General features: G+C 42.2%; 4 protein-coding genes across 13 annotated transcripts in view; 3 read left to right on the forward strand and 1 right to left on the reverse strand.

The window, feature by feature from the left end:
• Positions 1 to 1626, forward strand: part of CSTF1 (cleavage stimulation factor subunit 1) — a 7760-nt gene extending 6134 nt beyond the window's left edge. Inside the window, exon 7 of the mRNA XM_065849891.2 lies at positions 383 to 1626. Coding sequence (XP_065705963.1) covers positions 383 to 642 — 260 coding nt within the window. The 3' untranslated portion in view covers positions 643 to 1626. The remainder of the gene's footprint in view (positions 1 to 382) is intronic.
• A 1714-nt stretch (positions 1627 to 3340) lies between these two features.
• On the forward strand, positions 3341 to 23021 carry CASS4 (Cas scaffold protein family member 4). Of its 7 annotated transcripts, XM_071815684.1 has the most exons (8): positions 3341 to 3414; positions 3517 to 3682; positions 14172 to 14591; positions 16763 to 16867; positions 17533 to 17682; positions 18697 to 20031; positions 20806 to 20865; positions 21398 to 23021. In XM_071815684.1, exons 2-8 carry the CDS (start codon positions 3638 to 3640, stop codon positions 21809 to 21811), a joined length of 2529 nt encoding a protein of 842 aa, XP_071671785.1. In that variant the 5' UTR covers positions 3341 to 3414; positions 3517 to 3637; the 3' UTR covers positions 21812 to 23021. The 7 variants fall into 7 exon arrangements, with proteins under 7 accessions (XP_071671785.1, XP_065705855.2, XP_071671786.1 ...); XM_065849783.2 differs by lacking the exon at positions 3341 to 3414 and having other exon boundaries at positions 3444 to 3682; XM_071815685.1 differs by lacking the exons at positions 3341 to 3414; positions 3517 to 3682 and adding an exon at positions 6682 to 7010.
• A 1093-nt stretch (positions 23022 to 24114) lies between these two features.
• On the forward strand, positions 24115 to 49216 carry RTF2 (replication termination factor 2). Of its 2 annotated transcripts, none has more exons than XM_065849889.2 (9): positions 24115 to 24259; positions 25339 to 25433; positions 25525 to 25618; positions 25814 to 25953; positions 26584 to 26662; positions 43482 to 43595; positions 44802 to 44856; positions 45328 to 45411; positions 46681 to 49216. In XM_065849889.2, exons 1-9 carry the CDS (start codon positions 24191 to 24193, stop codon positions 46863 to 46865), a joined length of 915 nt encoding a protein of 304 aa, XP_065705961.2. In that variant the 5' UTR covers positions 24115 to 24190; the 3' UTR covers positions 46866 to 49216. The 2 variants fall into 2 exon arrangements, with proteins under 2 accessions (XP_065705961.2, XP_065705962.2); XM_065849890.2 differs by having other exon boundaries at positions 24116 to 24259; positions 46684 to 49216.
• Positions 32592 to 39649, reverse strand: LOC136108436 (beta-1,3-galactosyl-O-glycosyl-glycoprotein beta-1,6-N-acetylglucosaminyltransferase 7-like). 3 transcript variants are annotated; one of them, XM_065850218.2, is made up of 5 exons: positions 39228 to 39649; positions 36711 to 36838; positions 34513 to 35540; positions 33943 to 34038; positions 32592 to 33183 (listed from the first exon to the last, which is right to left on the reverse strand). In XM_065850218.2, the coding sequence occupies exons 3-5, from the start codon at positions 35486 to 35488 to the stop codon at positions 32957 to 32959; spliced, it is 1299 nt and encodes a 432-aa protein (XP_065706290.2). In that variant the 5' UTR covers positions 35489 to 35540; positions 36711 to 36838; positions 39228 to 39649; the 3' UTR covers positions 32592 to 32956. The 3 variants fall into 3 exon arrangements, with proteins under 3 accessions (XP_065706290.2, XP_071671838.1, XP_065706291.2); XM_071815737.1 differs by having other exon boundaries at positions 36702 to 36838; XM_065850219.2 differs by lacking the exon at positions 36711 to 36838.
• Positions 49217 to 65636: the final 16420 nt, after the last annotated feature.

Consider the following 65636-nt stretch of genomic DNA (forward strand, 5'->3'; position numbering starts at 1 on the left):
ACAAAAATTCCTATTGATATTGAGCATATCTGTGGTCTTTCCCCTTAGTTACAGCTGTGAGTCTCATAGGAGAAATGTAAGGCAAAAGTGCTCTTAACTCTAAGTGGCCACAATCATCCTGAGTGGTTGGACTTGACTGACACACTGGGTGGTGTTAAGCTTTCTGTCTTCTAAGGAATTTTAGAATCTACTGTGTATATAACTACAAAGGAATATTTGTTATTGATTCACCTGTTGTATGTGGAAGTTATGGACTAATGGAGAAAATCACGCTCCTTTGTAGACTGCAGAAATTGATTCTTACGGGACGTTTATTCTTAGGTCTTTAGAAACTTCCTAAAGCTGATCCTATTTGGGTTAATGTTTTGCTGTGTATATTTAGGAGCCGGTTTGAGTGGACGACAAGTACACAGGACACAAGCTGTCTTCAACCACACAGAAGATTATGTGCTGCTTCCAGACGAAAGGACCATAAGTCTCTGCTGCTGGGATTCAAGAACTGCTGAACGGAGAAATCTTCTTTCTCTTGGGCACAACAGCATTGTCCGTTGCATTGTCCATTCTCCCACCAACCCTGGCTTCATGACCTGCAGTGATGACTACAGGGCAAGATTTTGGTACAGAAGGTCAACGACAGACTAAGGACAGCTTTGTAAAACAGTGGTGATCCAGATTCATGATATCAACGTGTATTGATTGTACTGCCAACAGATGCCTAGATGAAAGCTGCGCTATGTCTGTTTCTTAATTCTGTCAAACGTGGCAGGAAAATATCGAAGTACTGAGACTAAGTTTTGCCGCACACTAATTTTTTTATTAGTGTGTCTGGCATTCATTTTTGTAAGTCATCTGTAATTGTGCTCAAGGAGTGTGGGGGGGTTGGAATGAAATGATCCTCACAGGAAGGATTAAGCCTGTTCTTCTGTCTTTCTAAATCCCGCGAAAGATAATGTGACTGTATCTTGCTCAAACTGGGCAGTAGGAGCCAGTTTTGCTCTGCATCGTATCTGTGCAATCCCGCCCGAGTCTGTTTAAAGAATGGATTACACAAGTATCAGCAGAACTTGGCAAATATTTTAATGAAGCCTTAAACTGCCTTCAGTTCAGATTCATTCTTTGTAAAGCTCTGGTTTGTATCTTTTAGTCTGGGGCTTTTTTTAGTGGATTTTTTTTTAATTGGCCAAGTGGACCTTCAGTTCTGAGCCAGTCTTGTGCCATAAGAATTTGAAACAGGTTTTTAAGTTCTTTAGGTGAATTCAAGAAATGATGTTCTAGTTCTGGTATTAAAGCTCAGACTTGAAATCTTGCCTTCTTTTGAATTTGTCTTAACAAGTGGGATCTCAAATGATAGTATTTTCCAGGAATGTCCACACTGCAACTGTAAAATGTGACAGTGCTGCAACATGTGAAAAAGAATCATTTTGCCATAGAGACCTTCAGTATTGTCTGAAAGAAAGTGTTGTGCATGTTAATTTTTTTGTATGTGTACCTCAGATGTGTCACTTTGCTTCATTTTATTGAGGAATTTTCATTCTGTCTGTTACACAGCACTTGAATTACAATTTCTTTTTCTATTCTCCAAAAATCCAGACTTGCTGTTTGTTCTCCCTTTTACTTGAATAGTCCTGAGTTTCCCAGACCTCATCCTGTCCAACAGAATAACAGATCATTAAGAAACCCTGTGCTTAAACCTGGAAGTTTGAAAATTTACTACTTATTTTTACAGATAGTTGCCTGTGCAAAGTTTTAAATGTGTTCCTTGAGGAACCCGTGTGCGGCGCTCTTGGGCTTCTAGTCACAAGTACAGCACTTGCTTTCATGAGCATTTTTAAATGTAAGGTGGTTCTTTCTGCTGCGTTAACTCCCCATTACCACTGATGAAGTGTCTTGTCAAGGGCTGACGAGAGTGCAGGTTTTGTCTGTATTTAAATAAAGATTACTGTTTGAAAGTTGTTTAATATACAACAAAGGAAATGCATTTATTTTCTATATAACAAATGAGAATTGAATATTGGAAGGTGATGTATTTGGGGACATGTTAGAGGTTAATGAATTAGTTTGTCGTCTTGCATCTGAATCAGATATAACTATAGATTTACACTATAGACTGTGGGCTGTTTTTTTAAGAGAGGTAGAGAATGAAACTATTTCCATCTTATAACGTACTATTTTGGTGTTTTATGTATCAGACCAATGCTGTGGTTGGTAAGTTAGCAGCGTGCTCACTTTCACCTCAGCCTTCCTTCTGTGATCTTTTAACTTGCAGTGTAGAAATAGACTTTTATTAGCGCAAAACCATCCTGAAATTGGCACCTTTCTTTCTTTTCATATCGTTTATCATCGTGCTTGAGGCCAGAAATTTGGGCTTTCCTGTTTAAGAAATAAGGGCTGGATGATACTTAACTTGTAGATAATGCAACTCTGGAGTGAACTAGTTCAGTGCTACAGCATCGCAGTTGTCCTCTGGTGGTTGACCGTGGTTGATCGGGATGAGAACTTGGGATTTACCTCCTCAAGAAGGTCTCTGGCCTGTCCAAAGGTCTGTTGTGTCCATCCAGCACATAACTTACTCTTGCCTCTCCAGGAAGAAGTGAAAACGTGGCAAGGTGATGCCATGGGGAACAACGAGTCACGCCGACCTGAAAGCAAAGCAACTTTGCAGACAAATAATGATGGTTGTGTATCTTCTGACCTTCAGCGTTCCTTGGCCTGTTGACTTAGAGGTCAGTGGCCACCACACAGCTCTAGGAAAGTCTTTCCTAAAAGGCCACTTCTGGAATTAGGCTTGTTTGCCACCCATTGAAACAGCTTCAAACTTTCCGCTTCAGAGGGTGGACTTGTCTTGGATACGTATTTCTCAGTTCCTGGACACACAAGAACCCCAAGAAAAACTGAAGTGCAATAGAGGAAAAAGAGTTAAAATTGTTCTAGTTCAGGTTAGGAAGTTCTCTGTGTGGCTGTAAGGGATTCTTCAAAGATGCTGCAGCAAAACTGCTCTTCTTGCTGAGAAAATATTGCAGGACAGGAGCCAAAGTCCACGCATGTCCTTGTGTTCATGCTTCAGCCTTGGACCGGCCAGGAGGAGCCGCGTTCACGGCGGGTATGGATGGTGATACACAGCTACCCTTTGGAACAAAACGTTGTGTCGGTGCCTTAAAAGTGGAGGGAACTTTGGAAGGCATGAAAACTGTTGGCTTCATCCTGACCTGATGCGTTTGTGGCAGTCTCGCTGCTATCAGGCGTCGTGCAGCCCCTTGTGGTGCGTAGTATTCCGGTATTCTTTGCATTTCTAAAAGAGGAAATGTATGACCATGTAGCAAAACAGAAGGGTGAGACTTCTGACTGCGGTTAGTTGCAACAAGTTGGTGACGGACGGATCAAGGAAAATTCCACTTGCAGACCGACTTCTCACTTGTAGGTGCTAGCAGGGCTTGTTTAATCTTTTTAATCCTATGTGTTGTCACGGAAAATCATCATTCATGAGAATCTTTTCTACAAATTCCTAAATGCTTCTAGGGGTAGAGCAGCCAGATGTGCTTTCTGGATACGTAGTTCCTAATACCCGGTGACTGTGCAAAGCTGAAGTCTCGTCATCCTCCTGTAATTATCTGTGTCACTCAAGGGAGGCTGCTGGTGAATGACAACGATGGATAAAACCACAGGAATCAGCAGAACTGCAAAGGTATGTCTGTTTTATTGAGTACAGCACATGAACCTGCAAAGGTATGTCTGTTTTATTGAGTACAGCACATGAACAGTTGAGAAAAAAGGGTCCTAGAGAAGGGTTTGATGTTTGAATCCAGCATGACACTTGGACGTGATGGAAGTGTTTGGTGTTCTATCCAAGTTGGGCGGAAAGCTCTTTATGATGCTCGTGTACCTCATGTCTCCCTGCGCTTTTTGTTGTGCTCGAATTGCTAACTGCAAGAAATGTCGTGTTGGGAAGGACTGTGGATAAAGCAGGATTCCCAAATAGCAAATACCTGTCAATATGTAACTTCAAGTTTCTCACTGCTGTCCTGTAGTAACACCAGTCGCACAGTTATATTGTCAGAGACTTTCAGTGACAGTCCAGGTGACCTCTTGCATGACAGATAATTTCCTTGTGTAACACATGAAACAGAAGAAATTTGAAGTACTATATTTGTTTCTTTTGAAAGACTGGAACTTGTTATAAGGGTGGGGGGGGGGTTACATTTATTTGTGTATTCATATTGCATCTAGTATTATTTTACATATATATACATATATATCTATATACACACATATATATACACGTGTGTATACATGTATACACACGTGTATATATATACATGTGTATATATACGTGTATACACACGTGTATATATATACATACACACATATAGATAGATAGATAGATAGATAGATAGATAGATAGATAGATAGATAAAATACCCTGGCGCAGCTGTAAGAGTTAGAAAATGTCTCGATTCCAAGTCAGTACCTTGATTGTCTTACTGTCTGCAAGTCTAACAAGCAGTATAATGGAATTATTATTGCCATCCTGGATTATGATCTCAGTGTTTACTGTAAATAAACTGCCTCCTGGAAATTTGATACAATATATAGTAGAAGGGAAAAAAGCTTAGTACTAGTTCAATAAGTCATCTTTTTGCACTCAAAATTTTCCATCGAGGCACGTAAAGAGTACTATTTTTCATATTCAGTCATCAGAAATTGATGCAAAACATTTTCCATTTCTATACAGAGAAGAGAGTTGCTATTTCTAGGTGTGATATTTTCAGTTTTCTTAAATGGATTGCCAATGGTTGCATGAATGTGATGGTAGGAGGCTGATTTCCTGCTCTGCTGTGAGACCTTTAGACGCAGCCATAGCACACCCAGTCAAACCCATCTGAGTAACAACTGGAGAAGTCAAATTTATTTCTGCTATATAATTCATGCACTGTTTATAAGGTTCCTGGTACCTTAGCAGTAGTGTTTATTATCATATTTCAATGTTGTGTTTAATACAAAAATACCAAGGACGTGTTTTTTCTACTCTCTGGACTTCTTGAAGCACCAAGTGCCAATCATCAGTAGCTTTAATTGTGGTGAGTAACGCTTTGCAATTCCCCCTGTGCCCCAACTATCCCACCTTCAAAAGGAGAACAGTTTCTGAAAATGAACTCGGTTGATGAGCTCAGCCAGAGAAATGCTGTCACTTCTTTGTAGTTGCGCAGGCACCTGCGCCACAGCCCGCACGGGAAACGCTGCAGCTCTTGCTGCAACACCCAGTGCAGCTCCCCGCGCTCGGGCAATGCTCGTGCTGCTCCACAACACCGTGCTGCTGCCCAAGGGAAAATAAGAGCGTTTGTTAAACACGCAGCGTTGATCTGAAGTTCGTCTCTCCTTCCAAAACACCCAGTTGACATGTTCCCATCTTGTCCACAACCAAGTGCATGAAGAACAACGTGAGGGTTGTTTCTGGGAGTTTGAGGGTTCCTGCTGTCACCCGCCTGCAGCTCAGACACCTGGGAACCCCGAGAACAGGAGGGGAGACCTTATCGCTGTCTGCAACTGCCTGAAAGGAGGTTGGAGCATGGGGGGTGTTGGTCACTTCTCCCAAGCAGCAAGTGATAGGACAAGAGGAAATGGCCTCAAGTTGTGCCAGGGAGGTTTAGATTGGATATCACGAAAAAATTCTTCCTGGAGAGGATTGTCAGGCACTGGAACAGGCTGCCCAGGGCAGTGCTGGAGTCACCATCCCTGGAGGGGTTTAAAAGGCCTGTAGACCAGGTTCTTAGGGACATGGTTATGAGGTTATGGTTGGACTCGATCCTGAGGGTCTCTTCCAACTGAAGTGATTCTATGATTCTAAATATGTGTTTCAAAATAGGATCTGCCAGAGCAAAGAGGGAAGGGAAGGGAAGGGAAGGGAAGGGAAGGGAAGGGAAGGGAAGGGAAGGGAAGGGAAGGGAAGGGAAGGGAAGTCCAAAGACATTCAAATGAGCTGCTTTGTGCCATGAATTCTTTGCCATTTGCACAACTGCCTTAGCTGCTTGTCTGCTCCTACCCCCAGCCCCGAGGAGCAGATTTTGTTGAGAAAGCATTTTCAATTCAGCATTTTCTCTTCAGGATGCACAGCTTTTCTTGTTACGTGATTGTGGGTTTGGGAGTGAGTGTCTAATTTCATGTTGAAGCTACCGTGGAAAGAGGAAGGAAAAGACTTTTGCCAGAGAAAAGGCAGCGTGTACCAACACAAAACCAGTAAAAGTTTGCAAACCCCAAGATATTAACAAGTACAAAGCAGTGAAACCTGTGCATTTGCATAAGTATAACCTGAGCAGAGCTGTTGCTGAGCACACAGCAACTATGAATAATTATAAATAACGTTATTCTTTAATAATATTAAGTGTTTGTGGTGTTTTTTAATAATCAGAGAAACAAAAACCCTTTAGCTGCAGTTAATATCAAGCTTTCCACCTCAGGTTTTCTGCCTCAGAAGAGTGAGATTATTTTGCAGGGATTTCTGTAACTACAAGGAAGATCTGTTCAGTTTTCTGAGAGCTAAACATGAAAATTACAAAGCACATCAAACCACTTCTAAGAAAAAAAGAAAAGAGAGAGAGACAGCAAAAGGTGCAAAACCACTTCACAAATCCAGCCCTCAGTGCCTGGTCCATCCCCACTGGGATGTGGTTGCCCAGAACAGGCGTTTCCCGGGGCCTCTGCAGGGGGACATCTGGACATCTGTCAGTCCTGTCCCAGGCCCTCATTAGCATCGGCAGCTGCGGCCAATTGCACTCTGCAGATAATTTTGCTATGTAATTAGCTCCCTTCGTTCCCCATAGCTGCTGTGGGGCTCCCAGCAAAGGCAGCAGGAGGTGGAGCGGGGGACGTGGGGCATTCGCTCTCAGGCTTCCAGGCAGAGCCCCCAGAGCTCCTGTCTGATCCACCGGCTGAACCGGGAGAGAAAGGGCTGGGGAGACCCCGTCCTGCTCCCTGCGTGATGGAGTAACGGGGAAACACGAGACAACAAAATGAAGGTCAATGTAAGTCCTAGATTATTTTGCTTCTGTTGCAATTCATTTTATGGCTTTGCTCGTTTCATTAGTGCTGGCAGTGTGTACAGTGTAAAATCTGCATCTGTCAGGGCTGCGTTTAAAACATGCCGTTGATCTTATTTCCACATTACTAACAGAGTGCATGGTCTTATTTCTTAAAATACAATCCAAGTTAGGCTGAAAACATGCTTTATCAAGAACAGCGGTGTGGTTAAGAAGGGTAAGGTTTTGTACCATGAATATTAAGCAATAACATGCTTTATTTAAAAAGTTACCTGGCTGGCCATTAGGGTAACCCCTGTTTTCCAGATTTTCATGGAAATAATGAGCTTAAATGATTAACACTTGAGTTATAATTTTTGTATGATTTTAAAAAATTTTTTACTGATTACTAGAAATCGGGTAGTGGAAATTATTTAATAACTTGAATCATTCCGATTTCGATATGAGTTCTGTGAGCCTGGGCAGGTCTGTGCACTCTAGGATAATGATTGACCAAGTCCTGCAACGCTCATTGCAAAGAGAACTGAAGCTCAAAAGAGGAAAGGAGCAGCGACCAGGCTCATTTTTAGGAAATTCCGCTCTGGGAGGAGGGGGGAAGAAGTGGAGGGATCAAATCCATTTTACAATCCTGTGGTCATGTTTTTGCCCGCACTTCCAGCATGGCACACGCACACAGACACCCAATATTAGCTTGCTTTGTGCTAATTTATTTTTCTGTGAAATGAACTGAATCCTTCAGCCCCACGTTGCAGCTGTGACTCGGGGCAGGGTCACCGTGTCCCCCGTGCTAGTGACAGGGGCTGGGAAAACGTGCAGCTTCCCCGGGGAAGTGGTGACACACGCCAGCGATGGGCGCGGGTGGAAAACCAGCCGCTGCTCTTTCCAGGGAAAGGTTAACATTTCAGATAAATGCAACTTTGTCCAAAATTGGTTTTGGACAGATAAGTGCTGCGAGGGAGCTGCAGGAAGCAGCAGCTTGTGGGAGTTGTGGGGTTGCTGCTGATTCATGGTGAATCAGAGAACACTCAGCCCCGAGCCTCTGTCTCTAGGGTGGCTGTCCCTGCCATCCCTGCTGTCCCCGCTGCCACGTCCAGCATCAGCAGAAACCCCACTGCAGGTCAGATGGATGCAGGGACAGGGAGAGGAATGAGAGCGAGGACCCTGCTCTAACCTCCCACCGTGGAGCATCTATTGCTCAGGAGGCAGGAGAAATCTCCTGCTCCTCAGAGCTCTCTGTATCTTTAAATCCGTGTTTGGAGAGGCATGTTGTAGTAAAACGGAATATGCTAAAAGGTTTAGAAAAGTCAGAGAAGTAACTTGATGCGCATGGGCAAAAACCTTTGAATAGTAGGAGGAACCAAACCCAGAAACACATATATATTCCTTTTTTAAATACCAGGAAATAGCAGGCTATTTTTCTTTGAATTTGGGTGTAAGACCACAAATGCAAAAAATAATATGAATGGGAATGAAATACTGATCGCACTGAAAATGGGGAGGTTTCTGTTGGTTTTAATACAGCTAGAGTTTGATTAACTACATTTGTGGAGAAAATGTGTTTGGGGAACACCATCAGAACTGGCTTGTAATTCCCCACACTGACTAATGTGAAGCTGAACAATTTCCACCTAAGTGGTTCTACCTGAAGTTTAAAAATTTGACCATTCAGAATTTAAAACCTAATGATTAGCACCCAGCTCCACCCTCCGAAAACCAATCAGCCCTTTGAATAGGCAACAAAAGCAAGACCTGCCATTCATTCCTTGCTGAAGCTCACAGAAAAAAAGATCTGAAACTTTGTATAACAAGAACGCATTTTCCAAAATACACAAACGAAACAAAAAATAAAGTAGAAGCACCTCCTGCAAGTCACAGCAAATGTTGCACATCAAGTGGGACACGCAGAGCCCACGGCCAGAAGGGACATGCAGGTAGAGAAGGATCCGAGCGCTTAAGGTAAATTCTTTCTTCTTATGTTGTCCATGTGAACTCTCTCTGTAATTAACTGAATTGGGCAGAATATAAATTGACTCAGCTTGGTCCACCATATCAAATGACTTCTCTGGGAAGCGTGTTCCCAGCCAGCGGGGCAATGGAGGATGTTTATTTCTTCACCTTTGTTCAGAGGCGAAGAGATTAACTGGAAACAGTTCTGTAAACATGTCAGGGGTGTCACTGATGCATGAACCAAACTGTTTAGCAAACAACTCGCTGCTTTTAGTTGTATCTTTTCCTTCTCATCAAATATTCGAAGTTCCATTTTCCTGCAGTAAAAAGGCTTACAGATTTTTTTTTTAATGTGCAAAATTCAGCTGAAAAATATTTATCTTTATCCATGAAAGAAACTCCTCTGATTAAAGCTATTTTTTTAAGATTATTTCAACAGTTTCTTTAAAAAGCAATTTTAAGACACGAGATGAAAACCATTTATTTTAAATTTGAAATGCTGTGGGGTACTACAGTACCTGTGTACCATGTGCAGCAGTACATAGCAGCGAACTGGAGTTCCAGTGGGAAGGGGGAGACAGAAATTATTTTGGCGGAGTTGCAGGTAAGATGTTCAAATTATCATTTGATATTCATGAAGGATTTTTCTAGCAACATTTGAATGTATTTTCTGAGGGTGGTGTTTTCCTGTTGCTGTACTGTAGGCTGTGGGTAGGGATTGGGATAGGAGAGGCATCAGATCTTGGTAATAGTGGGGTCTTTTTGCCTTGGCACAGGTTTTATTGTGTATATAGAGCACAGATGTCAGTATATATACTTCCATACAGTCTGTATACTTCCATTTTGAGATTATAGAATTTTGTCTCATAGAATTATACAATTTTGTACAATTATTAGCTTGACTGACTCTCCATTCAAATTTTTCCCTCTCTTCATTAATAAACATGAGTGAACAGCTTTCATTCTGAGGACTCCCAAGGGCCATTGGGTTTTGTAGTGGGAGCATTGCTGGATAAAGATATACAACAAAGACGTAAAAATTCCCGTTTGTAGGGAGACGACTTATATCTGAACATCTAATCTACAATCCGGTAAAAGGAGACACACTTCCAGCTACGCAAGAACTTTTCTTCACACCTAAGTTAACTGAACCTGTGTTACTGGAGCTCTTATACTGTAAATCCATTCAGTGTGGTTGGCTTGATAGGTGTGAGTAATTTGCATTACTCTAACGAGGTCGTGGACTCTTTGTGGGGAGAACAAAGTCTCAGGAAGAGGTCGCAGAGGATGTTTTCTAGGTCTGTGCTCTGTCATCGTCTCGTTAAAATCCGCTCTGTGAGAGAAGAGTAACCGCGCTGTGTGCCGAGGTGCTTTCTCATGGGCGATGAACCAGCGTTTAAGATGTTCTTTGTCTCGGGACGTTTTTTCAGGGCTGCTGACAGGGAAGAAGCAACAAACGTCAGAGGAGGAAAAACACTTTGATCTCATCTGTGTTGCTTTAGTACTCAGTACATGTTGGTTATTGTAAAAACACATTAACGAGATCACATAAAATAACGAAGAACTCCACACAGCTGGCCCTGGGTGGCACCTGGTGGATGATAGTGTTAGACAGCCGGCTTCCGCTCCTCTGGTAATAAAGAAAAAATGCAGATCCCAGTGGCCCCAAAGCGTAGCTTTTTCCTAATGAAGCATCCCATGAGGTCTCTGCGATCCTGGGAGTGTGGTACTTGTTTATAGTCAATGGCAGGTCAGAGATGCTTCTGCTTACATGATAGAGAGGAGCTGCCACAGTGATCCTTTACATACATCCCAGACAGCCGAAAGTGTAGATAGGGCCTGATTTCTGACAAATACCTCCACAAGCGATGAGCCGGAGCCTGTACCACAAACAACCTCACTCCATGCAACTGGAGATAGACTTGGTGGGCCTCAGCTATTGGTGCTGTTGGATCAAGCTCTCACCTGCCATAAACCTCCTGCAACTTCTGTCTGTAAAATTGCTCCCACTGTTACTGGGAGCCTGGCTGTAGATCTGTAAATGGAAGAACCTTTGCTTTTCTTTCTCCCCTTTCCAAATTCCCCACTCCGTTTTGAGAGCTCTGCCCTGTAAAGCTCTGACAATCTTCCAATTAATCCATGTTCTATATTGTGGAGGTTGGGGCCTTTCTCCATCACTTCTCTATTTAAGATGTTAAGTTTTTAATTTCCAGCCCTATGGATGGAGTATGTGATGATCTATGGACAGATTTCTTGTTCTAGCTGGGTCAGGTTTCCCCGAAGTGTCCAATGATTTCTTTGAACCCTCTGCTTGGCTTGCAATTGAGATTATTTCGAAGGTTCCTGGGTATGTTGCCTACTGATGTGAGCCCGTGTGCCTTAACTTGAGCTCCACAAATCTGAGACCACCTTGCAAAATCTGAATCGCTGCGTTCTGCTTTGAACTGGGGTCTCACTGTACGCTACTCGCCCTTGGATGTTTGGAAAGCTTTATCAGCAAACCCAAAGGAACGTGTGCTGCAAGTGAGGAGACCCCACTGTTGAGGAGTTTTGCGACTTTCATGGTGCCAGTTCAAAATCTAAGTTTCTAGTGTGGGTACCCCTGAATATATTCATCTCACTTTGCCAAATGAAAAGTTACTTGGCTGAGTTTTGACAAGGTTTCTGTAGAACAGCTCGGCTGTTGAATGGAGCTTGGACCTCCCTGGTGCTTCCACTGGCCTGGCTGTTCTCTGCTTCACTTGTTTTGCAGCAAAGCAGATCCAGCAGTTTCTAGGAAAAGAGATGAGAGAATAGCTGGAATAACTTATCCTGCTGATTCCTGCTGCAGTCACGTTTGAATGTTGCTGAACGGGAAGAATATCTCCTCACCCTGTATAACCTGAGCTGTTGTCTGCAGTTACTGTTTGTGGAAATTCTCACTGATGTGTACAGGCCAAATTCTGAACTAGTGAAAACCAGCGTGTTTATGCTAAAGCAAATGAGGCTTGAAAATGGACTTGTGCAATTTCATACATTGTTGGACTTAATCAACCCATGTGTTTAGCAAGCTATTTCCACAAGAAAGACTTAGCAGGGGAAATGTCAACATTTAGATGCCTTTTAAAACCACAATGTGAACCCAACTTTCCCCTTGTTTGTGTTGGTGCAACTAGGAAGGACGGTCTTGTTCTCTGATGCACTAGACAGGGCTCAGCTCCCGAGTTCAGGCTTCTTGGCTCCGCCACCTGTTTCCTACGTGTGCCCGGATAAGGCTCCTCCAGTTCAGCTGCATGTTTGCAAAAGGGGGAGATTCCCTCTGCCCATCCTCATCCTCTTCGGGTCTGAAGAAGAGGGTCTCTCGGGTGTCTGTACAGCATCTAACAGGGGATCAAATTTTAAGCCTGATCTAGAAGTGTTGCTGATGAGTAACAGGATAAGTTGGCTGGTGGATTTGTTTGGTTGGTTGGTTTGTTTGGGTTCGTGGTTTTTTGTTTTTGGGTTTTTTTTTAATGATTGTAGCAATGCGTGAAGCCCAAGCACCCCCAGCTATGCTCTGTGATGGGATTCCTGGAGGCTCAACTTCAACACAGGTGGTTCAGAGCATTTGGTGTTGTCCAAACAGAAAATGTGCTCCCATGTTCAAGGCAAGATGACTGTTTTAACCAGGCTGGGACAGAAGGTAAAAGAGACTGTTGTCCATCTCTGGCAGCTGCTGGTGGATCATAAAAAGGCCATTGTTCATGGCCACCCTGATGAAGGAACGCGTGCTGCGAACAACAGGCTGCTTCCATCAGCTGAGTGGACAAATTGGCTTTCTTCTGCTGCAGCTTCAAGCCAGCTGTTGCTTTACAGCAAATGCTCTGGACAAAATACAAGGCATCATGTTTCCTGTTTGTGTACTATCTCTTTGGACATTACTTGCACTTTCTGATTAGAAACTAATGCTGAAACAGAGGCAGTGTCCCACTGCCTGGGAAGCGGTCAGTCTCATTTAAAAGCTGAAAGCAAATGGTCTCTTGTAGTGAAAAACACGACGTCCACAGCTCTACCCTTTGCACAAATGCCTCAGGTGAATAAAGCTGGCTGCTGCTACTACTTTTCACTCTTTTAACTGTCATCTTGTAATGAGTAAGCAAAACGCTAAAAATAAAACACGGTGATCTGCACACTCACGATTGCCAGAAATTTATGGGCTTCAGCTGAAACAGGAGGGCTGCCCTGTGGTCAAGAAGCTGGGAAATAAGAACATTTACTATCTCACAGATTTTCTGTAATCTTAGAAAGGTCACTTACTCTATTCTTCCTTGTTTTCCTGTTCAAAAAAAAATACAGTAAGAGCACTATGAAGATGCTACAAGATATACTGTGTGATGGAGAGAAACACTGACCTGCTGTGAAGACTTAGCAGCCAGCAGAGCTTTTTTGGGTGTCACTTTGACCATAATTAGATTTTTCCCTGAACTAATGTGTCATGTAAATCATTAGCCTGGGATGCTCTGAATTGTGGGATCCAGCTCTCCGGTTTGGTGTGGGCATGGACACAAGCTGGAATCTGGGTCTTCCCAAGTACCGAGGCCGTTCAGCAGTACTTCTGGGACTGGTGTTACCAGTGGTAGCGTTGACATTGAGAGGTCTGTCTTCAGAAGGCTCTGAGAAAATAAAAGGTTTAAATGAAAATAAGTAAGGTTGGGCGTGGTTGTGGTTTGGGGTTTTTCATTTGCGGTTTTGTTTGGTTGGTTTTAGGTAAAAAATAATTAACCTTTTTCACATGCAGTTGAAATCTTTGGATAAATTGAGTAACAGGCAGAGCGACATAAGTTTTATTTTTGGATGGTTGATGTGTTTTCTCTGTAGCTTCTTACAAAGAATTCACAGAACGCCAATGTGAAAAATGCCTGTTTTTTATGTAGGGATGTTCATAAGTAATAAGTCAAAGTACCGAATGTTAGCAGTGCTCTTGAAGAGCCTCAGAGGACGAGGTGATGAAGAAGTATATTGCAGTATTATTATCTATTTCTTCACTGAACGTAGCAGACACAGGCTGCAAACCTCTAACCCTCTGAAACCGATGTTCTGAGAAATGTTATTTAGTGTGAAAACAGGTGGACTTGAATAAAGTTGAAATTAAGATAGAGATAAACAGCAAGCCAGAAACCAATGAAGGCTTTAGTTGGTGTCATGGTGCAAAGCTGGTGTTTCTTCTCTCTCCAGAACGCCTTGGCGAAGGCGCTATACGACAACAAGGCCGAGTGCTCGGACGAGCTGGCCTTCCGCAAAGGCGACATCCTGACGGTTCTGGACCAAAACGTCATCGGCAGCGAGGGCTGGTGGAAATGCTCCCTGCACGGCCGGCAGGGCCTGGCCCCCGCCAACCGCCTCCAGCTCCTGGCTGCCTCCCCGGCCCTCCCGCCGCCTCCTTCCACCCGCAGCAGCTCCGCAGACTCACCATCAGGTCAACAAAACATCTACCAGGTTCCCTCCGTCCCCAAACCCACCACGTTGTCATCTACCTACGAGAAGATGGAGGGGTGGATTAAATCTCCGGCGAGGGTCCCCGCCCAAGGAATGTATCGGGTACCAGCCCTGGCTGCGCAGCTGCTCAGTGAAAGGACCCAAAGCTCAACAAGCCAGGTAAGAATATAAACAAATGTTGTTATTAACACTGCCATTGGGAGCGGGAATATAATCAAGGCCTGAGTGTTTCAGTGGAATTTGCAGCAAAGCCACTCAAATAAATGCTGGTTAGGAAACTCCCATCAATTTTACTAAAGTTTATATCATCATGTGAGAAACACTGCTCTGGGCAACATAAGAAAGTCTCTATATTCTGTAGTCTCTCACTTTTTTGACAGTTTAAAGCAGCTGCAAAATAGAGCAGGAAGTAAAGAATACCATAACTGCCAGCTCAACCTGAGTAACAGCTACAAAAACCCCTTTTGCACTTGCTGTGATCTGATTTCTCCACATTCTTAACCCTAAAGAAGGTATGTGCAAATTGAATGTGAGATTGATATAAATTTTCCATTATGTGCCTGCAAATCAAGCTGCAAATATCATCTAGTGTTCTTTATCTGAATGAGCGGGCCAACTGAAGAGCTCCATGGCCATTCCCGTCTCCGGCATTTTGTGAGTTTATGCACCCAAGCGTTGTTTACTCTAACAGAGAAAGAAAAAAGGGGGAAAAAATGTTTCCCTATCCTGCTTTTATGATTTAGAAGTCGATATTTGCTGCCTCCCGCACACGAGGCGGCAGCTGTCGCTGCACCAGCTGCCCCAGGGTGGCACCAGCCCCGCGCAGACGCTGGGGCTGAGCAGTCCCTGCCAGCGCAGAAGGAGCCGCAGCGCTTGGGCCGCCCCGGGTCCATCCCCTGGACAACTGGCAAAGTTCCTGGCGTGCTCAGCTGCCCCCCGAGCAGCTGGTAAAGCCGCTGCGAGGCTCGGAGGGAGCTGGTAGAAGGCAATAAGCCACACCAAAATCCATCAAAACCTGTGTGCTTCCATCCCATAAGAAAGCCTTGTTGCTTCTTGATCGGTTGTCCGATACACAGGGCACCTTCTTGCTTTACAGTGACTGAAAGTACTTTAAAATAACTTTTTCTTAAACTCATAGTAAAACACGAAACTCAGTGAGCTTCCTTTTTTGCTATATACTAAGATCTGTCCATCTGAAAACAGACCTGGCTAAGGGTGGCTTTCTTGATATCACTTACCCTTTCTGCTCAGGAAAGTCTTTTTTCTACCTCTGTTTGCAAGGAAGATGGCTCGTGTCACACAGGACTGAGGGAATTTGTGTTCACTCATCATTCTCTTTCTTCAGATGAGAGCTAAGAGCTTTCACAAAGACAAAGCAAGCAGTTGCAAAGCTGCAGTCTTGTTCCTCTTCCATATTTCTCCTAAATTTAGTAGCTACAACACTCACTCACATGATGGAGGACACCACCTCCAATTTTAAATCATTTCTTCTAACACGGTGGTGTTTCTGTGGGTCAGTAGTTTACAATGTTCCATCTACAAGCCAGCTGTGGAGAGCCAGACTAAACCCACGCTGAATGAACACAACTCCATGTTTTTGGGGTTGATTTAAATAAATAAATAAACAAAAGTCCTTACCCAGCTTTCGTATTTTGGCATCTTGACTTATTGTCCCACAGATCTAGTCATAGCTCTTAAAATGATGTTTTAAACAAACAGGAGAATTAGTCTGTAATTGACCTAAATCATGTAATTCCCATATTGGTCTTCTCTGCTCATGGAGCTGGACAGGACATCAAGGCCCCACTGTGTTGGCTCCTTCCAAACGAGTCAGTCTTTCATAGCTGTGGAATAACGCACTTCAGTTGTCCCTTTTTCCTGCTCCTACTCCCACTAAACATGGCTTGACCTGATGGCTCTGAGAGACTGGAGAAGTAGAAATTCCCCTGCTTTCTTTTTTTAGTGGTTCTGCTTTTGGGTAGTCTACAGATTTAAGTGATAACTGAAGCTGGATTTTCACCAAGTCTTTTCCCTCCCTTGGTTAGTAAGGCAGATTGTCTTTCATTTGTACGTGTCAGTTCTAATCTTCTCCAAAGTAAAGCAGAAATGCTAGAAAAAGGGAATTATGGGGAAAAATTACCCTGCCTGCTTGTAAGCTGAGTTCCTGTCTATCGCCATCGATGGAAAGCTGAAAGGCTTTTAATCACGTAAGAGTGATTACTCTAAGGGTGGCCTGTTCAACTAATTGAGTTATCAAAGATGTCCTGAGCTTACTGTTCACTGCAGCTTGCTTTATTTTTATTTTTATTTGTGTTTTCTCCCCATCCAAGCACCTGTTTACTCTCCCAAGAGCATGCCGGGCTTCAGTGCCAAATATCAGGAGTGAGGTGTATGATGTTCCATCCGCACAGCGCCGGGAGCCCTCGCTCACACAGGTCAGTCCTGCCATGGTCCCCCCCCAGCAGACCTGAGAATATCAATAGCTTTAAAGTAAATTATAGTGTTTTTCTGATTGCTTTCTGTAAAATCTGGCAGAAAATAATTTGGTTTTAGGGATGTTCAAAACCTAAAGCAGTTCTCCTTTGAATCTATCAGACATTTACAGAAATGTGTCTTAAATCTGGTATGTTTCTAATAAACACTTTTGGTTTCACCAAGTTCCAGGGCACAGATGAATTCTCAGTATCAGTGTCAGCCTCTGCCTTGGTTTATCTATTAGGAAATGTGCTTTGTCTCTGTGTCATTTGATCAGGAAGATCTCAAGATGTTTACAGGAGAATCACTAGTGCACGTACAAAAAGAAACCAAATGTCACCCACACCACTGCCTCCTGGGCAACAAAATGCAAGGGATTAGGTCATGTAACCGTGACATGTTCAGGGTAAGGGCAACACATCAGTTGCATCTATGGCTGAACTGTCCTGTTACATGATCTTGCTCCCCTGGGGAGAGCGAATGTCACCATGTTTCCTCTACGTCTCACTGTAGCCCAAACCAGGAGCTACGCAGCGTATGGCTTGGGAGCCTTTGATTCCACCCAAGTCTTCGCTGAGGAATATAAAAGAATTGAAGCCAAGCTGGTTTTTTTCCCTTTGCACAGAGCGGTGCCACCCCGCCCAGCACACAAAAGCGCTCGGTGCTGGTCAGACCCACCGAGTGTTTCCAGGAGGAGCAGAAGCAGCTTTACAACATCCCACCCAGCCCAGAAAAGGCAGGAGCTGTTCTCCAGAAAGACTCACCAGCGAGCAATGTAAGTAAGACTCGTTGGACACAAGAGAATAATCTCTCCTTGCAGTGATGTTGGGCACTGGTGCTCAACCTCCGTCAGGCTGTGTTCGCAGGTGAGGATTGCGGGGACAAGACCAGCATATCCTCGGTGCAGAACTTTGTCCTTCACATAGAATCACAGAATTGTTTCGGTTGGAAGAGACCCTCAGGATCATCGAGTCCAACCATAACCTCACTCTAGCACTAAACCATGTCCCTAAGAACCTTGTCTAAATGCCTTTTAAACACCATCATGGATGGAGACTCCACCACTGCCCTGGGCAGCCTGTTGCAATGCCCGACAACCCTTTCCGGGAAGAATTTTTTCCAAATATCCAATCTAAACCTCCCCTGGCACAACTTGAGACCATTTCCTATTATCCTGTCACTTGCTACCTGGGAGAAGAAAGGCACAGGTAATACCTGGCCCCTGGAGAGGCAGGGCACCTATCAGGACAAGGACTGGCACTCCATTTGTGTTTGCTTATTAGACTGCAGGCAACAAGATCTCTTGCAGTTTCTCTTTATGACAGTGTGGAAAGCAAATTAAATACCCTACGCTCTTGACTGTCTGATCGTGTGTAATATTTAAGCAGATAGAACATTTAAGCAGATAAAGACTGTTCCCATTCCATGCAGCGCTCTCCTGTCACCTTTTTTGGGACTAGAGCACACCTGGCATTTTAGTTTTCTTGTAGCCATTCCAAAAGCTATGAAAAGTTTCCCACCCCAAAGGAGACAAGGAAGAGCCCACAGATGTCACTGGCTGGGGACACTGCTGTACGATTTCATCACCCGTGCTCAAAGTATTTTAACCTTCAGATGTGCAGCTTGTACATTTTTAGAAAGGAAATAAAAATTATGGGCTAGCCTTTCTGTAGTGCAGTTCCATTGACGTTAGTGGCATTGCATACATTTACATGCTCTGAGAATTTGGTTTTGTTTCTTAGTCCTTGTTTAAAAACACTGTTTATAAATCCTGTGTGCTCTGTTGCAGTTGTATGATGTCCCTCCCAAAAGAGAAAGTGATGTTTCGGAAAATGAATCTCAGAAAAAGCTCTGGGGCCATTACAATACTCTGCCAAATCCTCGGAAGTCAGAATGGATTTATGATATTCCGGTATCACCTGAAAAAACAGGGTTGAAACAAAACCCTTCTGGCCATTCCTCAGAGAAGCAGGTGCTCTACGATGTACCACCAGCCAGGTACAAGGCACTAACAACCAACACTGAAGCCAAAGTAGTAAATCCACAACTATATGATATTCCACCAACACAACGGAAATTAACGCTTCCAGATATTTGTCTCTATGATGTTCCACCCTCACGGGACATCCTCCTTTTGCCACAAAACAGTAGCTGTGAAGTACCCTCAGGTCTCCCGGCTCCGAAGGCTGAGAATCTGATTTCTGAAGAGAACGTTTATGATATTCCAAAAGGTTTGCCCACCACTGTGCAGTCCAAAAAAGAGATGGAAAAAACCAGCGATAGTTCTGGAGACCCAGCACACAGTGCTCCTTCACAGCTCTCAAGGGATGCCAAATTGGAACAGGACAGATTATCCGTGTCTAGTGTGGACAGCAGGAGCAGCACGCTCTCTACATCATCAAACTCTTCTGCTGAGTCTTTTTCTACATCATCATCAGAAGAGCCTGTCAAAGAGATTAAACTGGACCTTGGGGTAGCCATAGAGACGCTGACTAGATTACAGCACAGTGTATCCAGCTCGGTCGCGAGTTTAATGATCTTTGTGAGTAGTAAATGGAGATTACAAGAGCACCTGGAGAAAAGCATTGAAGAAATTCATAGAGCAGTTGATCACGTAAAAGTTTCCCTGGGAGAATTCCTGGCCTTTGCTCAAGTCGTAAAGGTAAATGCCTATTACCTCACTGATAACAAACTTCAGACCAGAATTAAAAAACAGCTGGAAATCCTTATTAACTCATTCAAAATCTTAACAGAAACTAGAGAAGCTCTGAACAGCTGCAACTGGTCACTAGAGGCTTTGGTCCTCAGGAAACCTCAGAGCAACCCCGATGATCTCGATCGCTTTGTTATGGTGGCCCGCACGGTTCCAGATGACATCAAGAGGTTTGTATCCATCATCATCGCCAACGGAAAGCTCCTCTTCAGAAAGAATGAGAAGGAACAAGAAGTGAAGCAATCCAAAGTGAACCCAGAATACAAAGTGGCAAAACAAATCACGGTGCCGAGAAGAATAGAAATAGATTCACTTCAAAGAAATACCCCTGATAAACCCAACCAAAGTCAGGTCTCTTCTGAGAAACCGAAAGAAAACGCCCCTGAGGACTGTGACTATGTTCAGTTACAGGTTTGTATCTCTGGATTTTACTTATATTCCTGATTGTTTGCAGGTACTGAGCTATTAGGTCTATTTTATCTCTGCATTAGTGCTGAATTCAGTCTGCACTACTTCTTAATTTCCAGACTTCATGTGAATTCAGGGTGCAAGATGACACGTAGAATAATCCATAATTATAAGTAACAAAGAGAACTGGCTTTTGATAATTTACCCAGCCAGCACTGAGAAAAAAATTTAGCTTTCCTGTTTAAAATCCATTTGAGCCACAGATTTTACCTGGGGGTTAGCCATTGGTTTCTTCTCCTTTGACTAAAGCTCTTCTCTTACAAGTACATTTTCCTTGACTCTGAGTCCACTATTAAAGAATTGTTAATTTTCTAACTTCAAATATATTGGAAAGCATGCTTTTGTAAATACTTTTGGTTTAACAAATTAAACCCTTTCTTGAATTATCAAATTTGCTTGTTAGAATAATTCTTCTTAGATTTACTCAAATGTCTACTACTTTCAGTTTCACAGAGGAATGCTGGCTTGTCCTTAGAATTTAGGAAATGTTATGTTTTGTTGATGTTGGTTTCAGTCTTAGATCCTGCAGGATGAGACACTAAATTGTTAGTAGGAAAAAAACCTACAGTGGCTTCTAATAAATGTACCATTGTTGTACATAACAGGAAGGCTGTATGGCAAGTCGTTGTTTCTGCCTAAATAAGAGAAAAACACATTTATATTTAAATATTTTTGTGTAAACCATTTCAACTTTGCTTTAATTTTGATTTACAATAGGCACAGAAAATCATTTCAGCTACAGAAGTAGCAAAGAAGAGTAAACATTCAAAACCAAAGGTATTTCTGTTTTTAAAAACTTTTACTTATGAGGATTTTTAGTCCCTGATTTCTGTGCTTGCTAAAATTCAAAATAATTTGCATTTGGACACACATATCTATACATAGAGATCTACTTGTTTTCTTATAGTTCATCCTCTTGATACCGTACAGTTTTAATAATTCATAACCCCCATGAAGTCAGCACCTTTAAAGATCAAGCCTAAATGTTTTGTACTGTGTGAAAGCTTGAAGTGCAGCCCGTAGGGAAGATGAATGTTCAGCTACAGCACTTTGTCTGCTATCCATTCTTAAAATTGTGTTCAGTGACATTTGTTTATGGAAACAAGGCACTCGTGAGAAAACATCACTTTGAAGTCCAGTACTTTATGAAAAAATACATTGTTGCAAAAGACCCCTGGGCTGGGGCAATTTGGAGACTATTAGCGAACAAAACTCCCTGTGAGTGAAGAAACATGAAGAATATTGGGGAGAGCAAATAAAGAAATATTCAGGCTGAGTCTCTTTTTTTTTTTCTTTAACCCTTTTCCAGGTTTTGCCATCTGCAAAAAAGACTGTAATCCAAAGCAAGCAGGAGTCTGCAAAGAAAATTGCTCTCTCAGAGCAGTGTAAGCTGTGTTTCGGTGCCCTGCACAAGGCGATTGCCGTATTTACTAATAGTCTGAGCAACAACCAGCCGCCCGAAGTCTTCATATCGCACAGCAAACTGATCATTATGGTGGGGCAGAAGTTAGTGGATTCTCTCTGCCAGGAAACTCAAGAGAGAGACGCTCGGAACGACATTCTCCACGGCAGCAGCCGGTTTTGTGGCCTCTTGAAGAACCTGGCTCTCGCCACCAAAAACGCTGCAATACAATATCCGAATGCAGGCGCCATGAGGGAACTGCAGGATCAAACTGAGGAGCTGTCGAAGTACACACAGCAGTTCAGAGCGATGATGGAGTGAAAGACACTTGGCTGTTTTCACACGTTCTCCATTTTTGCTCCTTTGGCATATGGCAGCCAATTGGGGCAGATGCAGCTCGGTGACACCAACTTTCTGTCACCTCTAATTGCTGCTGTGGGGCAGTTGCCCGGGTGCTGGTGCCCTTTTAGCAGGTGCAGAAGAGAGTTATAGAATTACATCTGTACATACTTCTCCATTGTTCAGATCCTGCCTGGAAATATCATCTTGGTGGCTGGGAAGGAAAGTTCAGTGTGTATCAGAGCAAAATTATTTTATTGTCTGGCTGATTTCTTATTTTTAAATATCTTTGTATGTCAGATAAATGTATTTTCTTTTTTTTTTTTTTTTCTATGCAGGTACATTTAGTCTCTCTTTAAATTTTGCTGCACAATGTTCTGTAACTTATGATATTCCCACCATCAATTGTTTCTTGAGGACATTACTAAAAATGTATAATAATATTTTTTTTAAAACAGCTGCAAAGCTAATGTTTGTTTTTAATGTAGAAGCACAATTAATGTATTACAGGACAAAATCTGGCAGGCACTGCCCATAGCCTAGAAGTTAATGGGAAATGTTCCAGAAGGAAAACTGACTTGGAGGAGTCCTGGTTCCCGATAAATCTCTGGGGAGGGCACCTCGCTGTCCTCTGTCGCAGCTCAAAGCTGTTTGGAGCACTGAAATGGAATTTACTTTAGCCATTAAATACACACGGGATTGGGACAAGCTCTTCCTACGGACTGGACAGGTGACATTGTTCCTCGCTGGGATCCCAGCAACCGTCCTGGCCCCTCATCGACTTTATCCCCAGATGTGCCGGATCCAAAATCCAGCAACGATGAAGCCCCTATAACCACCCAGAGAGTTTGTCTGTACGCCTGTGTTGTTTGTGTTTCTCCTAATTAATTTATTTTAATGTTTTTATCTAAAATTTCAAAGCTTGGCCTTTCTGGGTGACGTTGTACCCGTGTCTTTGCCCTCAAAAAATGCACAGTGAGGTGTGTGAGCACTGAGATTAATTTGTGCTGTGCCAGCGCACGGGCCAGGTGTCTGTGGAAAACCCCGCCCTTATCTTCCTCAGATTTATTTGTACTTGCAGCCACCGTGCTTTATACCATTTTTTAAACATTGTCATTAGTAAATATTACTGTTTGCACAGTGAAATGCAGTAGCATTGGCTTTGTACATTTTGTATTAAACTCTCTCCTGGAATGCCCGAGTCTTTGTCACCAATCACAGCACCGGGATCTGGGGGGCTCATGGCGGGAAGGGCAAGAGGCACCTCCTCAGCGGGGGGCAGCCCGGAAACAGCTGGGTTGGCCTAAATCCCCCAAAGTCGGTGTCCTGGGGGTGGTTTCCTCACAAAAGAAGCAGGAAACCTGCTCTGGGGCTGAGCGAGGGGAGGAGGGGACACATAGGCCAGTGCAGAGTCTTGCATCTGGGCAGGAACAACCCCAGGTTCCAGTGTAAGTTGGGGAATGACCTATTAGAGAGCAGCGTAGGGGAAAGGGACCTGGGGGTCCTGGGGACAGCAGGGTGACCATGAGCCAGCACTGGGCCCTTGTGGCCAGGAAGGCCAATGGTACCTGGGGTGGGTTAGAAGGGGGTGGTCAGTAGGTCAGAGAGGTTCTCCTGCCCCTCTGCTCTGCCCTGGGGAGACCACACCTGGAATATTGTGTCCAGTTGTGGCCCCTCAGCTCCAGAAGGACAGGGAACTGCTGGAGAGAGTCCAGCGCAGGGCAACAAAGATGCTGAAGGGAGTGGAGCATCTCCCGTGTGAGGAAAGGCTGAGGGAGCTGGGGCTCTGGAGCTGGAGAAGAGGAGACTGAGGGGGGACTCATTCATGGGGATCAATATGGAAAGGGTGAGTGCCATGAGAATGGAGCCAGGCTCTTCTCGGTGACAGCCAATGGTAGGACAAGGGGCAATGGGTTCAAACTGGAACACAGGAGGTTCCACAAATATGAGAAGAAACTTCTTCCTGGTGAGGGTGCCAGAGCCTGGCCCAGGCTGCCCAGGGAGGTTGTGGAGTCTCCTTCTCTGCAGACATTCAAACCCGCCTGGACACCTTCCTGTGGAACCTCAGCTGGGTGTTCCTGCTCCATGGGGGGATTGCACTGGAGGAGCTTTCCAGGTCCCTTCCAACCCCTGACATCCTGTCATTCTGTCATTCTGTGACTGTGCGGGTGGGGGCGCTGCGGCCCCTGCTGCGCGCGCTGGGACGCCCCGCCCCTCCCGCGGGTGCAGTTGTAGCGCCGCCTCCAGGGGTTGCTATGGAAACGGCGATGACGCTTTCAAATGACGCCGGAAGTTCCCTCTCCCGGAAGTGTGTTGGGGGGGGGAGGAAGCGGAGCGGAAGTGCAGGGCTGCGGGGACAAGATGGGGTGCGATGGCGGCACTATTCCCAAGCGGCACGAGCTGGTCAAGGGGCCCCGCAAAGTCGAGAAGGTCGGACGGGACGGCTTGAGGGGGCGGGGAGCGCGGCCGGGGCTGTGGGAGCGGCTCTGCGGGCCTGGGCCCTGCCCGGCGGGGAGGCCCCGCGGAGACCTGGCCCGGCCTGCCCGTCGCGCCCGTCCCGCAGCGCTGCCAGCCGGGCCTGGCGCTCCGGGCACCGCTGTGGCTGTGGCGTTGGCAGATACAGCGTCTTCTGGAGAGCTTTTTGGGCGCTGGTCATTCTAGTGAATGTCTGGGGTTTAGGGGCCTCCTTCACTTAGGGCAACAGTGGCTGCTGGTAACGCTTTTGGTCCATTGTTTAATAGTGTGGCCGGACTGTTGGTGATGTCAAATGCGGCCATTCTATCTGCTTGCGTTCTGAATGTCGCTTGGGCTCACCTGTTAGGATGTTTTAGGTGAATCAGTATACAGTGGCATCACCTGTGTGGGTGTGTGGATAAAGACAAGGAAAAATCTCCCAAGAAGTGGCAGGAAGCTTAGGCAAATTATACTTGCTGATGTAACAAAAGTAAATAAAATCCATTTTCTACCCACACCTGACTGTCAGAGTAGCTGTGAACATCAGCCTTTCTTTTATGGCCTAATGTATCATAAAATTCATGTTTTATGCTGTAGCTTCACATAGCATCCCAACATCCCCAGATTTGTTTTTCTTGTTATCTTGTTCTTTTCAGGAAATAGAACTGCTGGTTGAGCAAAACAGGAATGAGATGCACAAGTGGAGAGAAGAGGGTAGTGGAGAACACGTGAAGGGCAAAGAACAGTAAAGAGGGAAGGGGACAGGTGGAAGTGACAAAAAAATAAGAAAACTGAATTAGAGTTAGGAAGATAAGTCCCAAGTCCTAGGATGCAGAAACATGTTCAATAGATAGAGGTAGACCCTCAAAGCTGGTCATGAATTTTGCTAAAAGATTTTGCTGAAGTTACTTTACAGAATAACTTTGAATGCAGAAAGCAGATTTGGTAAGATAACTGGGGATGCAGTTAGTGCTTCAAGTACTACTTGATTTTGTCTTTAAGTAGTTTGCAAGTATAAAAGCTGTTTTAAAATCACGAGTATTTTTTTTCTTCAGGTTGACAAAAATGCTGAGTTGGTGGCAAGATGGTACTACTGCGCTCTGAGCCAAGAGAAGTTGTGTCGGCCAATTGTAGCCTGTGAGCTGGGCAGGTATGGATGTTTCCATATAGATCGCTATATTAAAGAGTACTAGTTTAAGTTATGACAATCAAATATGGCTACTAAAAATTTTATGTTACAGGTTGTATAATAAAGATGCCGTCATTGAATTTTTGTTGGACAAGTCAGCTGATAAAACTCCTATGGAAGCTGCGTCACACATCAAGAGCATTAAGGTAAACAGGCTGTGTCTGATGTTAAAGGATGCCAGAAAAGTTAAAACATGCTACAAAACCTCAATTTGCTCGTGTTCTCACTATATACAAAAAGTGCTAAAATTAATAAACCACAATGAAAAAAATCTTAAGAAATGTTATCATAGCTCAAAAATCGTTTGTAAATAGCTTAAGGTTTGTATTTTTATTTTGCAGAATGTAACAGAATTAAACCTTGCAGATAATCCAGCTTGGAGTGGTGATAAAGAGAGTATAAAAGGTGACAAATACGATGATATCCAGTCTGCACGCTTCATATGCCCTGTGGTGGGATTGGAAATGAATGGAAGACACAGGTCAGTAGGTTTCTGGATTCAGTTTTTAGAAGTGCGTACTATGCTAACCTGAATATAGAGCAGGTAAAAGTGTTTGAATTGATAATGTTTCAGCTCATGTACTCCCTGAAAAAATCTTCCATGTGGAGAGGAGAGAGCGCAGACCCTGGTGGGAGCAGCTTGTGGCAGCTTTGGGTCAGAGTCAGTGAGGCAAAGAAACTTGCTGCAAAGTGGAACCATTCAAATAATGTAACTTCTTAGTAAAACAGCCTGTGGTGATAATTCCAGAGAAATGTGTCACCCTATAGCAGATGTACAAAAACATCTCAAGAGCATCTGTTTTGCTACGATTGCCTTGAGAGATTGTCATAAACGTTTGCTGAATTATACCAAGAATGAAATAACAAAACATGTTGTGGTTTAATATACCAAATATTTTTCATTTTACTCATTTCATTGTCCAAATAAATACGTAGCTACTTACAGGTGCTGATACTAAGATGAGCTGCAAGGGTTTGTAAAGAGAAGGTTGGCTGTGTCCTGCTCACACATTGCAGTGTTGTTTCAGTGTTAAATCAGCACTGCACATATATCTTTTAGACACAGGGTTTCTTAGAAACAATTGTACACCTTGTCTTCTTTTCTTTGAAGGTTTTGCTTCTTGAGAAACTGTGGCTGTGTGTTCTCTGAACGTGCTCTCAAAGAAATTAAATCGGAAGTTTGTCACAAGGTGAGTTTTTCTTCAGCTTTAGTAGCAGTGGGGTCACGTATGACCTCCACACATAGATCAGACATACGTACATACGTGTGTGTGTATATATACAATTGCATTCACATCTACTGCTGTAAAATCTATTTTTTAATCTGAATACACAAATTGAAATAGAACTTGTAAAAGTTCTATAATGTTCTGAATGGCTTTTTTTGATTGAAATGTGAGTTTAAGGGGTGATAAAAATGAATATTTTTGTTCTCAGTTTGATTTTGCAGTAACTAATTTAGAAGTTTATTTTTTTAAAATGTTTGGTTATAATTTCAGCTTAACAAAGGGCAATTGTTTTTGCTTAGGGGTATTGGGTATTTTGGTTTTTGTTTGTTTGTTTTCCCTGAATGCATGTGGTTTATGTTTGTCAGTGTCCACTCTATGTATTTAAACTGATTACATTTTCAGGTTATGTTTTGATCCCTGTGTTTTTGAAGGACATTTACTGTTGTCTTTGTGAGGGGGGGAGGGCAACTCTTCATAGAATTTTCAGTAATTACATTAATTACTGTAGAAAATACTGACTGCACTTTATTTTACAGTGCTGAGTTGATCTCATTATGTAGGTTCTTTCGTAGCTAGGGGCAATGATAAAAGTTGCAAATACTCTCTTTTTTTCCTGTCACTATTTTTATTATCAGTGAGATTTATGGTGATAGTTGCTGTGTTTAGGCAGAGTTATTTTTCAGCAAACGCTCTCATATTGGGTAAATCACTCAGTATATTTGTATTAAACAAGACCTGTAAAGGAAAACCTTTCTCGGTAAATTGTTGCCAGTGATGTGGAATACCATTAGGTTTAGCCTCATATTGCTGCATTCTCTGTTAGTTTTGTTCTGTGGAATGCCAGTTTGGTCTTGATGGGTTTGCTTTGCTGTTGGCAGATACTAATTTATTTTTAATGAGTTTTTTTGTTTGTTTGTTGTCTTTTTGTTGATAGATGGATGTAACTTGATCAGTAAATGCAAGAATTAGGTGTTTTGTCTGTGGTTTGGCCAGTTTGATAATCTTATAAAAACTAAATGAATCCCATGTTTTCTGGAATCTTTAATAATCGGTATTTAGTGTAGCCTCATATTTGCACACAACTGTTTTCACATGCACGTGAATTCTTCACAGCATTCAGAAGGCTGCTTTTAGAACTAGTGAAGTGGATATAATATAATCTGGTGTGTCATCTTTTCCTTATTGGCTTTTGGTGCACAAAGACAATGGTAACCAGCTGGGAGAATGTGTTAGTTCACATTTCCTTTGATTAGTGTCAAAGAGTGATTTGGTGGATTTTTGGATATATACTAATGATGTTCTCGTTCTGAATCAAGAAGGTGACCAGAACTTCTCTAAATTGGATCATGGGGACCTGTTTGCCCTGTGTTCTGGTAGCTAACAGCTTGTTTATATCCAAAGCACTAATTAGCAGCATTCCCCCAGCACTTTCTATCTTTGTGCACCAATGGAGCCTATAGTAAAATGAACTAGAACTAATGAAGAAGAAAAAAATGAAGTGTTGTGCATAGTGCATGTGCTAGGATTACAAAGTCTTTATTGATAAATAGAATCCTCTTCTGATACGTGCTCTTTCAAAACAACAAAACTTTTTGAAGTACAGAATGTTTGAAGGTTGTGGGTTGCCATATGAATGTTTCTACTGGTGCTAATTGGTGTATTTTAAGAATTACAATACATTTTTTGAACCGAAATCCGACCTATGGGATCCACGTGGGTCACAGCATATTTTTTTTATTATTACCCCCCCTTCTGTCTGCCGATATGTGCCCAGGTACTGATCCCTGTGTGTCCCTGACACATCTGTGTGTGCGGAGGGATTGTTATGTGACTTAAGAGAGTGACATGATGAGAGTAGTTGAAGAAAGATAATCCTGTACTTGCTTGTTTACGGTGTGTATTCGGTGCCTCAGCCAGCAGAATCTGTGTTTTCGCTTCATCTCGGGGTGAGATTTTTGGATACGTGGATGTAAACTGGACATACATCAGTCTAGGAGCTGTATGGCAGTTCTTTACCTCACTACTGTGAAATTCAAGAAAGCTCTTTCAAAACAAGCTATTCTTGTGTATTAATGTCACCTGTGAGCCTACAGAGCAGTCTTGACAGTCTGCTAAATTGTAAACAGCAACAATTTCCCGAAGGACTTTATCAAATAGATGCTGTAATGACACAGTGAAAATATTCACCAGAGAATACAGATTTCCAGCAGCCCAAACAACAGTTCTGCAGTCCTCCCCTTTATGCTCATATACTTTAAAGTAGAGACTGAATGTGTATTTATGTGCTACAAGGTGCATATCACAAAATGTTGTGCTTCACGAAACTGTAGGAAATGACTTTCCTGCGTTCAGAGCAGAGGATTGTTTCTTTTCCAGACCTTGTGCCTTGGCTCCTGAGAGTGCGTACCGCTTGGTGGGAAGTCCCACAGACTCTTGTCTCATTGCTCAGTTTTCTTCTCAGTTTTTTCTGAGGCAGCTCATACAAGACATAGAGCAATCTGTTTACCCAGTGATATGCAGCTCACAAAATAATTGTTAGGAAAACACTGAATGCAGATGCAGATTTTGTCTTGAGGAAATGGAAAACCCCAAGATGAAGAATTTGTCGTTCTTTCGTTTATCTTGACAGTATTTACTGTAGCACTAGATTTGAAAGGCTTTATGGAGTCTACAGCGGAGGATCAAGTGATCTTTCTATCAGAGTTCCCTTTCCAAACAACATATTTTGCCTCAATATAAACTTTATATGAAGAACTAACACATTTATGTGCTTTTACTAGAATTGTTAACAAGATTGGATTGGATTGGATTGGTGCTGAAGATTTTTTGGAAGAGCGATGAGAACTTTTTAGGGGTGGTTTATGTTGGAGAGCAAGCTTGTTAGATGAAGTGCTAGGGACAGATTTCGAAGCTTCTAACTATTTAGACTGAAAAGGGTTGAAAAGGGTTCTGAATAGGATGTTCTCACCTATTGTGTTAATTCTCTGACAGACTACTAAAATGAAAAGAAAAGCAAAACTGTTTCAACTCACTCTTGTTGTATTCAATGGGATCTTGAGGACTGTAAGTCAGTACTAATCTATCGTAGTCTGTAGATTGTGGCGGGGCCCAAAGTGATCAAATTATTTGGAGCTTCTGTTCCAACTGGTTTCCTGATCCTTGCATGGGCAATCTTCTGTGCCTGCTTGTTTGGAAGTCTGCTATTTGAGAAAAAATATGCTTTTAGAAATAATGGGATAAAGAAATTACTTAGCATTGTATAGCATCTATTTAACCTCACTTTTGGGGTTGAAAAAGGCACCGTTACCAATTTTTTATGTTGACTCTCCTGTCTAAGAAGTTACTATTGGTGTAATAGAATACTGGTTTGGGGACAGGATAGAGGTTAGTGGATCTGTGGTAGAAATCCTTCTCAGAGTTCCTGTAGTCTCTCTGGAAGTTAAAGACAAGATTACATTTTAAAGTGTAATTTCTTATATCACTTCAAAATTTATTTTGGAATAGTTTTCAGAGTTAACAGACTCTAATACACACTTGGAATAGTACCCTAACTATTAAAGTCTGTACCATATAAAACACTTCATCAAATGTTTAACTTGGATATAGAGCTATTGAACATGTGCCTCAGGCTTTGGAAACAGAAATTGCACGTACGTCTCTCAGACGCGGTTAGTGCGTGTGCAGTGCGCTATAGGGCATAGTGTTTCCTCCAGCAAGGTCACGTTGACACGATATGCTCTTAGGTCAACAGTAACCAAGTTTAGTAAATGCTGGTTGCTGAGATCTAAGAGTTGTGATCTTATAGTATGATAACGCCTACCGAACTTAATGAACGCTTTTTATATGTGTTTAAATGCTCAGCTTTTGCTGTTTCGTTACTTACATTTTTTACTGTTGTTAGAGGTAAAGCATCTTTCAAGAGCATAATGTGGTTATGATCACCCAGAATATTGAGTAGAATATCATTTCTTAATGACTGAGAATGGGGTGGTTTAATTATGATTTTCCTGGGGGTTTATGTATGTAAAACTTTGTTTAAAATACAAAATCCTTTACAGAAGGAGGATCACACTCCATTGCTTTTCCTGAACTGACATGGGTAAAGTTTTACCTAAATTATATTTTAAGAGGAGGTTTTGTGCAGATTTCTTTTTCCTCGGTTTGACTTGTTCAGTTATTCCAAAACAAGCCCATGGTGCCTTGCTATTGAATTTATCCTTTTAATTCAATTCAGAAGTGAGACACGAGCATTGTTCTGGGTAATGGTGACAAAAGGGGCAAGCCAGAAACTAGATTTGCTGCAATGATGGTAACAAGGAACATTCCATTCATGTTTTAAAAGACAACATGGGGTGGGTGAATGCTAGCAGTGCCCTGCAATGGATTTGGTTTGGTTTGGAGATAAATTAATTATTAATATAGCTATGATTAATACATGCTGGAGACCCATTAGCTTCAGTAATGGTTTTCAAAGGGACTCTCAACAAGCTCAGAGTGAACACGCTGCATGGCTTGTTTTTTCCTCTATTTCTCTCCATAAGAAAAGCATCTCCAGCAATATTTAGCCACAAGTCTTGGATTATAAATGCAACTGAGTACAGGCCTTCGGGTTGAGTTTGGAAGTTTCTGTAAATAAATAGGGACCAGATGGTCTGTCTTTAGGTTAAAGTTCATTTGAAAGAAAATTATGTTTCCAAGAAACTGGTGTGGGAAAATGAGCAGCACAGTTCCAGGAACCTGGGAATAAGTTTGTAATAAGAAACTTTTATGTTCTATTGTTGGGTCATTTGTTGATTCATGTGATTTTGTGGGAAAAAACACTTAATGTACAAGCCAGTTTTCCTGTAAAAACTGAGTGATATTCTGGCTGCATAGTGAAGCTTATATCTAAATTGATCCTAGACATTTATTTCTAATCTGTAGTTTCTGATTGAGTTGGTAAGTAACAGGATGTATTTTATTAGTTCCCATCAGAGTTAAAGCAAAATAGTTGGGATTTTATTTGGATTTACTGGAATGAAACTTTAATCTGCATTCTTGCCAAGATACTTGTAGAAGGGGATGAACGGTTTGGAATGACTTGTCGCAATTCAGATTTCTCCTGGTCTCTTCCCAGCAGTAGGACCCAACTAAAGACTTTTGGAGATGGGATGCAGAGGTTTAATCTCATGGAAGAGTTGTCATATCATGCGAAAGACCACGACGTACATTCTCATGCTTCCTCATGTTCCCCCATCTTTTAGGTTGCAAAAGTGATTAATTTAAGGCTCCTGAAGAGGAAGGAGCAACTCTTCCCTGGAAAAGGCTGGATCCTTGTGCTTTTGTTTTATCACTGTTCCCTGGTTTTGCCTGTGGTGTGTGTTGGAAGCTCCTTCCTTACTGCAGAGCAGCGAGTGCTGTGTGTGCTCAGCAGAGCCTTTGGGAGCAGGATGCTCGGCCTGGTTGCTGCCTACTGTTCTTTCCAATTGCTGCAGACTGTTGCCAGGTTCAGGGAAGTTTTATTTCCCTCACCCAGGTACACCAGGATTGAAAGATTTGCTTTTCAGGCAGTTTTTCTTTGTCCCCTGGCCTCAAATTTCCTGTGTCTCCTTGCCATAAACTGCAGAGACTCAGAAAACAAGGTCTTAAAGGTAAACGTGCATTGCAGGACCCCGCTACTGTTACTGGCACACGTGTCCTTTTCATTAAGAGCAAAGCCTGAGTAGCACGAGCGATGTTGCCATGCTACGCAATGAAATTAGAGATGCGGCTGGACATGGGGAGGAAAAAAAAGTGAAATGGACTGTGTCTGAAATTGGTTGTCGCTTGCTCATCTACAAGCTCTGAAATTTTTAGCATGAACTTCATTGATCAAAATAATCTATTTCATAAGACACACAGTAAACATGACTTTAAGTTGTGCTCTTCATATTTTAGCTTTGTTCAGTCATTGCTTCCATTTTATTTATTATTTTCATACCAGGTAGTCCTTTTTTTTGAGGAATATTTATTTTTTTCCAGTTAAATAAGTCGCTTGAAGGATTATGAACCTCCCACTTTTCTTCAGTTAGTTATAGATATAGACATGTCATTTTCTTTGAGAATCAACCCATTAGCAGTTGTCGCTCTTTACGTTACCAGAATAAATAAAACCTGTTTATTTCACTGGCAGTACAGTGTCGTACTTACCCTCCTAATGCACAGAGTGAAGTCTGGCTAAAAACGTTAATGGTTTCTGTCAGTATTTTTGAACCCTTGTTTCAATGTTAGTTAAGCTCAAATATTCAGTTTCATGTTGAAGTAGTTTTCTTCCTGAAGACGCCAGTGATCTTCAATGGGGACTTGTGCCTGGTGCAGCACTTTCAGCCGGTAGCGTCTCTCCAGACAGTCCATGACAAGGGGATACGTTGCAGGCTCAAATTTGTTGGCAAACAGATGAGGTGACTCGATAATCCACTGCAAATCCCCTAGTCCGTAGACACAAATGTCTCTGATGTAATGACCTGCAAAGGCAAATTGAAGGTATCTGAAAGCAGCAGAAAACTGAACAGAATGATTTTAAAAAATAGTTTCACTTCATAGTGTTGCTAACAAAAAATACTTTTCACATAAAGCATCATTGAAGTATATCTAGAGGGTAATGCTATATTTGAAACATAAAGGCAAGGGTATGGTTTTGCGTTTTACGCAGATGGATAAGTGTTACCTCCAGCTGCTTCATCGTGTTCTGTAGTTGGACATGGTGAAGTTCTGATCTCCTGCCGCTATTTGGGTACGCGTTTAATCGTGCAGTGTTTTCTCTGTGCTGAGTTTATACAGTTATATATTTTAATTTCTTGTTTGCATGCCTTCCATGTGGTCAGCACTATTTTCCTTTTCTTATTATTGTTCAAATGGAAGAGATTTAACCCAATGTTCATGTAAGTATCTGACAAACATACTTGTCAGGTAAGCCCCGTAGTCTTCACCAAAAACTGATCGTCACGTTAATGCATTGGTAATTGGAGATTCAAAGAGTGGTTGTCAGTATATGGATACTGTGACCATCTTTGCAATAATATGTCAGAAGCTATTTAGATTGGATTCAGTGGAGTAATTTAGTAGACAGCTGTTTTATTTTATACTTTCAAACTAAGATACGATGATAAAATATAGCCACTGTGGCACACTTAATAGCTAGCTGAAAGCATAACATGTAACTAACTCACAATGAATGTTAGTCAGTGAATCAAATTTGAGTTCGTGATCAAAATCCACGTTACCTTTGCAGCCTTTGTGTACGGTTCCTTCTTGGTCTTTCCATTTAATGGCTCGGATGTTTCCTTCCCAGTCTGCATTGGGTGTAGCTCCTGGAGCATCTTTAAAAACAGAAGGTTCTGATGAAATTTGGTTTTACTTATTACAGGGAGTTTTTTGACTGCTGAAGATATTTTTAAATGTAGCCATGTTAAGTATGTATTTACGGATATTTACATCATAAGAATCAACATCTTTCTCGGTTTTATTGCTTTTTTTTTGATTCCTTGAGAGCGTGAGCTTTTACATAGCAAAAAACCCTTACTTTTTAATCAACATTATTCTAGCCTTGTAGCTAATGGTGTGCACCATAAGTAGTACTTTCCTGGAATCCAGCTTTGCTTCTCAGCCATCAGGGGATGTGACTTTTTGCAAGGGCAGCATCCAGGCTGAAGACATGACCATATTTATGCACTGCAATTCAGTGAAGTGGTGGCATTAAACTCTGAATTGGAGCTCACTGGCTCTCTGTGCCAGAGGCTTTACGGTGCTGGTGGTCCAGGGGTTATTCATAGTAGAAATAACGTATGTCTTACCAGTTAAACGGTTCAGCGTGACCCAGTAGTGTTCATCCGGACTGTACGTGTCTCTTGACCATTCAAGCAAACCTTTTGCACGCGCATCAGTCAATGTAAACTCTACAAATTCTTTAGTGAGTATGTAATAGGCAGTACCAAAATATATCGTCAAATTATAAGGAGGTTTAGCTTTTATATTCTTGGTTGGATACACGTATGACATTCCAGAATGTACATATTCTCTGTAACTAACCTGTGTCCTGTGTTTCATGTGAAGTGGTTGGACCACCCCAGGAGTCATATTTTTACCATTCCATTTGCTTTTGATGTATTGTATAATGTCTTTGTTTGTTTTAATGGGATAATCTTGACCACATAGATTAATAACATAGTTCCACTGAATTTTGGAATGAACGAGATCTCTCATGCAGTTAATATCAGCTTGTAATCTTGAAAATCCTGCATACACAACACTTTCTCTTTTTGAGGAAATAAAAATATTTTCGAAGCAATTCACAATATTTTGTACAGCAGCTTTATAATCTTTTGGTGACTTTTCATCAATATGTATGCAGTAAATATTCTGAGGCATATAAATAGCTCTTAGTAGCTTTACAAACATTTCCAGCTCCTTGTGAATTGTGATAATGTATGCCAATGAGAAATTCCCTTCTTCATCTGACAGCGGTCTTGTGATAAAATGCAGAGTCTTCAATACCGTGGAGCAGTTGCACGAATTCCGAATGCAGTCGAGTGGTTGAGGTTGGTGGGTATTCTGACAAAAGTTTCCAATTTTAAAAGCAGCGGTTTTACCCACAAAAAGAGCTGAACAAAGTTCATCCGGGTAAAAGCCACATTCTGCTATATTCACGTTAAATTTTTGTTGATTCGGCTCTGCAGAAAGCGTATCCTTTAGGTAGATAAAAGTGTAGATGAACACGCAGACAGCGATGCACATTAAAAATCCTGATTTTGTTGCATCGAGTGGGTTCATCTTTTATTTTCCAGGCGTCGTCTTCTCATCATAGTTTAAGTGTTCAGATTATCTGAAAGGCAAAGTGAGAGAGAGAGAGAAAACCTTTTTGTTCTAATAGATAACATGTTAGTGATACATTTATGAATGCTGAGATGACTCTTTTTCCAGGTAGGAGGAGGAGGTGTGTGATGCTGGTGCTGCAGGGCCGGGCTTGGTCAGGATGTGCCTTTGGTGCAGGGCGGGTGTGTGAGCGCCGCCTGCTCAGAGCTGCTGCTGTTTCCTTAGGGCCTGCAGAACCTTAAGTTCTGCTGGAGGACCAGAATTCAGTCAATTAAATCAGCAGAAAATGTATTAAATAAACAAAAGGAAGAGGCAAAAACATAATCCACAAAATACACTTTTTTTTATCCTTATAAAGTCAGCAAATGTTTGTAACTCTCTGAGAGGTTTTGTGGGTTTTTTTTCCTCTGACATCTTTGCATTAGTGCTTTGGAAAACAGCAAGCGACAACACTCAATTCTTATTTTGAGCCTATGTGCGTATCCTGAGATAAGTACACTACTACCAGTATTAGCATTCAGAACCAACAGTCTAATTTACATGAGCATTGGCATACAAGTTTTTCCATTGTTATTTTTTTTTTAAGTATGTCGTGTTGAAAAGTCAGAAGAATGAGAGTGGAGCAGTGCTGAATCCCAGAGCAACTACATGAAGTCTTTATCCTTGAAGTATTAGGTATAGAACTTCCTAGAGAAAATTCCAGGGTTCGGGGAAGGCTCCATCTGCTACCATTAAGCTTAATAGTTAAATTTAGAAATATTTTAATTTTTTTTAAAGAGACTTAACTTTCTCTTATTTAATTAATATTTTACCAAAATACGTATTTCATCTGTAAATATTTCATGGTTTACACCTGTCAACATCACAATGTTTTTACAAAGGAACAGATAACAAGCATATTTGTATAAAGGTAATTTCTTCATGGGAGTTGTGGTGAGAAAGGTCTATATTTTCATTCGAAAGAAGTGAAAAAGACTTCCAAACTGAAAAGTCAGTATACATCTGTCCTAGAGGCTTGAAAATAAAGACAGCATTGTAGTTAAAGTAGAAATGAGGCATAGAATTTAAAAAGCATTAAAAATGCAGAATTTGAACCAAGGGAGTGGACACTCTACAATACCACAATTTAAAAATCTTATTAGACCGTTGGGAAAGAATGTATTTATCTTACTGTCCTTACTGGTATGCACTGGACTCCATGCTGGAAGAATGCCTCTTTTCCACTGAGCATTCCAGAAAGAGTAGTTGGATGTTAGGTGGAGGGGTCACGCATTTTGCGTCCACGTCCCATCAGCAGCACTTTCCGGTCTGCACGGGATGCACAGGCCAAAGAAAAACATCACAAAATCAGGTCCCAGAAGACTGTTTTTTTCTTCAGAACCCCTAAGGGACACATTGACTGCATAAACAAGCGTGATGTGAGGCTCTCATCCATTTGAATGAAAAGCTTGAGCAAATCAAATCCACATCAGCCTTTCAATATGGGGCGGAAAGGAGGAGAAAAGGAAAAGCAGTGCCAGGTGGGAGCCAGGATTTTACAGTAAACATGAAATTCTGCTGCCAGCTGACTCAGGTTTGCAGAAGGGCCATTACGTACCCACCAGCAGAAGTTAGACAGGGAGTGTTAGGTAGGGAAGCACTAATTATTTTTCTGGACCTGAAGTCAGAAAAACTGTTCTATTCTGAGTGAATAATTACAGGAGCAGCACTGAGGATGCTCTGAATTAGTGAATGTGATGTGGTCTCTGTGGCGCATCACAGGGAAGGTTCATTCTGGGCATAAGAGTAACACTGAAGACACTGGGCAGTTACAGGAGTATTTGGAACTTTATACCTGCTTAGAATCTAGAACATCTGTAACAAAACAAGCGTGCTTTTCTCTTTTTTTCATTAAATACGTCTTGTTCCATAGGGAACCAAGCTATAAACTGTTTGTTTCATACACTTAAATTTTTATTATCCTTCAAATAATAGCTTCTAGGGATCTTTCAGGTTATTAAGTGTTTACTATGGATTTTTCCTATTGAACTGCATAGGATCTAGAAGCTATATATTTTATGGCAGCATGAAAGTACACAAACACCCAAAGAATTGCTTCTCCAGTGATAACGTGTTTCCGGGGAGTGACTAAATGCCTACGAGAACAGAACTTGACAGCTTTCAGCCGCAGGGTGTATTATAGCATGTAAGCATTGGCTTTCTGATAGTTTTACCAGATTCAGAGCTAGAATTGCAGCTGTTAGTCCCACTGTGTATGAACTTTGTCCCTTAGAAGAATCCTTCGGCCCCTATGCTGTTGTCTGCTGTCAAGGGCTGTGCAACCATGTTTCCTCCTGCCCTCGAAGCACAAGATATCCTAGTGTCGAGAAAATCTACTGCCCAACCACAGCCCAGTCATTGCCTATCTTGAGTTCTAGTTTTATTATGCAAGATATTTATTGTGATCAGAATGTGCCTCTGAAACTCACCCTTTTCTGCGGTATGGATAGGTTGTCTAAATCTGGAGGATGAAGTTGGCATAATTTTTAGAAGTGCCGAGAGCAGTGTTTGACATTCTTTTCAGCCTGTTTGTAGGGGCGTTCAAGCACCTTTGTGGCTGCTTTTCGGGTATTACTTAACAGGAGATTGTTGTAAGCCTAAGCTGCTCCATCTCAATTAAAAAGGTGAACTCTCGGGAGAAGCGGAATTATGTTTATGCTTGAAAATACGCCTGTGAGATACCTCAGTGCATCAAGACCCCATTAACTATGAATACTTTGCTGTTCATTTCATTTCGTGGTAACAAATCATTATACAATTCACTGTTTCTTCCTACCAGAGGTTTTCGGACTGCATCATTGCACATCCAAATGTTCTGTTTTGTCTGCACTCTATTTGCCTAATGTTAATGTTTAAATAAAATTTGGTTTGTATGACTTCATAATTCAGCATAGCAAATGACAGGAACACTTAATCTTCTAATGAAACAGTTAAAAGAACCTTATTCACAAATTTTTTCGTCTGAAAGGTGTTTGTGCAGCCATTACCGTAGAGATTTTTTTAGAGGACTGAGTATTCACTTGCTTATAAACTTAATGTTAAAATCAGTGCTTTTGACTTGCTTTGCTTTTTCCTTAAGCCTGGGCAGTGTGCTGAGTCTGCTGCTGTGAGGTGACAGGCATCAAGTAAAGGAGAAAAATCCTTCCTCAAACCCAGTTAATACTGCCTTAGAAATTTTCGGTCATTCTTACTTAAAAATATTGCATTGATATTTACTGATGGTACAGATTTGTAGATGTTTACCTGTTCATCTTTGCTATTTTTTTCTGATCTCCTGTTTCTTTCTTTTTTTTTTTTCTTCAGCAGTGTATTTGACCTCATAAGATGTTAAAGCAAATACTATGAAAGCTCTTAAAACCATTAACTTGTAGGGCTGTAAAACATTAAGTTGCTTGCAACAGAGCAGGATAAGTATTTGTAAGTGTTGTGATTTTAATGGTAGAAACACCACCAGTAGCAGTGACCCCCGCCCTCTTGTACGTCTATGACAAAGTAAGGAAAAATAAGATTACCCTTATTTCAGATTCGAGTATTTTTAAGTGAAATGGTCTTTCTGAAGTGAAAATATTTCTCGCTTTACAAAAATTAAAACAAGTTCTGTTTTGATAAAGGAAAAGCAACAACCTGAAGTCTTACAATCTAATGTATTCAGTCTTACCTTGTACACAATTAGCCAGGAGACGGCAGCATAATTAAAATAAATTGCGAGTCCCATTGTCCTTCAGCAGAATTCAGCCGGCGTTCTCCATCCTGCCGCTTGTGTAGAGACCTTGCGTAAGTGAAAGGGGTTAAACATTAACGTGACTGTTTTCATTTATGGCTTCATCTGGCTTCCCGCAATGCTTCGCATATTTATTCTGCAGTAACACTGTTGAGCTTCAGAAATGCCCTCTGCTTCACAATAATGAGAGAAAACTTGAGCTTCTCCAAATTTCTGTTGCCGCTCTTCTGAGGCGACCTTTAGAGGACTGAAATCAAACTTTCACATGCGTAGAGCGTGTTGCTGATAATTATAAATAGTGTCGCTTTACCTCGGAGACTTTAACCTCTGCACTGCTAAGGGAGTGTGCTGGATGATGAGAACTGGAAAGGAAACAGCCCTCTCCTCCTCCTCCCCCTGTTCTTAACTGTTTGCCTGCTGAAACTTTCCAGTTTGCAGCAATTAAGTATAGCAAAGAATTGCTTCTGGTCATTTCTGGTAGCTGGGAGCTTAAAAGGTAAATGAAATATCTCCTTCCAAAACTCGGTGTTTGTTGCGTTACTACTTTTTATAAAGGTTCTTGGGGGGGTTTTAGTAAGTGAAAAGTTAACAGCTTATATTTGCTGGAATTAGGAAGCTTTAGGGTTCTAGAAATGAGTAAGAAAGCTGGTGTATTTGGGACACATTCAGGTAAAAATAGTGTGTTGGTCAGAAATAAACAGAGAAAACCTCAAAGTAAATGAAGGCATGGCTGCAGATACAAAATTATCATTGACTCGAGGGGAAGCTCTGTAAATAAAGGCTTCTGCTCGGATGGTGTTTTTCTAGAAGGGGCTGCACCTTCTGAGTGACAGTTCACATTCTGTGAATTATTATAGTATGTAGGAGACTTTCCACTCTTCCCAAGTTACCATTTATTCTTTGCCTCATCATATATCTGAGTAAAGTGGTAACATCAAAAATTGCGTTCATTAAATCTTACGCTACTGAACTTCAAACGACTACATCTCTGGAAGAATATCTCTTCTAAAACACGTTTTTAGTTAACTGTTCCAAGAGGCAACAATCATTAATACGTGAGCCTGTGTGGCTGGGAAATGAACAGCAATGTGTTCCTTGTTCCAACAGGATGTTTGTTCCATCCTCTTTGGAAACAGCCCCGTGCAGAGGGGCGGTCGGACTGTAGTCGGACAGGTTCTGTAATCCGGTGGGAACTGTTTGGAAAAGTGTTCATGTCTTTATGCACTTCCTAGTAATAGTCATATTCAGGACTGCAGGAGTGAATTTACTGTTTATAATTTGGGAAAGAGGTTTCAGACTCGTAAGACATTAAATTGTAACGTTGTTCTAAACATTGAGATATGAAAACGTATTTGCTTGTTGTTTGTTTGTGTTGTAATAAGATTGGAATAGCCATGGATGGAACTATACCTTAGATGCTGTACAAAAACCAAAAATCACTGTCCAAAATAGTTTACAACAAGAAATAAGGTACAACGTTGTTTTATGTAGCTGAAACTTAAAAAGCTGTGAATTTGAGAGTTCAGGAAATCATCTTAAACTAAGATTTCATTATTACTAAAATAACCAATTGTATTTTATTCTGTAAGAAAGATAAGAAACTATGTTACCATATTAAAATGACTTGAAATTTAGAAGGTCTCTGTTACTTGAAAGAGTAATTTTGATATTTTAAGTTTAAAAGACTAAATTTATGCCTAAGCTAATATGTCTTTTACACCTCATAATACCTTTGTTCTTATAATTTTATGTCTTTGGGTCAGGGGGGTTTGTTTTTTATTAAGTTGTATTTGTATGCGTGTATATGTATGTATATACACATAGGATATGTAGGGTGAGACTTTGATGACTTGTTGATCATATCCGCACCCTTGATGAAAGCATGTTAAGCCATTTAGATATCTAAATATATCTATCAGTTTTGAACGTGCTTTTAGACACAATTGGTGCTGCTTGTCCGGCATGTCCTTCAGTGAACAGCCCACTTTCTGCAATCCCAGACCGGCTCTCGCATTCAGACCTACAAGCTCCTGTTGTAACGCTTGTGTCCCTTTCAGAACAGTTTTCAGGTTCAGTGTGATTTGGGAGTGTCTTCTGTTCAAAGTCCTGCAAAACCATCAAGGAACTACAGCAAGTACCTTTGTATGTATTTAATGTCCCAATATAAGCAAGGTACGGCAAAGGAGACCCTGTCATATTGTAAAATAAACATCTGCCCCAGAAGACCTTTAATCTGAAGGAAGAATCTTTCTGAATTTGCAAAATGGAACTTTCTTTCCGCCTTTCATCTCAGCATTTCAAGATGTTGAGATAAAAATCATTCCTTTTTTTTCTGCATGAAGAGATAGTGAGCTTTTTGAGAAATCAGAATAACACTTTGGCATCCAACCATACTGACAATAAAAAATGTTTGGACGGGTATGATGCAACAACACATTGGACCTACTGGAGGTCATAGAACCTGGGAAGGTGGAGTTGGTTCTGTGCCTGTAACTTGCTGTGCTTAAAGGATATTTGGAAGGGCATGGTTTCTGTAATGTAATCTGGCTGTTGTCATGCAAAAAAATGACCTGTTTCAGTGAATGGAAAGTGGACACCGTCCTCATTTCCCTGTTTCTTATAAATACTTTTCATTTTAGAACAGTTCCACCTGTGTCTTCCAGATTTGCTTGCTTTTTCCAAGGGCAACATTTATTGAAATTCAAGTCCTCTGATATAAACTGTTACTTGGAGGAAATGTCCACTTCTTTTTGTATGCTTAACAAAGAAAGAAAAATATTGCAGAAATGACTTTTTAAATCACTGAATCACAGAAGGTGCTGGTCCCTCACACTGTATTCAGAAAACACCCTGCTAGAAATGAACTTCTCACTGGTATTTCGAACATTAACTCATTGAGTAGCAATGGAAAAATTTGGGCTACTCACCCATTTGTGTGTGACTTACTATTCTGCCTGACTTACTTAATATGTGTCTTTATAACCATTGCTTCTCCTTCATCATCTCTCTACCCACTTGTGTCCACGTTCATTTTTAAACTGTTCATCACTTGAGCAGACCAGTCAAAGTCCTGGCCATATGTCCTTTCGTTTGTTTAATTCCTACTGCAAATACACACATAACCTCTCACAACCTTTGCTTAGTAAACAGAAGAGTAATGACAGAGGCAGGATTATAAACTAATCTTGCATATTAACAGAAAGCTTCTGGATTTAACGAAATAAATACAAAATTAATAAGGATTGGGATCTTTGGAAAGAAAACATAGGCAATGTGCTTGGCTTCGCCAAATGATTGGAAATGTGTGTGGTGCAACATCTGTGTCTTCAACCAGAAACCAAATGTGGAATTACATGAAGCACATTACATGTATTATCCAGTTTAATTTATAAATGTAATTTGAAACTTGGTAGCATTTAATAAATCAGATGAAGGACAATGAGATGGCAAGGCTGGGTTAATGAATAGTGCTGCTTTTATGACACTGTTTAATCCTCGTAGTGATTTAAAAATAAATGGCAGAATGGCATGGTGCTTAGACCTTAATAAAATGTATTCATAACCAAAAAAATAACAGAAAGTACTTCAGTGTTTTAATTTTTAGCTATGGGATTCAGAAAATGGAGTAGATTCTAGTTAGGACATCTTTGTTTAATCTGGTCACTGTGCCTTTGATGTTAGTGAAACAAGGAACCCATGAGCAGAAAACACACAATGGGACCTTTTCTTTAAAGAAAAAAATAGCTGAAAGTGTTGTTTATAAAGGGCTGATAGTGAAATAAAGATGTAATTTTCTTAGGCCTATTTCCTGGAATAGGGCTTTGAAGAAAAACAAAGTACTTTCATGTTTCTGAAATTCTTTTTGAATTTGCCATGCAGATGGGTACGCGAGCTGCTTTTAAATGTGGTTATCAAAAGTCCACCATTCACTAGTAAGAGGGGTATTTATTCTCCTTTTTGTGAAGAGTGATGCTGTCAGTTGCTATTATTTTGTTCTGTGGTAAAATCAACTTCGACATTTTAAGTGAAAAGATCTATTAGACTGTATTAAAAGAGAAAGAACTATTGGAAAAGGTGCGATGGCAAGGGGAAGGATTGGAGAGCTTAAATACAGAATTCATTCCAACAAAGGTTCACCAGCATAAAGGTCTTGAAATAAATGCTAGTTTTGTCTTTTTTTTTTCCTCGAAGTGTGGTGTTCCCTTTCAAGAGGAGGATGTGATTGTCCTTAATGGTAATAAAGAAGATGTGGAAGTATTGAAGAAAAGGATGGAGGATAGAAGGCTTAAAAGTAAATTAGAAAAGGTAATATTTTTAAAACAAAATCGAAAGAATTCTTGTCTGTACTGCAAAGTGCTCTTAGATTGCGTACCTTTGTCTGCTGATCTTCATGCAGCTGGATTTACTCAATAAGCTGTGTTGTACTTTGCTGCTACTTACAAGTAATGAGCTTGCATGCTTATTTTGCCAACAGCATATTGAGGGAGATGTACTGAAACTGTCCTTTGACCGGCAGGCAGTGCTTGCTGCTCTGAAAATCACAGAATTCAGTGCTATGGGGAAAAAGGACAATGTGGCAGCTGTCCCTCAGGTTAGAGGGTTTTTTGCATGGACACTGGAGGGTTTGGGACCAGTGACCCTCTGCCACCACCTCCTGGCTGAGCTTTGCAGCAGCATCTGCTATGGCAGCTTTATTCCTGAAGCGTTAATCGTGTGGCAGCATGGATTCTCTTAATTTTTATAACACATTTCAATATATTTATTTTCTTTGAGTTTGTGTAGCTTTCTGGAAATATCTACAGCGTTCTGAGTGTATACAGAGTCAGCTTTTGTGATAGTAATGCCAACAACTGTTTTAATACATCTTTCTTTTTCAGCTTGGAATTTATATAATCAAAGCCTGTAATGGGATTCTTGTTGCTGTTGTTTGGGTTTTTTGGTGTTTTTTTAATCTGGACAAACATAAGTTAACTTGGAAAATCTGTTCCACAGATGCTTTTAAAAATTTAGATGAACTATTTGCATCTTTTCTTCCCAAGCAATCCTGCGACAAAGGGCCCGGTTATTGAAAGCTGCCCAGGAGGGACTAAATGGATATGAGATGCAGGATTATGCTGAAGTTTTAATTGAAAAATATCTATATTGATTACAGTTAACTGTGTCCTCTGTAACGTTGTGTAATTTGCTGTCCTGCTACGTGCGTTCGGAGTTGTCAGATTATTTTAATGATAACACGCACTAACCCCCGCAAAGTCTACAAACCAAAATACCATATCCAGACAGTTTAGTTCTGGCCTGCACAATTTTCTTTAAGGTAGCTTCAAGATTCCCAAGGTTATTATTTTTCCATATAGAAATAATACCAAAAGTGTGGAGCAGTATTGTGGAAAGAAGAGTTCCATGGCGTAAGACATAAAAATGTGCTAAAAGGGATTGTGTGTCTATCAAATACAAGTTGGGAATTGTGTGTCCTTTCAGTCCATGACCAGGTTTCTGCTTGTGTTGTTTCAGAAGTCGAAAAAATGTAAGGCAACCGAATCAGCTTCTCAGCAGGACTGCACTGCAGGTAACGTCACAGCTACGAGACATGGGACCTTCTGAGGTTTAGTCTGGGTTGTTTAGTCTGCGGAAGAGAAGGCTTAGATGTGAGCTCAGCACTCTCTAGAACGACCTAAAGTGCAGTTCTAGCCAGGTGGGGATTGGGCTCTTCTCCCAGGCAGTCAGCAATAGGACAAGGGGGCATGGGCTTCAACTCTGCCAGGGGAAACTGAGGCTGGAGATTAGAAAGCAATTCTGTGCAGAGAGAGTGGTCAGCATTGGAATGGCTGCCCAGGGAGGTGCTGGACTCACCGGCCCTGGAGGTTTTTAAACTGAGATTGGACATGGCACTTAGTGCCATAATCTGGTGAATGGACTGGAGTTGGACCAAGGGTTGGACTGGATGACCTCTGAGGTCTTTTCCAACCCAGTCCATTCTGTGATTCTGTGAGGCGTGAAGCAGATTCATGATTTCATTTTTCTTTCACGGATTGTCCAGGTCCATCAAAGGCGAAGAGCGGAAAGGATTGTATCAAATCCAGTTCTGGGGAAAAGAGGCAGATTATCTTCACCAAAAGTTCAGGTTGGTGAATCTGGGAATAGTTAAATGATGAACTGTTGATAAACTGTGTGAGAAGCGGGGAGAATTTCCATCAGAAATGCCTTGCCTCCTGCCTACTGCCTGCATTTATAAAGAACAGACTTTTAAAGATATTTCATTCCAGATGATTATAATTGCTCTTGGATGTTTAGGAACCTAGTAATTCTAATATAATGTTTGCTGTATTTTTCTTTTCCAAGAGTGTAAAGGAAAAAAATGCCTTTGAAATGTCAGGTCCTTGATTTATGTTCCTAGCAGCTTTTATATCAACCAGCAACAGAATAAGAGGGGAGAAGGAAAATAAAGAAAAGAAATCCATGGACTGAGGAATGCCAGTAGCACAGGAGTTAATTTGTGAACACGGCACCCTGAGGTTTCTGGACTTGCAGCATACATATTCATTCTGTCAAATCCAGCCTTTGGTAATTCTTTCCAGGCAACTATTAGTGGCATTAAAAGCAGCATTCTCCAAATATAAAAAGGATCTGATCTATGCTGATTTACATACAATTCTTATGACTCCATGCAGAAATCAATTAAGTGCTTTTGCAGACATGGTCCCTACAAGCTCTTTACATGCCATTGTGCCCAAGTTAAACTAAATATATAGAGTTTCTGCAGACTTCTGTGCACTCATTTCTTTACACCAGAGACTTGGCACATGCTTCGTCTTTGGAGAAGATTAAATAGTTGTTCAGAAAGAGAAGCGAGGGTTGGAAACAGAGGGATGGGCACTTTCCTACCCAAATAGAAAATGGTGCAGACTATTGTTATTGGTCATAAATGACTTTGCAAAGAATAAAGGGAGGAGATAGATTCCCCAGGGACAGTATGTCACAAGTTTAGCTTTTGTCATTTGATAGCTAATTTCCAAACAATACTTCGGGGTGGTGGAATACTTTCATGTTTCTTTCTTGAGACTGGCGTTCAGAGCCAGTTTTCACTCAAAGGAATAAATGTTGTCAATGCTGAATTACAGTGCAAGGCTTTACACAAATAGGAAAGAATTCTTCTCTCTCCAAGATTTCTAAATTCATTTTGAGCATAAATTCTAAAAGCTAGGGACGTGTTTGCTGTTAGCAGTATGTTTGCTGTTCAAGTGCAATTATGGGATATATTTGCGATAGCCGTGAAAAAATACACTTAATTGCTGTACATGTTATTTTTAAATGCTTTTATCCATCCTTATTTAAATATTTTTATCAATTGTAAGCTGTTATTGCACGCTTCACTCTACTCCTTTTTCTCCAGCAGATAATGGAAATTCATCTGTGCCAGGAAAAGTCAATAAGGCTGCTTCTGCCACCAAGAGATCTATTGCGGACAGCGAGGAGAAATCTGAAGCGTACAAGTCTATTTTTACATCACACAGCTCCGCAAAACGTTCGAAGGAAGAGTGTTCCAATTGGGTTACTCACACAGCGTACTGCTTCTGAAACAATGATCAGCCCCATCCTAACATTCATTACTGCTTTCCTTCCCCAAGGCTTTCTCTGTACAACTCTGATACAGAACTTTTCTTGTAATCTGGTATTATCTGTTATTATTCCATTTGCAAGTTGTTTATAAACTTGTGAATCGCTAATGAACCTGTTAGTTGCAACTTCTGTTAAATAAGAAATAGAGTGTTAGAAGCCACATTGTATCAACAAACCTCTTTCTAAAATGATGGATTATTTGCACAAAAATGTTTCTTTCCTCCTCCCGGTTGGATGCTGTCATTCTTCATCACATGAGTTGGTGTCCTCAGTAGTAGGAGTGAGGGCAGCAGGATCTGCCTCCTGTCCTCTTCTGCTGAGCCGCGCCACAACTGTAATTATAGCGTTCAACGTATTAGTACAGAAATTCGAACCTTTTGGAACTTTCTGACAGTCAAAAGAGCAATAACACTTGTCATTTGTACCAGCTAACTGGGCCCTCAGTAGAACTAATTTGTTTCTTAAAGATTCTACAGGTGTTTTCAAGTAATCTACCTTTTAATGGAATATATGAAAGCATAATCTTGAAAACATCTGTACAACATTCTTATTGTACTTATTGTTGTAACCTGTTTCTAATAACAGGGTATTCACTTGTAAGTCATCATCTATAAAGACGAGCCTGTAATAGGCTATTTTTTTTCCCCAGAAGGTTTTGGGGGGGTTTCTTTGTGTGGGTCTTAAAGTTAGAAGTATCAGGTCTGAGCTTGCTTTCTTTTGTCAGAGGATCAGAATACAGTGGGAGCTAAGTATGAGTTTCCTTTTCTGCTGAAACAATAAGATTCTGTGTACATCTCTGAGGAGCAATTTGCCGTTTTGAATTCAGCAGCTTACCACGAACATAGAAGCGTTTACACGGGGTGAGAGAAAGCCGGGTGGTGACAGAAGAGGAGGAGGCGGATCTGCGCTGTCTTTCTGGGGAGAAACGACGGGGCAGCAGCGTCAGGCGAGTCAAAGCCCTGGTGGCGGATGGAGGGAACCCCCAGGGCTGGAATGAGCTGCTGAGGACGTTTCTCTTTCGCTTCTCAGGCTGCTGAAATGTGCTGCTTTCACAACATCTCTAGTACACATTGTTTTATTTTCTGACATAAAATTCTTAACAGCAAACAACTGTTTGACTGTTAATTGCTTGTTACAGAAAGATGCTAAGCATAGTATGTCACTCAGTTTTATCCCCATGATGTTGATTTAGATAGAACTTGCTTTTGTCTTATGGCCATAACACTTCAATTGAATAGTTACACATGTGCTTAATTTGTCAGCATTAGAACAGAATAACCTTTTATGGGCTTTCCTTTGGCCCTTTTATTATTAGCTTTTTTCCAAGCACAGGAATCCTTTTAAAATGTTAATGTTCCATAGCAAGAATTTAGTGGCTGAATATTTGAATGCAATAATACCTACATGAAATAACTAGAGGGAGAGATGGAAGCTTTTCACCTTCCTTTCTTCATCTTTTAAAATTAAAATAGACTTTTATAATCCTGGCACAAACTAACCAGAATAGAAATGCAGAAAGTAGGAGGCTTTTAAAACCGCTGCATGATGTTACATTGTTACTTTTGTGTGTGAAAATGATTAATTATCCTCATAATTTATTTTTAAAAGTGTCCCCGTTTATAATTGCCAATAGTTAACTGGAGATTCAAATGCTGTGTTTATATTTGCGTAGGTGGTCTCCGTGTTTCAAACATGTTGAATGAAACTACTAGGATTTTATTGCTATTTTGATAGGTATAATTAAAAATTGGCTTGTTGTGGCATTTATATAGTGGTAAGCATTTTTGTTTTCCACAGATGCGAATGCGTATGCACAGCACATCAAACAGTTTGAGGTTTACTTGAGCTTCCAGGAAGCGCTCAGCCCCATCTTGTATGCACGTCTAGTAGTCACCTTTGTTCTCCCTGTTCTGTGTTCTTTTCATTGTTAACCTTTATTATTTGTTAGTTACAGATAATGAAATTACTGCACTAAAAGATAGACTATAGTAGGCGCTTTATTTGCGGTCTAATTCTCTTTTGACAATAGATGTTAAAGCCCTATTAGCGTTTATAGGAGTGCACTGTTCTTCTCTTTAAATCAGTTATAAATCCTAAGGGGAATTAATGCTTTTGATTTAGCTATTACTTTGCTAAAGAATATAAGAAAACATAATACTCAGTTTTTCTTCCTTTTTCTTGATAATATGTTGGGCCAAGTCCAGCCTGCTGACTTGGTAACAAGCTTTCTTGCTCATTGGGGCATAATAGTGACTTATTTTTTCAGTTTAACCTGCTCATTTATTAAAATAAGTTTGTGATTACCGTGATTTGGTTAATGTACTGTTTATTCGTATACACTTGGGTTTATTTTCTGGAATTGATAGTTTGTGCTATGGCACTTTGTTAGGATTTTGTGTGGTAGTTTACCATCCTGCCTCTGTGGAGAGGATTCTTGAAATGTTTATGGTTTATAGAAATGTTGTCAGTGACTGATGAGGTCTTTTCCTTCCCTTTACAAAAAACAGCTGTGAAGGAATGTGATATATTGTTGGCATGTGATGCAATTCATCGCCACAATTGACTTTTGTTAATGTAAAATAGAGGAGCAAGAAAGCGGCCACTTGTGTTGTTGGCAGGCTGGGTTAGGCAGTTGGGACTGGAACGTTGACTTGGCAAGTTTTAATACATTCAAGCGAATCGTTTGCTGGAGGATGTTTGCTTTGTTGTGGTTTGCTTTTTGTGGGGGAGGGCAATTTAATTTTCTTTTAACATAGGTGAATTTGAATGTTGGTGAAAGTTGAAGACTGTGAGAGTCTTACAATCTGGAAGCTGCATTTTTTTGAGATGCTGCGTTAGTCTTGTATCCATGTGTCTCCGTTCTGGGGAGTTCACGCAGCAGTTAGTTCTGTTTCCATGCTGTTCAAGCCCTGGCCTCTCTTCTGAAGAGCCTAAAAAGGACCCAGTTAGTGTCAGTTGGATAATAGCAGCGTCTTTTTGTGCGTATCTGGGCCGCAGGTTCCACATCACAAGTGGAAAGGGACTGGAGAGTTGTGTCTCCTGATTTCCAGGCCGAGCTGTCTGCCTGCCTGCACGCTTGCGGAGCATTCTGTCCTTGCCGTGTCGATGCCTCTAACTGAAAACCTGAGGCTGTTTGCACGTTCAGACTTGGCAGAGATCAGCCTGGTATCAGTGTTTAGCTAAATTCCCTGGTCCCCCGAAATCAGATGTGGAGTTTCACGCGGTGTCACAGGCCGTCCTGTGAACTGCCTTGTCCCCCGTGATCCGTGACGCTGTGGGGCAGCTGCTGACTCAACGTGTGCCGGCCTGTGCCACCTGCTGACCTGCAAAGAGAACTGGAGCTGCAGAAAACGGGATTTTGTCTTCCCAGTGAACCTTCCGCACCTTGAACCTTGCACACTGAGCATCCTGGAGCTCACAAAGGTGGTTTTGGGGTGGATTGCGCTTTCCTGGTTCCTGCGCACCCATCCCTCTGCAAGGACGTCGCTCTCGGAGGTCTTGTCTCTCCAGCCATCTTCTTCCACAAAACCTCTAAGAACAGTATGTCTTCAAGGCTTTTATATCTCTGTGAATCTTAGTTGAAATTAAACATTCTATTATGATGTTGCTGATAAGGGTGTAGCAGCCCTGAATCTCCAGAAAGACTAAAATCCTTCAGAGATGCAGCAGCACCCCCAAGAGCCATCGGGGAAGCAGAGTTGAAGTGGAGAAACGGGTGGGATCTGTTCTGGAAAGACTGGAATTAGTGACATCGCTGTTGATGTTTAGTGACTAGTAAAGCTTGAAGGGACACAGTTCATCCTGTCGGGGTATTTTAAATATTATTTCCCTCAACTACTTTTTTTTAAGTAATCATAGAACTATCTTCTCTCTAATGGGAATAGTTTGAGAGGTGTACAGTGGGAAAATACACGCAGTTTGCTAAGATGATTGGGAGGTTTTATTGGAATTTCGATACCTCTCTGCTTCAGTCTCCAACCTCCCTGCCATGAGATCACCACGTGCCTGGCAAATTGACCAAAAAAAGCATAGAGTTCTCTTTAAAACATGACGCTTGTTAGATGAAAATATTTCTTATTAATGTCCTATTCTTAGCTAAAGTGAACGAACACAATTGTCTCTAAGTGCCCTGTCTTGCTCACTTTGCAGCCCAGACGCCAGTTGCAGTTGGTGTATTCTGCTCGAGATTCAGAACTACGGTGACTCTGCCAAATAGTTTCTTAGTTGCATTTAAAAATAAAAGGGCTGTTTATACATTACAATCCACAGAGGGGCTGGAATCAGTACGTCCTAAGATGAGTACAAATCATAGACAAAAAGTGTTTTGTTGGAAGGCTTCACAAATATGGAACCGATTACTGCTAGACAGTGCAGATTTCCTTCTGTAAAACAGAACTGATATAATTCCTTCCTGACAGCTAGAAAGTATAATTGACTTGGGTTTTTTCTGTGTTTTAAGTTTTACCAACCTTCAAAATGAGCAAGAGGGATGGAATCCCGATCCATCTGCAATTGATGGGAGTTCTGCCTGCAAGCCAGGATTTTAATCTAAATATCCATCCAACTGCCCGGTTGCTGTGGAGGTGCTGCTAACAATTTCATAGCTGTGGTTTTGTCAAGTGTTTAACTTCATGTGGATTAATTTTTTTCCTACAGGTCAGTGGCAGCAGTTTGCAAATTGTCCACAGATCTTTTTTTGGGGAAGAACCGATTTCACTGTGACATGGAATAAAATGGAATTCTGAATTGTCGCCCTACCAGCAGAACTCAACCTTTGTGTAGTATCCATGACATGTCTAAGAGGTTTGCTCAAAAGTTAAGGGTGTGAGTTGATGGGCAAACAACCCCTTCCCCTCATACAACTTTCTCCATCTTCCAGGCCACCTTGTGAATTTCATGGCAGTTTGAGTCAGGATGGGCTCGTCTCTGTACGGATTACTTGTTTTGCTCCCTATGTGGCAATTTTTTAAAAGCAGAGTTGTATCCTCAGTGGAAAACATCAAAATGTTCCATCACTTTCCATTTTACTGGTAAGAAGGTGTTGCCATGTTCATTCTCTGATCACAGTATCACAGTATGTTTGGGATTGGAAGGGACCTCAAAAGATCATCCAGTCCAATCCCCCTGCTGGAGCAGGAACGCCTAGGAGAGGTCCCACAGGAAGGTGTCCAGGCGGCTTTGAATGTCTGCAGAGAAGGAGACTCCACAACCCCCCTGGGCAGCCTGTTCCAGTGCTCTGTCACCCTCACTGAGAAGTTCTTTCTCAAATTTAAGTGGAACCTCTTGTGTTCCAGCTTGATCCCATTGCCCCTTGTCCTATCATTGTTTGCCACTGAGAAGAGCCTGGCTCCATCCTCGTGGCACTCACCCTTTATATATTTATAAACATTAATAAGGTCGCCCCTCAGTCTCCTCTTCTCCAAATTGAAGAGACCCAGCTCCCTCAGCCTTTCTTCATAAGGGAGGTGATATTGGATGTTTAGTCTTTCACCCCCTCCTAAGTTATTTCCCCACTGTATGAGGATGTCTTAGGACTTAATTATGTTTGGAGGACAGAAGATGGTCCTTATCAGGATATAGTCGTAAACAGAAGATAAGGGGTGCTTTTCTGCGGGCTGTCAAAGGCTTGCTTAGCTCTGGAAAGAAATACATTGTTACACTGTCAAATTGTTTCTCTTTCAGGCCACGTTTTCCTAACAGCCATGAACGTCACATTTTTATGCTATGAGTTTCCTCTTTTTTTAATTAAAAGTAATTCCGAGGAACCACTTAATATCCAGTTGCAGTGATAAGTGGGGTTTGCTGAATTAGCATGGAAAGGGCTGCATTGACCGGGCTGGGTGGAGCTTTCTTCAACTTGCCTACAAAGCTAAAGAAATGCAAAGCAGCTTATTGCTCAATTGTGCTGACTTTAGCAACTGGGTAGGACAAATTAAAAAAAGAAAAAGCGAATATCTAGTCTCAACCTGGGTATTTAATGGGTCCCAAAATGTGCTGAACTCTCTAGTCTAAATGGGCTCTTTAGTGTGGCGTCAAATAAATAGAAAAGCGAGGGAGCTTTACAAAGCTTCCTTCATTGTTTAAACTTGTTTAACTCATGTTAAGGCTAATGTACATTTATTCAGACTGACAAAGTGCTGAATTCACACAAAAGGGATAGTAATAATTAGGTCAGATACTTTTCAAATGGCAATGGGGGGTGGGAACACTTGACTCTTTTATGCTTCTGGATGGAACGATGCTGAGCGTTGGCAGGAACCACAAACCTGCGTGTGCTCCTCTCATCCCACGACTGATCCCCGTCCACCTCCGTGCTGGGGCTGCCAGGACCAGCTCCCACCACTCGGCCTTTGCACCACGTGTGACTTGTGAGAACACGGTATTGCTGCTATGACTACTCGTATTTTTCGTAAGCCCATACGTGTCCTTTGAGGCTGGCTCTCCTCTTCCCTGCTGGGGTCTGGCCGAGACCGAAAAAATGACACCAACAAGTTGAAAACTCAGTCATTGAAACTGCATTGTCTGATCAAGTTTGTGAAGTTGAACTCGAATCTTTCATGGTGGCCACCCAGGTCTTATGTATTTATTGCCAGCGCCTGCCTTAACTACTGACATCCCCACGGTTTGGAGATGAGGTGTCTGTAACTTGCGCCTTGTCCTCAGAGATATTTGGTGCTGGTGACTCCTAGGACAGAATCCCAGATTAGTTAGTCCGTGAAGCTGATCCAGCACAGCAGGATTTGTTTCTCTAAGAAGGTTGTTTTTTTTTTTTTTTTCCTTGGCTTTCCTAATATTTGAACAAGCACTCTTGTTTAATTCAGTGAAACAGAATCTGCTTGCATTTGAATTGTGGTCAGCAGCGGGCATGCTGGGCTGGTTGGATCTCTTAAGCTGTAGCCATTTATTTCCCCATTGAGATTTAAGCTACTCATAGCTCATTTGGTTTGCATGTTTCCATTCTTTAAGGAATCATTAAACAGTCTCAAACGTTCCCGTCGGACTGGCTGCAGCGGCTGCCGCCAGCTGCGGGGTCAAGGGCGATGGGCAGAACCATCCCAGCACTCCCGGGCTTAAAAACGCCAGGAAAGGGCCTGAATTTGACTGAATGGGTGAAGATTTACCCCCACACCCCCTAAGAACCTGTAAATGTGTGTGAAGGTGCGCTCCTGGTGAATGCAGCCTCCAAAGCAGCGAGCGGGCGTAGGTGAATCTGGAGCATCCCCGGGTGGGAGATCTGGTGCTGTCAAATGCATCTTCTTCGGATGGAAGGACGAGTTGCTGAGCTGACACCGCGCTAAGCTGGGTCACTGACCTCCATCGATTCCTGAAGACTTTTTATTTTTCCCCTTTTCCCGATCCCCCTCTTTGGCTTTGCGCCAAAATGCGGCAGCGACTACACACAAGCTGCACTTGGTCCTGTTCTCCATGCGGTGGCACCAGAAGAACAGCCCAGAGAAAAGCTGGGGTCGAATCCGGCAATGGCCAAGTTGCAGAGGGGGAGAGAAGCCTGTGAGCACAGAGCAGCCCCGCTGAGCCCAGCCCAGCGGAGCCCAGCCCAGCCCCAGGGTGGCATCTTCACAAACCCAGAGCTGAACTTCTCCCCTCCCAAACGTTCTTGTTCGCTTGCTCTGCTGCCCAAAGTTTCTGAAACTCCCTGACTGTGCTGTAAGTCATCTCCGTTTTTCAGGCTTTATAAACGGCTGCAGATAACAACGGCATTGCTAAAGCTTTCCCTTCTGTCACCTACAGATTTCCTCTAACCCCATGTAACAATAAGTAGAGGTTATAGCTTTGCATAGGGGTCCGGAGTGCAGGGAGAGTTGCTGGGGATGGTCTGGATCGCACAGAAATTTGCTGTAGTGTCTGCCCTGAAGAATCTGTGGTCGCAGGATAAATCTATTTCTGTTGTCCTTTCCTTCTTTCTCAGTTCTTTTCAGATGTATGTAGTTTGTATGCACTTAATATCAGAGAATGTATAGTAATTATGAGTGGAGAAATACTAATGCTAATGAAGAGAGGGATTGCAAAATGGGGGAAAACATCTCTAGAGGGAAGAGACAGCGGAGAGACAGTGCCCGTCTTTTAATAGGATCACTCTTAAGTGTAAAGAGCAGGATCTATTTGACTGTTTCATATATTGATTTTTCAAAGAGACTTGGTCAGAAAATAGAGGTTTTGTTCCACAGAAAATTCCAGTGTTTCAGAGCTTGTTTCCATTGCAGATCAGAATAAGAAGTGCAAACTACTCCCCTAAGTAATGTTCTGTAAAATGTTGATTTGAGATAGTTGAGCTGGGCCCATTGCTTGAGTTGTTCCAGCTATGTTCAAGTATTTTCGCTCTTAAAAACAAGCTACCCACAGAATTAACATTTAGTGTCTCTTAAATTTGAAATAAAATATTTGGTTCCATCACTGCCTAAAAACACTGCAAATAGCTGCGTGTTTGGGATTTAAATCCTATTTTCTGATATCTGGATCACACTGAAACATTTTTAGCTGCTTTCCTTGCAATGTTTAGTACTCCACATTTGAGTTGGAGACATCCCCAAGTTGAATTGCCCGTAGTTGGAATTTTAAAAAACAAAAAAAGGAAAGGAAAAACTTGTCTTCTATTTTAGGGTCTTGTAGTACTGGAAATGCAAACACTGCAGAGTGAATATTTAACTAGTGCATGAGAATCTAAAAAAGTGGAAAGCAAATGCAATGCAGCAGTCTATTTGCCTTGTTCAACTAGAGCAGCATTAAGACATTAAAAATAGATTTACAGATTTCATAATGTGATTGCAACATTCACACAGGTTGGGATTTTTAATTTAACTTTGAACTGGATAATGCAGATTGCATGGAGACCAGAATGGACTGTATTCTAATGGGAGAATTTGCCTTACGCAGGATTAACATATCAAAGGCAGAGGAGGATTTTTTTTGAGAAGATGGCACAATGATGGGGCTTGCTTGCCAGGCTGATATCCTACTCAAGCTGTTGGCATCAGCGTGCGGTTTCGGGCCGTTTCAGGCAGCAGCGCGTTAGGGAGGTACTTGCTTGGCTTTTATCGTGTTCCTTCGTGTTGACCACATGTGATACAACCGCTCATGGTACAGTCTGGTTAATTTTGCCTCTGTCTTCCCTTGGCCTTAGAGCTCTGAGCAAACAGCCTTTGCCAAGGTGCAGCACAGGGCAGTCTGGGAAGGGCAGGAGCTCCAGCAGCCTGTAGAATTGGTGGGAGTTGAGTTTTCACCCAATGCAGGTGGCATTTTCGCTGGAACTGCCCATACCTCCCCCATCCAGTGGTGATTGGCATCAGTTCCCAGTGTTGCAGGTTGTTTTGTGTTCACCCACACGATTGCATCTGGAAGCAACGCCTGATGTAAACCCGCTTGTATGTGAGTGCATCCTATCAGTATTTGGAAATGGGCTTTGGCTGCATGGATTTAGCAGGGGTGTGCGTATCTCTTGGAGATGCAGAGCATTTGCAGTTCTCATAGAGGTGCTGCACAATCAGGGCAGTTCCAGCTCAAACTTTGGGAAGTTGGCAGAATTTGCTGTTACCAGGAGAAGCCAGGTGGTGTCTGTGAGAGATTCCAGCACCCAGCACTGAGTTACTCAAAAAATATTTTAAAACTAAGAAAAGACAGTGTTTTAGCACTGTTTCCTGGGTGAGTAGATGTCGAGATGTCATCCTCTCATGTTTCTTTCCTAAGAGTTTCCATCGTGCTCTGACTCAGGTGTAGCTGGCAATGTTGGCTTCAATGCCAGTCTAAATAATGTTGCTAGAGAAGGAGCCCAAGGCAGGCAGGTATTCAAAGAACTTGTGTCACTAACACGGGTAGAGAGTTGCAGTGCAGATTTTGGAAGTACAGTGGAAAAGAACAGCACAAAGGACGTAAGCAGGTCCTTGGGACCAACTGTCTGCGGTGATGGAGGAACAACCCGTGTTGCTGGATCCTTCTCTTGGGGATGCACTTGTCAGTGCAGCTGTGCCAGATGTTGACTCCTTCTTCATTGCCGAACAATCAGAACAATGAAATCCTTTGCTGTTTCACTCCAGAAGGGTCAGACAGCATACCAACACCTGCATTTAGAAAGGCAGAACACAACTTTGAGCCCCCTGCATGTGCAAATGTGAGATTTTGAAGGTGCTGTGTCTGTCACACTATTTTGCACCCCAATGCAAGGACGTCAGATGGGATCATACCACCTGCTACCTTTTAAGAAAGTACATTTATTGGCCAGGCCCTACCACATTGTAGCTGTATGTCTTACTGTGAAAATCCCCCTCTGAGAGCGACCCCTTTGATAAAAGGTCCTCCTTGACAGCTGAACTCCCAGTATCACACTAGTTGGCTTTTTTTTTTTGCCAGTATAAATGGAAGCAGGGTATTTGCAAGTCTCAGTAGCCCTATATCCATCTGCACAAAGCCACTGTAACCCTCCACCGCTATGATAAACTTCGTGTGCTTTTCTAGGAAGGTGGCATTTCATGATCACAAGGATTATCCTTGTTCTTCAGGAATGTCAGAAAATGGTCCATATGAAAGCTAATAAGCGATGGGATGAATAAAATGAGTTATGAAAACTATACAATTTCATCTGAGAACTCTGATGCCTTCTGGGAAGTATCATATAATACCCAGCATGAAATATCCCATCAAACACGAACAGCACAGCCATGGAGCAATGTTGAGCAAGAAGTTTGACCAGAGCACCGATTATTGATTTCAAAACATCCCAGTGCTATGTGGCCACAACAATCGGAGGCCAAATTGGAGTAGTCAGAGAGAATCAAAGTGGTGCAGACACGCTGCTCGCACAACGACTGTTGAAGATCAATTAGTGCAGATATGCAACAGCTGCAATAAGTTTCATGCGGAGACCTGCCTTTATATTTAATTTAGGTATAGGCATCGGCGCTGGCAGGGGAAAGAATGCTGTCTGAAAGCAATAGTGAGCCTTCTGCATCTGGAACGAGAATTTGTATTGAACCCTATCAAAAGTGAAGCAGTGAGCAGGTTCATTGCAGCGACTTGGGCAGCAGCAGCAGAAGCTGAGGATGGACTATGAATTAGTTTAACTCCTTACATCTTCAGAAACGAAAAATGAGGTTATTTGTGAGCTTGCGTTGCTGCTGGTGGTACGGTAGTTGTCCTGATAAGGACGCTGTGATTTGCTGCAGCTCAAGTCAAGCCATTCCTTTCACGCTTGGCCTTTTTCTAATCTACGCTGCTGCTCTCCAGCCAGCTACAGCAGCATCTGTGGCTCATGGGCTGTTTCCAAGTGATTTGTGCATGATAACAAAGAAAAATACTTTTATTCACTATGTGGTGACACCGAGCATCCACTGGAGAGTGTCTGGAGACCACCAAAATTAAATATGCTGAAAACTGGCCTCCATGAGAAGTTAGATACACCAAAACAAGCAAATATCTGTTTGTATATTTTAGATGGAGCTTGAAGGGCACAGACAATTCTCCAGTGTGGTCACTTTTAACACCAAAATGTTGGATTTTGATGGCACAGCAAAACGGTCAAGAAACAGACTGTGTCACAGCATACATCTGAAATGCCACTTTGAAAGTCGCTGTGTTTTTATGTGATCTATTTGCCTTCTTTCTTCTAGACCAGGACCCACCTGGCTCAGATGTCTGGTCTGTCTCCCCATGACATTGAGCGGGGCTGAGCTCCACCGCTGTGCTGGGTAAGATTCAGGATAGTATTTACAACTAAAACTTGCTGATTTTATCTGCTCCGCTTTTAAAGTTACGCTGTATTGAACGACAGGTCTTATTTTCTGAAATCAATTTTCAAATTTATCTGAAACAAAGCAGCAAGTGCTTGAGAGAAAGGTTCATTCCTCTCTGTTATCTCTGGTTTCAAGATGTGGAGATTATTGAAACTATCTTCACTAATTCAGCTTGGAGCTGAAATCCTGTAGGTTTCTTTAACCTTTCCTTTCATTAGCAGGTATTGCAATAGTCTGTAACGACTTTTTCTCCTTTTGGGCAAAAGTTAAATATGAATTTATGACACGATTGCATTAAGATTTCAGAACAGTGCTGCGAAAGCTAACTGACGGTGCTGTGATCATACTTGCCTTGAGATTACGGGCAAATAATACCCCATTGATACAGTTAAATTTCACATAGCAGGTTTGGATGATACACTGATCTCCAGTGTATTTTTATTAAGCTTCTCTGAAATGATTTTCAAAGGATGAAAACCTAAGCTTAGCTAGCTCCAGAATTTAATGGAGCCAAACTGTTACCCATAGTCTTTAAAGAACATGCTGTAACCTTTTTGCTAAACCATCTGCCCTACTGTTACCAAGTTTTACCCAATATTCAAATGAAACTTATTCCTTTTCAACCTTTGCCAAGCTGAGGTTATTAAGAAACAGATACAAATTAAAAGGATTAAAAATGCAGCTCTAATTAAACACATATGAGTAGTTAAGAGTCGGCTCTGCCCTGGTTATCTGTGCACATAGAAATATCACACACAACTTAAAACAGCCATAGTCTCCATTAAGCGCTTGCTAAAGGCACCACCAAAAACTGTAATAACATGTTGTGCTTTTGTCTAGAGCCTTTCCTATGTAGGTCCTGAAATGTTTTAAAAAATGAGGTGAGCCATTGCTATCCCACTTGCAAAGGAGAAGCAGCTGAGCTGAGAGCAAGGAGAGGAGTTTCTCTGCTCTTCCCTTGAAGTCCGTGGTCTCCTCCATGGAGAAGAGCTCATGGTTGTCCCCAAAAGCTGTGGCCCTGGCGTCAGGCGGGATGGGGATGGCTGAGGTTTCGTTTCAGAAGAATGTACAGTGCAACCAAAACATATCAAGGAATTTTGGCTTTCCGTGACAACAGTGAGTTGGCATCTCTCAATAAGTATCCAAACAAGCCCTGGAAGACACATAATCATGAAACAGCGTGTGCGATCACAGCTCAGCATTTTAAAAGATTAGAGGGGGATTAGGACATTTGTAAATTCCTCACCAACCTTTTGTAGAGACAGGATGGAATATTTTTTTTAAGAATTCACAAGCAGCAATTGTCTGTTAAAAGCCTTTATTACCCGGATTTCTGCTGGGTGTGGATCACTGTGTGTTTTGGGGTTTTTTTTGTGTGTTTGGGTTTGTTTTTTTTTTTTAAGATAACATAATATAGCTCATCAATCTAGGCTGCATATAAATCCTGCTTTGTATGATTCCTAATAAGTTTCAAGGCCTCTGTGCTCCTCATGAAGAATGGGAAAACCTCCTTCCACCACAGTATAACAGGTCCTTTCATTCTCCTGCTGGTGTTGCTGGTTTAACACACCCACCCCAGGGAATAATATCACCCAGGGAAAAAAAAGTGGGTGAATTTTGATCCCCAAGAGGTGTTCCAGAAAAGCCACTCGTATTATAGTGCTTCTGAGGCCAACGTATCATGAGTGGCTTGAAAAATCCCAGTGAATAATCAGGGTTTACCAGACAGGATAACAGGATTTACCTGCTTTTTCTGGGAATGGGAGATGAAGCTGGACAGGAAAGGGGAGGAACACCCTGACTCGTGCCTGCATCCAGGTGAGATGATCTGACAGATCATTTGGATAGGGTGCGTATTAAACAGGGCTGTTCAGAGAATACCTCAGGCAAAAAAGAATAGGAAATACTGTGTTATAAAAAAGATCTGTTTGCTTGAATGGGTTCATTTTTCAACATTATTTTTAGCTACTGTTTGATGGGAAACATTCTAGGAAGAGTTGTCCACAGGTAGGGAGCTGCTGTGGTACTCAGCGCTAACCTGCTTGTCTTGCGATGGGAACAAGACTTTCTCTGTGTTCATATCTCTTTGTCCAAGATTGTAGCTTGGTTTGTGAGCATGAGTAAAGCTCAGGAAACATTCTAGTTAAGGCTGCAAGCCAAAGATGACAACACTACAGGATTCATGGTTGTCATCTTCTCACCAAGGCGGCTCACGATGGAGTTCCTGTGCTGCCCCATTCTACCCGCTACTACCAGGGTGCAGAAATCCTTGCCTGTTTGCACATCTGCCAAGGATAGGTCAACAAAAAAAGACTACAAGTTTTGGGCCAAGCTTTTAAGTAGTTTATTTTTTTTCCCAAAAGTCCAAATGTTCAAAGCTTTGAATGTGACAGTTTCCTCTGTATCATTATCTTGCCACTGTTTCCTTAGCCGAAATATAATATTGACCATGAAAGCTACTTTGAGTTAAGTGTGTGGATTTAAAACATCCTATCTAGTCCTTAATAGCCTGTGTAACATCACTCACTACTCCTAGTCCGAAGAGGTCTCACCCATGGAGGTCCACAGGACTGGGCAAATCTCTCTAGACAACTCCACACATGAGCAAACAGCTGCAGCAGCTCTGCCTTCAACAACTGCACTCATGTTTAGAAGCTTTACTTATCTATTTCATTTTTTTATTGCCTGTGTTTACCAAGCTACAATCATAAGGAATTTTGCCTATAAAAGTTCGAAGAAATGAACACAGGATTTGGAGAAGGGAGGAGGAATCCCCCAGCCATGGTGTCCGGTTGCTGGCCCTTAGCTGTTTTACCAGCTGGTGACTCAGGTGTCAACCCAGGGCTTGGGCCACCACCCTGGAGCCACCAGCATCCTCCCTGCAAGGACAAGCAGGGACCTCCCCCCACACACATCACTTTGACCAGTTCTTTGCTCCCTTCTGGCTTTCGGTTCGCTTTTAAGTATATTATTTGGAGTGGTGTTCATTTGCCAAATCCTATGTGGATAAGTAGGGCATGGAGATCTTGATTTTTGTTGCTACTTGTCCTTCAGACCTGGCCCACGAGTTCTGGCCCAGGGCCAGGCTGAGCAGGCTGATGCGTTGCTGGCAGCCCTCTCACCACTGGTAGTTTACACTCGGGTGCTTCTCTCTGTAGAAACACAAACACAGTATTTCATATGGTCACCCCTTAGGAAATACAGTAATTCACATTAGTTTAATTAACCTGGAGAAGCCATTGTAGTGAAATACAGCCACCTGTAAGGGAGAGCAGAGCCAGCACCAGGGTTAAATGGGAGAAAGGTCCCAATTTTAAACCAGAAGAGTAGGTGTAAATCTTCTCTTTAGAAGTGGGGAGGGATTAGTACACACAGGCCCAGCAGGAGCCCAGTTTATTGCTAATTGCATCTTCACATTTTAGCCATATTAAAAAGAAAAAAGATAATCCTTGAATATTTAATGTCTCATTTCTTCAGGACCACAGAGATTAATTGGGAAACAAAAGTAACTGGAAGAGAGGGGCAGAGACCAGAGCAGCCCAGGGAGCTGCAGCCTGAGCCTGGGTGCAGGTAAGGCACAGGTACCTGCCCCTTCCCTGCTGGGTTGTGCAATGAAGAAGCACCAGCCACCTTAAAAAGGTGAGGGTTTTGCTCTTCTTGGCCTGTTTTCCTCCTCCTCCTCCACATTTTAATAATTCCTGGGTGACTGATGTTGACCTCCAGGTCAGAAGTCTCCAGTTAACAGCCAGGAAATGCCCTTCCCATTGGTCATTATTGCCTAATTAACAATTTGAACTGTGCCACAATCGATGCCAATGACACGAGATGGCCATTTGGAGGGGTGGGGGCTGCAGGGCACTTGGCAGCATCTGCATGTGAAAGCCCCACACTGGGATGCACTGGGTGCTGCTCTCTGCCTCTGGGCTCCAGGCTCAGGACTGGTGCCTCCAGTCTCACTTACACCCAGAATAAAGTTGTTGGGTTTTTTTTTCACAAATACAATGGCCAGAAATGGCTGGTTTTAACGACAGGTATTTCCAACCAACACTACAGTGTCAGAAAGAGCTTATAAAAGACCCATTCCTTCTCTGTTACCTGTTCTGGCCCCAGACAATGAGTCTTTGGCTTGAATCAACACCAGGCTGGGCTGAGCCGAGGTGTCTTCTTGACCTGGCAGAGGCTGCGAGAGAGCAGGAATGATTCCTAGTCCTTCACCCATCCTCATCTGCCAGTCAGGAGAGCCTATCACCAATGATTTGCCCTATTTATATAAAAATATATACATATATTTCAGGAGGAACACTCCCTACCCAAGGGGTTTTACAGTGTTTGTGGCACATTGAAAGGTTTGTTAAAATAGCTGAGTTTCAGCCTCCCTGTTTACCTGGCAAGGAAGGCAAAAGAAGAGGGAAGTACATTTTAATAACCTGGCAGGCTGGCATGGAAAAGCAATGCAGAAGCTGCTGTGGAGTAAGAGGGCTTGAAGGCTGGAGCTGGGTGTCTGGTCCCCAGGGGAGGCCTCCATGGGCCACTAATCTGCCAGAAAATTAAAAAAAAACAAAACAGAAGCAAAGCATGGAAGGGTCCAAGAAGTGCCAGGAGCTGGATCCTGCTGCTAGGAGCCCAAAAGAAGGAGAAAAATGAGAGGAAAGAGAGAGCATTCCCCACGCCTCCCCAGCTTTTGGCACTGGTGAGCGGTGTGGATGCAACTACCCACAGAAGAGCAGCCCAAGGCCATCGTCATTCACTACAAGTGAGTCCGGACACAGCCGTGGTGTCCAGCGTCACACATCCAGTGGGCATCAGGAGGGCAAGAACACATTTATCTCTGCTGAGCTGGAGCCCATGGTGCAGCACGTCCACCAGCATGATGCTTTGTCCCACTCTAGTAAGCACTTCACTACCGCAGCCAATTCACCCCTTAAAAATATAATAAAATCAAACCAACAGAGAGAATTTTCTTCGATGTGGACATGGAATTGCTCATCTGGCACCCAGATGCCTTCAGACTGGATTTGGCATCTTCTGGCAGCACAGCCTTACACAGAGAATTAATATGGAGCAGCTAAGTTCATACCATTGTAAGTTAATGTTTACTTCCACCTGTGGGCACTGAGAGTGTTGTGGTGATGTATCAATAGCTGTATAAACATATCTCACGTGCCTATATAATGAATACAGCTTATACAGCTGCTCCTGGCGAAGTTGTTGTGGAGGGACCAGGGCAGGTGAGCCTGGTCTGAGAGCTCAGTGACTGGCTTGTTCCCATCCGGGCAGGATCATGAGATGTGTAAATGTTCTCACATGCTACCCCACCAAATTAAAAGCATCAAGCTGGACGTGGATACACTGAAAAGATATTTACTGCTATAAATGATGCAGAAAATTAATATTGATGAAATACAGCTGAACCCTTTTTTTAATGCATTTTGCCTTTTTAATTTGTATTTAAGGATCCTTGGGCTGCAGTCAATGTCACTGTTTCCTTTGCAGAGCCAGAGTCCTTTTATTTGTGTTAATTATGCACCTGCAAGAACAGAAAAAATAATAGAAATAAAAGTATCTTGCCACTGTACTGTGGCTAAGGAAAGGAAATACAATGCAAAGTAACTGAAGTTTTTCTGTTGAGAATGTGCTTTTAAAGGGTCACAGAGCTGATCAGCAAGGAGCATAATTTGGGCATCCTGACTCCTCAATTCCTGCTCCATGTGTCACGGTGATACCTAAACCCTGAATAAGTCCCTGGGTATTCTTGGGTTGTGTTTGCTTTTTCTCAGACTAGTTTCCCAGCTAATGCTTTCAGGAACAGGTTTGAAATTAAGATTTACATATTTATGTTCCTATTAACATAGATACATTAAAAAAACTTAATGAGCTTATGTAACAAATTGCTACATGACATTGTTAATGATTCAAGAGAGGATCCGTACTTAGGTAGATAAGAATGGCATTTGCAATGGCACCAGCTCTGCTAAAATTACAAGGAGCATCAATTGCATGGTTCAAGTAGACAGTCCTGAGACTGGAGCCTGAAGGTCTCCAGCATGGTCCAGTCTCACCGGCGAGATACGCGTGTGGGGAATCGTGTGCCATAACCCACTTGCAGAGCGTAAACAGGGTGACACAGCCAGCAGCCTCCACATGGGGACCTCCCATGTCCCAGGGACACGATGAGGTTGTCGTTGCAGCTCTGGTCTCAGCAGAGCTGGCATCACCTCTCTGCCATCACAGCTCTTCTGTGTTGAGCAGGACCCTCCGGGCACGTCTGCAGAGAGTGGAGCTTTCTCTGTGCCTGCTCTGAGCTGGCTCCATGTCCCAGCAGGTTTGGGATGTCACCAGCTGCTGCTCTGTTGGAACCAGTGTCCCTGCTCTGGCGGGGAACTGGTGCCTCAAGTGCTGTGAGCTCTTCTGGAGCTCCCAGATCACATCTGGCCAGCTTGGGGCTGGGTGAGCTGGAAGACTTTGCAACTTGTAGATGTGCTTTACATTTCTGTGTTTCCTGCTTCCCCACTATAAACAAGGAAATACCGAGGCCCCAGACTTCTGGGAGAGGAAGCCAGCGTGCTGCATGCGAGTGTAGGTGGTGTGCAGCTGGCGAAGACCCGCAGAGCGTGGCAGACGTTCAGCTGGTCTGAGACTGCTAGGGATGTAAATTCGCCCCTGCTTGTGTGCAGGCACGGTCCTCACTACTGACTGGGCTTGAGAGTACAACACACTCTCCAGAGAAGCTGAGGCACAGCTTTTAGGAAGGGAGAGCTCAGGATTTAAAAAAGCAAGTACTCAGAGCCTTTCCCTCCACATGTGCGCTGACAGTTTTATGTGGACAAGTCAGTGGACTGTGCTCTTTTACCCAGTCTCCTGGGAAGCCACCACTGCCCAACAGCCATGGCAGCAGAAGCATGAACTCATCTCTCCCTCCCGCTCATTGCAAAGCTCCCTGTGACGATTTACATGCCACTATGACTAAGCAGGGCCAGGTTTGGGCTCC

Source organism: Patagioenas fasciata, chromosome 16 (assembly GCF_037038585.1).
Source record: "Patagioenas fasciata isolate bPatFas1 chromosome 16, bPatFas1.hap1, whole genome shotgun sequence".
In the NCBI taxonomy this organism is placed as follows: domain Eukaryota; kingdom Metazoa; phylum Chordata; class Aves; order Columbiformes; family Columbidae; genus Patagioenas; species Patagioenas fasciata.

Bases quoted from the DNA above. Each gene is read 5' to 3' on its own strand.
- CASS4 (XM_071815682.1), top strand. From the start codon at position 9,448: ATGAAAACCATTTATTTTAAATTTGAAATGCTGTGGGGTACTACAGTA. The intron at 16,868-17,532 runs GTCAGTCCTGCC...CCCTTTGCACAG, and splicing joins GGGAGCCCTCGCTCACACAG to AGCGGTGCCACCCCGCCCAG. The intron at 20,866-21,397 runs GTATTTCTGTTT...ACCCTTTTCCAG, and splicing joins GTAAACATTCAAAACCAAAG to GTTTTGCCATCTGCAAAAAA.
- LOC136108436 (XM_065850219.2), bottom strand. From the start codon at position 35,488: ATGAACCCACTCGATGCAACAAAATCAGGATTTTTAATGTGCATCGCT. The intron at 34,039-34,512 runs GTAAGACATACG...CTGTTTTTAAAG, and splicing joins CACGCTGAACCGTTTAACTG to ATGCTCCAGGAGCTACACCC. The intron at 33,184-33,942 runs GTAACGTGGATT...TTGCCTTTGCAG, and splicing joins CGTACACAAAGGCTGCAAAG to GTCATTACATCAGAGACATT.
- RTF2 (XM_065849889.2), top strand. From the start codon at position 24,191: ATGGGGTGCGATGGCGGCACTATTCCCAAGCGGCACGAGCTGGTCAAG. The intron at 25,619-25,813 runs GTAAACAGGCTG...TTTATTTTGCAG, and splicing joins CACACATCAAGAGCATTAAG to AATGTAACAGAATTAAACCT. The intron at 45,412-46,680 runs GTTGGTGAATCT...CTTTTTCTCCAG, and splicing joins TATCTTCACCAAAAGTTCAG to CAGATAATGGAAATTCATCT.